The sequence below is a fragment of the Arachis ipaensis genome, chromosome B2 (assembly GCF_059453495.1).
Source record: "Arachis ipaensis isolate K30076 ecotype BB chromosome B2, ASM5945349v1, whole genome shotgun sequence".
Taxonomy (NCBI): Eukaryota; Viridiplantae; Streptophyta; class Magnoliopsida; order Fabales; family Fabaceae; genus Arachis; species Arachis ipaensis.
This window is the reverse complement of record NC_142437.1, coordinates 124894949-124963683: the sequence shown is the minus strand read 5'-3', so window position 1 is coordinate 124963683 and position 68735 is coordinate 124894949. Positions and strand designations below refer to the sequence as shown.

The 68735-nt window shown below is 31.1% G+C and overlaps 11 protein-coding genes and 1 non-coding gene across 24 annotated transcripts in view; 9 read left to right on the top strand and 3 right to left on the bottom strand.

Moving 5' to 3' along the window:
• LOC107628072 (5'-AMP-activated protein kinase-like protein) overlaps window positions 1-3486 on the top strand; it is a 4677-nt gene extending 1191 nt beyond the window's left edge. Inside the window, exons 4-13 of one of the 2 annotated variants that reach the window (XM_021116745.2) lie at window positions 22-735; window positions 922-1021; window positions 1124-1184; window positions 1276-1326; window positions 1482-1535; window positions 1983-2102; window positions 2377-2501; window positions 2740-2791; window positions 2923-3064; window positions 3161-3486. In XM_021116745.2, the coding sequence (XP_020972404.1) occupies window positions 22-735; window positions 922-1021; window positions 1124-1184; window positions 1276-1326; window positions 1482-1535; window positions 1983-2102; window positions 2377-2501; window positions 2740-2791; window positions 2923-3021 (1376 nt within the window). In that variant the 3' untranslated portion in view covers window positions 3022-3064; window positions 3161-3486. The remainder of the gene's footprint in view (window positions 1-21; window positions 736-921; window positions 1022-1123; window positions 1185-1275; window positions 1327-1481; window positions 1536-1982; window positions 2103-2376; window positions 2502-2739; window positions 2792-2922; window positions 3065-3160) is intronic. The other variant, XR_015905040.1, reaches the window with a different exon arrangement.
• A 244-nt stretch (window positions 3487-3730) lies between these two features.
• On the top strand, window positions 3731-5770 carry LOC107626469 (translation initiation factor). Its single transcript, XM_088504355.1, has 6 exons — window positions 3731-4240; window positions 4354-4451; window positions 4647-4718; window positions 4843-4967; window positions 5105-5177; window positions 5333-5770. Exons 1-6 carry the CDS (start codon window positions 3952-3954, stop codon window positions 5435-5437), a joined length of 762 nt encoding a protein of 253 aa, XP_088360481.1. The 5' UTR covers window positions 3731-3951; the 3' UTR covers window positions 5438-5770.
• A 121-nt stretch (window positions 5771-5891) lies between these two features.
• LOC107626467 (pentatricopeptide repeat-containing protein At2g22410, mitochondrial) lies at window positions 5892-10242 on the bottom strand. Of its 2 annotated transcripts, XM_016329355.3 has the most exons (6): window positions 10064-10242; window positions 9221-9360; window positions 8774-8861; window positions 8503-8569; window positions 8343-8403; window positions 5892-7934 (listed from the first exon to the last, which is right to left on the bottom strand). In XM_016329355.3, the coding sequence occupies exon 6, from the start codon at window positions 7893-7895 to the stop codon at window positions 5958-5960; it is 1938 nt and encodes a 645-aa protein (XP_016184841.1). In that variant the 5' UTR covers window positions 7896-7934; window positions 8343-8403; window positions 8503-8569; window positions 8774-8861; window positions 9221-9360; window positions 10064-10242; the 3' UTR covers window positions 5892-5957. The 2 variants fall into 2 exon arrangements, with proteins under 2 accessions (XP_016184841.1, XP_088360480.1); XM_088504354.1 differs by lacking the exons at window positions 8343-8403; window positions 8503-8569; window positions 8774-8861; window positions 9221-9360; window positions 10064-10242 and having other exon boundaries at window positions 5892-8036.
• A 584-nt stretch (window positions 10243-10826) lies between these two features.
• Window positions 10827-15932, bottom strand: LOC107626471 (uncharacterized). Of its 2 annotated transcripts, none has more exons than XM_021116749.2 (15): window positions 15802-15932; window positions 14999-15139; window positions 14552-14870; window positions 14328-14420; window positions 14141-14231; window positions 13928-13994; window positions 13724-13805; window positions 13390-13561; window positions 13196-13294; window positions 12874-12942; window positions 12408-12546; window positions 11861-12059; window positions 11604-11710; window positions 11481-11517; window positions 10827-11255 (listed from the first exon to the last, which is right to left on the bottom strand). In XM_021116749.2, the coding sequence occupies exons 2-15, from the start codon at window positions 15131-15133 to the stop codon at window positions 11098-11100; spliced, it is 1767 nt and encodes a 588-aa protein (XP_020972408.1). In that variant the 5' UTR covers window positions 15134-15139; window positions 15802-15932; the 3' UTR covers window positions 10827-11097. The 2 variants fall into 2 exon arrangements, with proteins under 2 accessions (XP_020972408.1, XP_088360479.1); XM_088504353.1 differs by having other exon boundaries at window positions 14552-14862; window positions 15802-15842.
• Window positions 15933-22571: 6639 nt separating this feature from the next.
• Window positions 22572-26497, top strand: XTH32 (xyloglucan endotransglucosylase/hydrolase 32). Its single transcript, XM_016329356.3, has 4 exons — window positions 22572-22928; window positions 23698-23798; window positions 23923-24140; window positions 26042-26497. The coding sequence occupies exons 1-4, from the start codon at window positions 22706-22708 to the stop codon at window positions 26406-26408; spliced, it is 909 nt and encodes a 302-aa protein (XP_016184842.2). The 5' UTR covers window positions 22572-22705; the 3' UTR covers window positions 26409-26497.
• A 2045-nt stretch (window positions 26498-28542) lies between these two features.
• Window positions 28543-28633, top strand: TRNAY-GUA (transfer RNA tyrosine (anticodon GUA)). The gene is given in 2 exon segments: window positions 28543-28579; window positions 28598-28633. It is a non-coding gene; the product is annotated as a tRNA-Tyr (tRNA).
• Window positions 28634-29438: 805 nt separating this feature from the next.
• Window positions 29439-31986, top strand: LOC107626466 (uncharacterized). Its single transcript, XM_016329354.3, has 4 exons — window positions 29439-29574; window positions 29709-29786; window positions 30213-30311; window positions 31686-31986. Exons 1-4 carry the CDS (start codon window positions 29572-29574, stop codon window positions 31755-31757), a joined length of 252 nt encoding a protein of 83 aa, XP_016184840.1. The 5' UTR covers window positions 29439-29571; the 3' UTR covers window positions 31758-31986.
• Window positions 31987-32484: 498 nt separating this feature from the next.
• On the top strand, window positions 32485-38524 carry LOC107626465 (uncharacterized). Of its 7 annotated transcripts, none has more exons than XR_015905045.1 (10): window positions 32485-32716; window positions 34058-34327; window positions 34413-34530; window positions 34636-34722; window positions 34920-34945; window positions 35106-35193; window positions 35302-35429; window positions 35621-35681; window positions 37012-37110; window positions 38485-38524. XR_015905045.1 is itself a non-coding variant. In XM_016329351.3 (8 exons), the coding sequence occupies exons 2-7, from the start codon at window positions 34139-34141 to the stop codon at window positions 35394-35396; spliced, it is 615 nt and encodes a 204-aa protein (XP_016184837.1). In that variant the 5' UTR covers window positions 32485-32716; window positions 34058-34138; the 3' UTR covers window positions 35397-35429; window positions 35621-35793. The 7 variants fall into 7 exon arrangements, 1 of the variants encoding a protein (XP_016184837.1); XR_015905041.1 differs by having other exon boundaries at window positions 34624-34722; XR_015905042.1 differs by lacking the exon at window positions 32485-32716 and adding an exon at window positions 33690-33827 and having other exon boundaries at window positions 34624-34722.
• Window positions 38525-39105: 581 nt separating this feature from the next.
• LOC107626463 (large ribosomal subunit protein uL30y) lies at window positions 39106-43526 on the top strand. 3 transcript variants are annotated; one of them, XM_016329348.2, is made up of 7 exons: window positions 39106-39445; window positions 41654-41832; window positions 41946-42043; window positions 42154-42211; window positions 42744-42823; window positions 42910-43012; window positions 43096-43526. In XM_016329348.2, exons 2-7 carry the CDS (start codon window positions 41656-41658, stop codon window positions 43309-43311), a joined length of 732 nt encoding a protein of 243 aa, XP_016184834.1. In that variant the 5' UTR covers window positions 39106-39445; window positions 41654-41655; the 3' UTR covers window positions 43312-43526. The 3 variants fall into 3 exon arrangements, with proteins under 3 accessions (XP_016184834.1, XP_016184833.1, XP_016184832.1); XM_016329347.3 differs by lacking the exon at window positions 39106-39445 and adding an exon at window positions 40287-40487; XM_016329346.2 differs by lacking the exon at window positions 39106-39445 and having other exon boundaries at window positions 41647-41832.
• A 7882-nt stretch (window positions 43527-51408) lies between these two features.
• On the top strand, window positions 51409-54157 carry LOC107626461 (ACT domain-containing protein ACR10). Of its 2 annotated transcripts, none has more exons than XM_016329344.2 (5): window positions 51409-51864; window positions 51975-52193; window positions 52665-52770; window positions 52855-53461; window positions 53686-54157. In XM_016329344.2, the coding sequence occupies exons 1-5, from the start codon at window positions 51711-51713 to the stop codon at window positions 53824-53826; spliced, it is 1227 nt and encodes a 408-aa protein (XP_016184830.1). In that variant the 5' UTR covers window positions 51409-51710; the 3' UTR covers window positions 53827-54157. The 2 variants fall into 2 exon arrangements, with proteins under 2 accessions (XP_016184830.1, XP_016184831.1); XM_016329345.3 differs by having other exon boundaries at window positions 51425-51864; window positions 51987-52193.
• A 573-nt stretch (window positions 54158-54730) lies between these two features.
• On the bottom strand, window positions 54731-60247 carry LOC107628071 (uncharacterized). Its single transcript, XM_088504357.1, has 13 exons — window positions 60188-60247; window positions 59356-59493; window positions 59186-59267; window positions 59008-59084; window positions 58337-58452; window positions 58124-58232; window positions 57301-57417; window positions 57114-57205; window positions 56932-56998; window positions 56738-56819; window positions 55682-55773; window positions 55393-55536; window positions 54731-54877 (listed from the first exon to the last, which is right to left on the bottom strand). The coding sequence occupies exons 1-13, from the start codon at window positions 60245-60247 to the stop codon at window positions 54731-54733; spliced, it is 1323 nt and encodes a 440-aa protein (XP_088360483.1).
• Window positions 60248-67680: 7433 nt separating this feature from the next.
• The window catches only part of LOC107626460 (protein NUCLEAR FUSION DEFECTIVE 4), a 4065-nt gene continuing 3010 nt past the window's right edge, over window positions 67681-68735 (top strand). The window contains exon 1 of the mRNA XM_088504351.1: window positions 67681-68146. Within this exon, the coding sequence (XP_088360477.1) occupies window positions 67774-68146 (373 nt within the window). The 5' untranslated portion in view covers window positions 67681-67773. The remainder of the gene's footprint in view (window positions 68147-68735) is intronic.

The following is a 68735-nucleotide window of genomic DNA, read 5'->3' as shown; positions in this document are numbered from 1 at the left end:
GATATATTTTACAATTTAAAGGTCAGAATGGGAATGTGGACAATTTGGTTGATGATGTAACGCCATCAACTGAAGTTTATTCCGGGAATAATTCTGGTAGTTTGGACATTGATTCGACTAAAAGTTTAGATGAATGTACTTCCACCCCTGTAGAATCCTCTGCAAATCCAATGATGGATAATGGCATTAGTGAGCTGACAGATCACATTGAAGTGGTCGACCCTGTAGAGGAGGGTTATTTCTACCACGCTGAAGTGGCTGTTTCAGATAATGATTTCAGTAGTTCAAGGGAAGGCCTTTCTGCTAACTTCAATAATCAAAGTTCCATCATGCCTCTAGAAATTTCTGGTGAACAACCATTTGGGTCAGAGTATTCTGAAAATTCGGAGAGTGAGCATAGTTTAGTGGGAAAAACAGTTGGAGACATAAACTTACCCTCCCCAGTTCTTTCCATGGAAAACCATTACAGTAGTTCATTTAATGATTCCGAGACTGTTGACACTGAAGAGTACACGTGTGAATTAGAAGCTTTAGATGACAGCAATAACAATACTGCTGAAGATGTTCCCTCATTCTTTGAAGTTTCTACTATGGAAAACCTATCTGTTGAGAACCAAGGTGATTCAGCTCATTCTTCTGGGAGCAGTTCCATAAATGTAGACTCTTTGGCCAACTTGTCTTTGGAGGAAAAGGCTGCAAATTTTATTCAGAATGGAGATTTAGATCCAGTTGAAGGTAATTCTAATATGTAGGTTATATCTTGGTCATCAGCGTTAGTTTATATTGGACCAATTAAGTTGAAGAATCATTTCTATCTTCAGTACAAATTTTATGAACAATATTCTTTTGTTGAATTTGGACAACATGTGAATCTTCTTGTTTGATTCTTATATCACATCTCTGCTGTTGATATGCCCCTAGGTATCCTTCCACCTGAAGACAATAATTCTATGGCACATAATGGGAGCTCATTGACATCCCAGCATGTTGTTCGATCTGGAACATCGAATCAGCTCTTTGGGTTAGTATATGGATGCTCATTGCCAACTAGGATTGTGGGAAGTTAACTGGCTTTTACATTTTATTTAAGCCCTTTTGTTCCCTTGCATGCAATTATACATAGGGATGAGCAGATGCAGCATGTGGATCTAACTACAAATTCTGATGAAGATTTGGATGCTGAGGTCTTTTTGCTCCTACAGTGTTTATGAATTCTTTATTGATTGCCAGCCTTTTGTAGTCTCACTTGTTTTCTTCCATATGTTTGCCACACAGGTTTCAAACGTGCCAAATCAAAGCGAGATAAACTATCTCAAGTTCATGCTGGTAGTAATTGTAAACTTGTTTTATAGTTTACATTTGTATATGTCTTGGGAGTTCTATCCCCCTCCCCCCCCCCCCCCCCCAAAAAAATATGCTTAAGAATAGTTGTAGCTATAACTTACCATGTTATTTTTTTCTTTTCGTTTTCTATTGCATAGTATCAGAAGGAGTTGGAGCTGTCTCGGCTGAAGGAACAGATCCAGAAGGAAAAGGTAGATGAGCTATTTCCGAGAACCATGCTAAAAGATATGTTTTTCTCTTTTAAGTTTGGATCAAGCTTGTTCTTTGGCTGGGCTTCTGTTACTATCACATTTGAAGTATTATTATTATTTTCTTCTAGTAAAAAAAAGTTGTTTCTTAATGGGTTTGAAATTAAGTTTACATCAGGCCAAGTTGTGTATCTCAAATCATACAACATTCTAGATTCTACTTGTTTTGTTGAAGTACTAACAAGATCTTAGCTTGCTAAGCAGCTGAACTATGTGTGGAACTTATTATCATATGGATGTAAAACAAATCATGTTTCCCAGATCTACTTTTTAAGTGGAAGGGAAATATTGATAATACAAGTGATTTCTAGATTTCTGCACCACTCTCTTCAATTTTTAGGAGTTACTGTATCCATTACTCACTCAGCAGCATGTTACTTTTGCTTTCAGCTTGCTTTGTCTGTCCTACAAACCAAGGCAGAGGCAGAAATTGACAAAGCCAGAAAAGTTATATCTGAAAAAGATGCAGAGTTACACGATGCTGAAGAAAGTCTTACGGGTCTCAAAGAGGTATTGCATCTGCACGGTTCATGATTTTTAATATACAAATATTTGGAGCATCTCGTCTCCTCTTGGTGTACTGTTTAGCTTGTACATGTTAACAGTGTTCACTATGAATAATATTAGAAAATTGGAGAGTATTAATTGGGAAATTATAAATTGTTCCCTAAACTCATGGTTGTAAACAAAGTCTTAAGGAGCACAACATAAGACCACTGGATCCCCGGTATTGGTGTAATTAAAATTTATGTACCTTTGGCACTGTTTTCCATTATATTTCCAGGTTCAGCTCGAGTTCTGTGGCGATGCTGAGGTTGTGGAGGTTGCCGGTAGCTTCAATGGTTGGCATCACCGAATCAAACTGGATCCTCACCCGTTGGCTAGTGCCGTAGACTATGGTGGATCAAGGTTCTAAAGATTTCAGTGATACAGATGTCTTGTGCTAATGCTCAGTTCTAAATTAGAATGTTCAACTAGTTACTATTAACCCCAATTACCGATTTATTTTCCATCATCCAATAATAATTTTCTTGTTGATTGCATAGTTTGTTGATTTGCATACCTTCATCCTATAACAATATATTATAACATCATTAAACTGTTTCTAAAATGTATTTATATGTGCTGCTCATTGTATAATATGCAGGAAAACACGTTTTTGGTCAACAACGCTGTGGCTTTATCCTGGCGTGTATGAGGTGAGTGCATCATCTACTAGTGTTTTGACATCTGTCTTTTTATTCACATCAGGGTTAGTTGCATTACTTCTAGTAGGAGCATTTCTTGATGGTACCATATTTATCGTTACATAACCTATTTTTTGTTGCAGATAAAATTTGTTGTTGATGGCCACTGGAGATTAGATCCTCAACGGGAGTCTGTATCAAGAGGTCACATATGCAACAACATTCTAAGAGTAGATAAATGAAGCATTTTAGCTGGTCACAAAAGCTACATGTATATACAAAAAGGTACGATCAAGACATGTATATACATGTCTGAACTTTAATACTGCAGTTGTTTCTGAAATTGGTAGTGCCCTAACACATTATAGTGGACTGTTGTAGGGTACATAAAATGAAGACACTCTTTGCTGTGAATTTCTGAACAATCACTGACAGCAATATGGACAAAAGGGGGACACAACTGACAAGCATGCGAATGAGCAGAGAATTTTGATCGTGTATCTTAATACATACTAGCTAAACGCAGTTTGTACATTCACTTTAGGTCTATTAGAAAGATTAAGACATCACATCATCGCGGACTATGCATGAATTTCTTAGGAACTAGGTTTAGTTTGGAAGAGTCTTGGCTCCAATTTTATGCGCCATCGTCATTGTATCAGACTATCAATCAATTAGAAGAAAATGTAGCTTCCTTTTCTTTTTAATCCTACTTTTCCTTCAGTTATGTTTTGTTTTTTTAAGTCTTTAAAACCACCCATGAAGACAGGTTAAAAAAGTTAATTTTGCCGAGCTCTGTAAATTTAACATATGATCTCTGTTCTTGATACCTGGACTTCGTTTCATACAAGAACGAATTTAGCTAAATAATTGCCATTCAAGTAACAGTATAAAACACTTCAATATTGGTATATTTTTCTGGCATCATTTATTTTGCTATAGAACCAAGGCTTGTTGATATGAAAGCCCAAAAGGAGGGGAGCGTGTTGAAACCACGTGGAAAGGTGTTGTTTACATAAAAAAGCGTGTCTCTTTTCACACCTTTCCACTCTTGTCTCTCTATCTATCTTTCCCCTTTGAGCTTTTCCAGTGTCACCAAATTCACTTAACAACAACGCACAGTACAAGAATCTCCTCCTTGTTCTGTTCTCATTCCTTTGTTTCTAGAAGACATGGCCATGGTTACTGCTTCTTCTATTGTTGGTCTCCGTCCTATGTTGATTTCACCTCCTTTATTCCACTATTCTCAACTACCACACCTTCACCTTCCAACTACTCATTCTTCTCACTTTTTTGCAACAAGACCTCTGCTTCGCCACCACAAGTGTTTTGTGACAAAAGACGACTTTTCCATAATCCATAATGGAGGAGAAGAAGAAGAATTGGAAGAGAAGAGTGAAACTATCTTACATTCCTTTTCTCCATTGCCACTACTGTTTGCAGCCGCTCTTCTACCCGGAGGTACTTACTTCAATCCCCTCTCATTCTTAATTCAAAATTGTCAACTTTTAATTTGGATATGGAAAAAGTTCAATTCTTTTTTATAAGTTTAAAAATTGTGTTAATGTTTATAGCTGGAGCTGTGAGTTCTACATTTGGGCCATTTGTTCAGCTTGTCAAATCATGGAACCTTCCAGATTGGCTTGTGCATTGGGGTCACCCTGGCAACATGGTACACTAACTTCCCCACTATATATATACACATTGTAAAATAAATCTTGTTATTATAAAATTTTGTTATGAATTAACATATCCACCATTTAATTTCAGGATACATTTGTTTGTCTCCTCTTATGTGTTTCTTGAAAAAAAAAGTTATCCAAACACACCATTTTTCAGTAGTTTTAACTATATTGGTTACTTGCAGGCAGTTGTGCTCTTTGCTATGGGTGGCTATGGTACCTATCTTGGTTTTCGCATTAAATATTCTGATGATGTGGTATGATGTTCTTCCAATTTTACAATTTTTCATTGGATATCACTATCTAAATTTCCATACTATTATGATGTATATGAACCACAATTAGCTTTGTATTTATAGTTTTTATGCTGAATGTTTTCAGGAAGAAAAGGCTAAGGCCAAGGACTTGCATCCAAAGCTTTTAGCTGGTATGTTTTTCTTCTTTGCTCTTGGTGCTACCGGGGGAGTAACATCTCTACTCACATCAGATAAACCCATTTTTGAGAGGTAGTCAACAACCATTATTGTATCTTAATCCTTAAGTTGAAGATTTCTGGTTAAATTCCATGTCTTTATGCATTTTTCATTTGGAAAAAACAACAATCTGATTTTGCACTTGTTAATGTTGTTACCTTTGTTTGCAGTCCTCATGCTGTTACAGGTGCTATAGGCCTTGCTTTGTTGACAGTACAAACCATATTGCCTTCACTCTTTGAGGTGATGCTTATTTCCTCTGAGCTTGAATTGTATTGATTTCCTCTTTTTTTTCCCCGATTTGCGTTGCTTTCCCATTTTTCATTGATATTAGAAACAACTTCCCTTGTTTTTACACTTTTCAGCACTTATACATTTAATTCACTGAGTAATTGCAGGGAAATCCTGGACTAAGGAATATTCATGGTATCTTGGGAAGTGGCATCATGACTCTTTTTCTTATTCATGCTGCCCTTGGACTTCAATTAGGCCTCAGTTATTGATTACAACTTCTTCCAACATGTATTGTTATTTTGAAGTTTTCCTTTTGGTGTACATTCTTTTTGTATTATTATTATTATTTTTTTTGGGGGGGGGGGGGGGGGGGGGATAAGGTTTTCTCAATTACAATTGAGAAGAATGACTATCAGGATTTTATGTGCTCTTCTATTATATGTTTGTGGAAAATAAAACGGCACACATATAACTTTTGCCCCTCATTACTTACTACAGGGGTGTTGTAATATCTGCACTATTTCTTCCAGGTTGTACTTGTTTCAAATGTTGAGCTCTTATTCAGTTATTAGAGAAAAAAGAAAAAGAAATTGAAAACCTTAGCAACTTTTGTTTATTGTTATAAATGATAGATTTAATGTGCAAATATTGACATTATTTCAATAGAAGTTGAAGCTATGTTAGTTTGCAGAATCTGATGACTGTTTCATGAAGCTCAACCAATAACTGAATTAACCTTTTCATATAATGTCAAAGAAGAGGGTAACAATCCATCTGTTCCTCAAAAAGTTAATCTATATCAAACACCATTTTTGATACATTTATGACCTGCCCAAAAGATTTTAGGCCCATGTTGATATCCCTAAGCATCAACTCGGTGGCTTTAGCTTCTGGATGAGACTTGTCACCTGCCACAAACTTGTGAAGACCTTCATTCATTTCTACATAGCTCCAGCCAGGTGGTTTCTTAATTCCAACTTCATCAATTTCTTTTCTCACAATTGCAGCTTCTTCATGCTGCGCTGTGTCGGCTAGCATGTTTGAGAGCATTACATAACGCGCGCCATGATCATGCTCCATCTTAAGAAGCTCTTGTGCTGCAATTTTTGCCAACTCCACATCTCCATGTAACTTGCAAGCACTTAAGAATGCTCTCCAAATCACAGCATTGGCCTTGAAAGGCATGTTCGAAATTAAACCATACGCTTCGTTCAAATGACCAGCTCTTCCAAGAAGATCAACCATACAGCCATAATGCTCCATTTGAGGATCGATACCATAAACACTCAGCATGGATTCAAAGAGGTTCAAGCCATCATCAACTAGACCATTATGGCCAAAAGCACACAAAAGTGCTACAAATGTGACCTCATCTGGTTTTAGTCCCAATAACTTCATTTCTTTGAACAAAGTTAAAGCATATTCACCATGGCCATGATGAGCAAGACCAGAGATAATGGAATTATAGAGCAAAGTAGTTTTCAAACTATCACTTGTTTTGTTGAATATATCGAATGCAGTGTCTATGCTTCCACACTTGGCATACATATCAACAACAGCAGCAATGAATCCCCCGTCTTGAGAATCGGGCCAATTCTTGGCAGCATAACGGCAGTGGATCCTTCTTCCCATGTCAAGTGCACCTAGTCGCGCACACGCAGAAAGAGCAGCAACGACAGCAACCACATCTGGTTTTAATCCCAAATCCTCCAACTGCACAAATAGATCCAATGCCTCTTGGAAATACCCAGCATTGGAGTAGCCATTGATCATTGCTGTCCAAGAAACCAAATCTCGATCATCCATTTGGTTGAACAATCTTCTAGCAACCTCAACCTCGCCACGGCGTGCATAGGCACTCACCACGGATGTCCAAGCCGCAACAACTCTATTACCGCTCCTCACCCCACTCTTCATAACTCTCTCAGCCATATCCAAGCACCCACATCTCGCATACATATCAACCAGTGCATTCATCACTACATCATTGGAACACATTTTCTTGCATGCCAAGCAATGCACCTGCTTCCCTATTTTGAAATCTTCCAACAAATTACAAACAGAAAGCAAAGCAACAATTGTGTACTCATCAACCTCAATTCCGAAAACCCCCATCTCCCTGAAAACCCGAAACACACATCCTGCGCGACCCGCCTGCACAAATCCACTCATCATAGTATTGTATGAAACAATATCTCTCACAGGACTTTCATCAAACACCCTGCACGCATAAGGGGTTTCTTGCAAAACACAATACATATGCAGCAAAGCATTCACAACAAAGATATCCGAAACACACCCATTTTTCATTACATGGCATTGAACCTGGAAACCAAGTTTGGGACTCAACAGATGCGCACACGACTTGATCACAAAAGGGTAAGTGAAACTATCAGGGGAAGCAGGAGCATTGAGCATTGACCTGTAGAAAGTGATGGTGTATTGTGGGGTGTGGCTATAAGAGTGAGCTTTGATCATAGCATTCCATAGAAAGGTGTCCGGGGTGGTAACTTGGGAGAAGACAAGGCGACAATGGTGCAACGAGCTCGGGGAGTTTAAGGAAGCAAAGAAAGAGATGAGTGATGTTTGGACAAGGATGTCGTGGTGGCAGCCATTGAGGATAACGTAGGCATGGATTTGGAGTCCTTGTTGCATGGTTTTGCATGATGATAACAAGGCTTTTATTTTGAGGGATTGGTTTGTTAATAGGTGCCTCTTCATGTTCATACAAATGCCTCTTCAATTCTTACCAGCATTCGCAAACATCTAACTCAACAATGAAAATATGAATATGTTAAAATATGAAGTTTACATAGGCCATTTTGTTTTTATGTTTATTTATTTGAGAGATTCATACGCAGAATTTGAATAAACAACTTATATCAAACAGCTACTGAACAAAAATGCCAGAATTTAACTCTTGGTTTCACATCCCATTAAAACATAGAGATTGGTCACTGAATATTAAGAAGAATCTGTTCTTGTTCAAAATTATGGTTAGGCAGATAAATGCTTAATAGCAACAACTAATCTAAATGAAGCCTGTCTGTGCTGCCAAGAGAATCAATCATGCTATGGTTTTGTCCATCAATCTGTAATGTGTTTCCCTCAGCTTCAATCTGCACAAACAAAACCGTGCGCAACATTCTTACTTGAAATTTACAATAAAATTACCTGTGATCTAATCATAGAGACCTCCATCGTGCCAAAAGTCCACAAGAAAATCCACCATATCCTGCATAAGTAGCATACCCCATTAATGATTAATCCATACGCTTCATATAACTTGTACCCATGTTTTGAAGAGTAAGGGAGAAGATCTGAAAGGACTTACAGCTAATGGAATTGGCAGTGGAAAAGCTTCTGTAGATAAAAGCATATCCTCATAACTAGTTGTCAAGCTGTAAAAAGAATTTCTCCATAACATTAGGGTAAGCATGTAAACAAAAATTGTAAAACCAATCTAATCTTATGAAACTACCTTTCTTCCCAAATAGAGAAGACTTCATATTTGATCTACTACTAGGAGGGCAAAAAAATATAAACTTAATTAAATAAGTTTTTTGGACATATCATAACTAATGCAACCGGAAGTATCGATATACCTCATAATTGAATCTTTCAGTGATCTCTGCAATTTTTTAGACTGATTACCAACCCATTCCTTCCTCATTTGATGCCAAGCTATCTCAGCTGCATGAAAACATAAATATACTTGAGGTAAACAATGATGGCATTTAATAGAGGACACTAAAATGAGTATCAAAATAGTTGTTAATTAGAGATCAATTATAAAAAATCCATTTTCTTACATATAATTTACTAACAAATATATATTTCTTAGTTTGCTGTTTTGAATCAAGGATACAGTTCTCAATATGACATTCAATATAAACTAAACTAACAAACATAAGGTAAAGAGGATATACATTAATCTCATACTCGAAACCTAAAACAAATAGGAAGATCTTGAATTAGGTTTCGAGTATGAGATTAAAACAAATAGGAAGATCTTGAATTAGAACCAGAATTGGAAGCAAGGACAAAAATACCATGGTTTACAAAAACATCTTTCTTCTCTTTGCTTGCATCAGCTGAACTGTTTTCAGTGTGATTCTGATGGGAATTTGAATTGCTACCATTGTTCTCCATCTTCTATGAAGCAGTCAACCATGCCTTTTAAGCCACTAATCTGCAGGCAAATGATAGATAGATATAAATAAAGCACTCATTGAGGCAGAAACCCTTCACCAACCACCAATGCTCAAAATTCAAGACAGCTTTGACTTTATGCAATAGAAAATGCAGGGCAATATGTAACTCAACATGCTTCTCACTCTATGCTTCAAGCTCCTTCGGTTACAATGCATCACACTCAAAATTTTCAGCTTCCCAGCTGAATTCACTTTTCTTTTTTGGATGAATTCTTAAATGAAATTGCACCAAACGCAATTAAATGCATTATAATCCTTATCCTAAACCAACTTGGGTTGGTCGGTGGTCAGCTCACTCGTCCGCTTAAATAAGTGTCGGGCTTCGAATCCCGCCTTATGCATGGTCAGCGACAGACTCTTAAATGGAACTCAGATCCACGACGGATTAGTCCTTAGCCTGCCACGCTGAGAGATACCATGGACAACCAACAAAAACAATCCTTATCCTCAAAATCAAATGGAGTTCCTAGTTCACAACTTCGCTAACACACTGAACAATAACGGAATAAACTAACTAACTAACTAACAACCAACTGAACAGTGAAGTGTGATATTTTTTAGTACAGTTAAGCTCCGAAAAAACGACGCCGTTTTGGTCAGAGAGTAAAACCTTAGTAGTGAAGAGAGCAAAACGAGACTGAAAAAGAAGAATAAAACGGAAACGAAAGGATCGAGAGAGACCTGTTGTTGGTGCAGAGAGCTGCATCTAAGAGGAACAAGACAGTGTTTGGAGTTATTATTATTCTTAGGGAAAAGGAAGGATCCTTCGGAAGATTCCAGAACTTGAGCGAAATATTAATAGGATAACAACATTAACGAACACTTGTTTCCACCACCTTCTCAAAAACTGTGACACCCTCAGCTTACAGCTACAATTTTGTTAGATTTAACTATTTTACAGTTACATATTTGAACTACTATGTTTATGAAAAAAATTAATTATTCTGATATGATAGTTTCATTCTTCTAGTAGATATTTTTTATTAACCTATTTTATAGTGTATCAAAAGACAAAAAAAACTATGTACCCAAAAATTTTAGAACACTGGAACTTATTTGACCATTTTATGGGTAAGTTTGGATGATTTTAGCTCTGCCAAATAATAGCAAACAAATATGTAAGATATGGGCCACTTGGTTACATGCAAACAAATTCTTCAACTACCAACTGACAATAACATCAATGAATGCAAACAAATCAATATGTAAAATGGGGACAAACGAAATGATGCATTAGATATATTTATTAGTATCAAGGCTTTGTTTTTGTCTGGATTATCACTGAAAACTACTCAACACCAAATTTTCTTGTTTATTTTGGAGCGAAAATTGGAATGAAAGCAAAAAAAAAAATTGAATAAAATAAATTTAATGTAATTTCAAATAATCCAAGCTAATGTCATTTCCTTTCATTTATCTCCATTCCATCACTTCTCATCAATAATAAATTCAAACATATTCAATCACTTTCCATCAAATCAAACATAACTACACTAGTTCATACAAATTTGTCATTGTTTTTCATATAAATCTAATTTAGTTTCTTTTATTCAACAATTTGAGGATAAATATTGACCTTAAATTGTAACTGAACAAACCTTGATGCTCCTTGAAACAGCAAAATTTTCAGCAACAAAGTTAACAATATAGATAAATCACAATCCAAAGAAAAGATCTAGCTAAGTGTGTATCTAACAAATATGAATTTTGAGCACTCATTCGTCGGAGTAATCGCCTTCACTGTCTTCCTCGTATATTTGATATTCATCATCAATATCATCTTCTTGCGCCCTGTTGTTATCAACCTCATTAAATGGAAAGCTACCGAAAAGATCCTGTAAATGAGTCCTTGAAATATTTTCCATGTTGAGATCTGAAGATTGTAAAGGAATTCAAAGACCCTCCAGATCTTTGAATGATACTGAAGAATAATCCCTATGTGGTTTTATCAGATTTTTGCACTATACTAAAGGAAAATATTATTTACAAGAGGCATTTTCTAGTCTAGAATAACATTTTCATGAAACTTGAAAGCAATAATAAGGATTCAATCCTTAAACTTAACAGTAAAATATAGTGTTCCAATAGAAAAGGATACAAGAATGAGGCGGCACAAGCATTTCACTATCTCCATCCTACACCAAATAAGAGAGGTAAATAAATATAGCATTGCAAATATAATCTTTCACGGCAGGGGAAAGAAAACAGAGACAAGAGTTACCATATCAAGTTCTTCATCAGCATCCAATTCCTCTTCGCTATTATTACCCCCAGCTGCCTCCTCTTCATCCTCTTCAACATTCTCAGGTTCATCATTTTCTTCCGTTTCTACATGATCCAGATTAAAAAGAAAATTAAGAATCGGTCAATTGAAAACATACTAAATTTGTTTTTCTGTATAGTGGCAATAATTTGTCAACTCCATTACTGTACTAAATCAATATCAGCAAAAAGAATAACGAAAAAGAGGTGAATAACCTAAATTAGCTTTGTGCGCTTCCTCTCCTTTTAGCTTCAAGGCATTCCTACTGCATTCCCTCTTCAATTTTTCAAACCTTAGAGTGGCAGCTCTGAGTAAATTCTCGGTGCCAGGCTTAGGGAATACTGGTAGGAACCGCACCGTAAGACGTTGTCTAATACAATTTAGCATGTGCTGTGACAACCACCCCGTTGCAAACTACAAAATACTAAGATGGTTAATGGAATATCTTTCAACAAATCTTCATGCATGGAAGATAAAATTAAGGTAATTTTGTATACTTGATTTGTGTGGCATAAATTACAGCAATTCAATATGCACAAAATTTCAGAATAGAAGAAAATTTTATGGAATAAAACAGCTACCTATTTGCTCATTCAAGCAAAGAGGAAGGAGGAAGAAAAAAAGGACAAAGTCCATATCATCCATAGTAAACATAGAACTCTACCTCATGCTAGGGGAATGAACACGCCAAGAGCAGAGTAGAGTACTTTGCTAACTAACATATATGAGTTGAGATATTCAATAAAGGTTCACAAAACTTACAGTGCATGATGCCTGTGATGGAGGCTTATTTATTTCTGATTGAATATAATCATCAGCAAGCTCGAATAACTGTAAAGATGTCTGCAGCTTGTAAGGGAATGCTCGAAAGGTGCATATATCTTCCCATCTAGGTTTTAGCCTAAATAAAACAAATGCCTTAAGAAATGAGAAAACAGCACAAAGAACAATATACTAATCATAAATAGTGACAACCACCAAAATCAAATATGTTATTATATTAAGGTACATGAAAAAATCCAGTTTTAGGATGCATATAAATTTAATTGAAATTGTAAAGAATTTTGTACGATATCTTCTTCATTCGTACCTGCATTCTGTTGCATATGTTTATCTACATTGTTATTTTCAGTTTCCTCGTTCACATTCATACACATGAATGGAGTGCTTCCAAGTTTCCATTAACAACGTTGCTTTGTAAAGCAAGAGATAAAATGAAGGAACATACCTATTGGCTGGTTGAGCAAGAAAGTGACTTCGTAATGGGATTGGAATTCGATATTCAATCCTTTGATAACTGCCGATTCAAAAACACAAACATAGTCAACAAAGATCAGATCATATATATATATACATAACAAAAACCTATGAGGACTAATTGACATGATGAAGATTTTGCATTCTCAAAACCCTGGAGAAAAGTATAAACTATTAATATTTATATAAAAAACAATCCCGTCCCAGATAAGATTCTAATGCTGAAAAGAACTCCTAAATAATAGCTACAGACAAATATACTAAGAAATTTACAAATAAGGAGAAAGTCATACATGCGAGAATCAGGATCTTTGCGTGGATCATATCCTTTCTTGATCCAGAACCTTAGAAATGGTCCATTGGAAAAGTAGTAGGAAATTCTAGACAAAAGCCTACAAGAACAGAGAATAAAAGGTTACTGCACAAGTATCTAGCATTTCAATTGCTGCAAATTAAAAAGCCAATGACTAGATTTTGGGCAAGTCACCTTCTAAGCATGCTATGTGTAAATCTTAAGCCAATATCAAGCAAGCGTTCACTAAGGGCATTTTTCGACCATATAGGCCGTTCATCAAACAATCTAGATACAGCCATTTGTGATTCCCGCTGATCCGAACCTTGTGGTACATATTCCTCCCAATTAACTATCTTAGGAATCTGTAAGCAAGCTAAGTAAAACCAGAAACACTAAAGTAAATTTTTATTGCAATATGTCTCTAGAATATTTTCTTGTTCTCTTGTTTATAAATCATTAAGAGTCAGAACTCAGAAGTATTAACAGTTTAACCAAAATTTCCTCCAAAACCAACAGAAAAGGATATCTTTAATGTCGAAATCAAGTGCAAGAACTTGCTCCATGTCCGTCTGCACACATGGCATTGAGTAACTTTTGCTGCTATGGATCTGTATTATCATGTAGCATTGTAGAAATACATATCAACAGTCGCTCTTATATTCTAGTATACCAAAAGGATTGAAATCTATGCCTAGATCCTTACTACAAAATCAACTCAGATTAAATTTACCTCAACGTGATTTGGCACAACTTCCTCTTGTCCTAGTTTTGAACTCAATATGGCAGGTGGTTTCAAGCTGAAAGCAAAATAGAGTTAAAGCAAAATGAAAATACTAGTCCAACTGTGCAAAGATAACTAGTGAATCATCAATGCTGATCCCTGAGTTTTTCATTCTCTTAGGCACAAGTTATGATTTAAAACTAGAATATCAGAGAAACTTACACTAGATCTTTTGGCATATCTTTTGGAGAAAAAAGAGGAGGAGCTATGATCATAACATCCTCATGATCCACATCCATGAGACCTCCCTTATCTATTATAGAATAGAGACACAAACCATTTGACATGGTAAAAGAGACATTTAAAAACATTAGGTTGAAGTGACAGAATATTAAAACTAGATATTCACCAAAAGCTGGCTCTTCTACTTCTGCCCAGTTTCTCTTTTTCCTCCTGGCAACATCCGCATGAACAGGAACTACATGTTGATAGTCTGCCATTCCTTCATAATTTTGAAATGCAACAATAGAAGCCAAGTAATTTGCTTCACAGGTTGTTTAAGGCTAATAAATCCACTAAGTTCTTGGCATGGAAAGTAAAACATCCAAACAAAAGCAACTATAAATTTCTAACCATTAAAACAATATGCTTTAGGAAAATGAGAAACAATATCAGCACAAAGATTGCCCTCTTCATTTGCAGATATACAGTCCTCAGCTTTATTATTGGTAGCCATTTGGTCGCTTTCTGGTTGGTTTTCTTGAATCCCATTTTCCGTTCTATATCTGGACATGCTGTTATCATCTTTGGCATCATGAGTATCATGTGGTTTTCTCTTAGATATTTTGAGAAGAAAATTGTTGGAGGGCTGAAGTTCCCCAAATGTAGGATGCGAATATGGGTCTTCAGGGCGAAAATGGAGCTCCAGTTTGTTTGATTCTGAACTGCGAGCCTAAAAAAATTCACTTCAGGCCATAACAGAAGTAAAAGTTCACATAAACCAAAACTCATTGACAAATTAGTCCTTTGAATACGAAGAGCAACATAATCGGCATGAACATAATGAACTTATCTTGGTACCTTAAGGATGCCTTGAATTCCACCAAGAGTATCTAAAGCTCGAGAAACTGATGATGGATAACCAGGATAGTGCACCAAAAATCCTCGAGTGTCGGGAAGAACCCCAGAGATTGTGCCATCCTTGATCACTCCCATTAACTTCTATACTCGTAGCATGAGAAATACACGAGCTATTAAGTTTCTAAATACATCTAATGCCTGATTTTTTATAACACTATTGTTGAACAATATCGCAAAGACGGTAACAACTAATAAGGCCAATGAACTATAGCTCAAGCGGAAAATTTACTACAATGACATGAAATAGATAGCTTCCAAAAACTAAGAAACTTGTATAACGAAATATTTCAAGATGAAAAATCAACAAAAATTCCAATCTCCAATTTTATTTATTTATTTTTCTTTTTATAAAAACCAGAAATCAGTGTATAATGGAACATTTTGCTCTTGACGATCCTATTCCTTAAACTTGCAATTATCCTACTTTCTTTGAATCCATTTGAAGGTAAAGTTGCAGCATTTAACATAAATAGAGAAAAAAATGTTGTACCTAATCATCTCATTCTAAAAGCAGGGGAAAATAAAAGGCATGTAATTCAACGGATTCAGCTCAGTTAGTTAGTTAGTTAGTTAGTTGCAGAGCATGGACTCCGTTATTAAGCAACAATACAGTACACACAACCGTATGGTGCATGATGCATATCTATCTGAAAGCTTTTCTATGAATACGTACATATGTATGTATGTATATACGTATGTAAGCGTATAAGAGAAAACAGAAGAAGCTAACAAGTTTGATGTACCTGTGAATTGGGGTTACGTTATGGTGGTGCACGGCGGAGCTGAGAGAGGTGGCGATGGAGGCTCGGGTGAATGGCGACTTTGTTGTGGTAGTGGCAATTATGGTAATTTGGATAAAGATTTTCAGTTATGGGCTGAAAGCCCAATTTTATTTGGCCCAATTTAATTGGGCCGTAGTTTAGTAAGCTAATACACACAAACTAAGGTTATAATATTATTAAATTATCATTTTATTAAACCAGCTCACTCGTCCGCTTATGCAAGTGTTGGGGATTCGAATCCCACCTTGTGCATGTAGCAATCGATTGGTCAGCGACAGACCCTTAAATAGAGCTCCGATCCGCGACGGATTAGATCTTGACCTTTCAGACTGGGGGATACCGTGGGCAACCAAAAAAAATTATCATTTTATTATGACAAAAAAATATCATCTTATATTGTATAACCTAATTTTTATTTTTATTATTATTATAGGATATATTTCTCAAGATAATATAAAATTTAATAGAATAAAAATTTATCACTAAAAAAATTATCTTTATTATAATAATATTATGTTTTAACAATGCTATAACTGATTTTTATTTTTTAAAAGTGTAAGGCTTATTAAATTTTAAAACTTTAATAATTGGTATAAAAAATGATAATATAACTAATAAAAAAATTGTTATGCATTTATAATTTGTGATATAAATATTTATATATATGTTATACATTAAAGTTAGAGTCCAAGTATATATGAAAAAAAAATGAAAATCATCATTATCAAATTTGTTGATGGATGATTGTAGTTTTGACTAAATTAGTTATTATTAGTTTACTATTAAATAAAACAAAAACGCACATGCTATAGATCAGAATCAAAATACTTTAAAGAAAAGTCACCAAAAAACAAAATATACTTGAAAGAAAATTATCAGTACACCAAACTGTTAAAAAGCAAATCATGAATGGTAGCTAGCTAGATATTGTTTTTGACACATTTTTTCTTTAAAATTAACTAAATAATCTCCTTACACTTTGCCATTTTTTAACAGACTAAAGACACATATCTACTCGAAAAATAAATCCCATATTCCTTGAAAAAGTTCATTAAATGTTGAATTCATTAATCTATGATACTTCCACTTTCTTGAAAATGATATTCGAGATAATCATTAATCACCCCACCACCATTGATAACAACATTGTTGATTTTAAGATTTTATCCAAAAATATAGAAAAAGGAAAAGTATAGGTAGACAATGAAAATACTAAACAATGTGAACAATTGATATATCAAATGTTCAATTTACTAGATGTGCAGATGGTTATCCTAATATTAAGATTTAGGTGGATAATTTGGAGTGTAGTGTATTTTTACTTTATTAGACTAATTTTAGAGTTTATTGTTCATATTATTCACAAAAATTATTGTCTACCTAGTAAAATCTGATAGAAAATTAATCCATAAAATTCTTTTTTACCCCAATACTAGAACCTCTTCGTCAAGGAAAAATTAAAAAAAAATTCCCTTTCACGGCAAGACTTAATTATTGCAACAAAGAAACGTGGAAATAGGAAATGCAGCATGATAATTAAGTTGTGAACATAATCTAAATTCTTAAAAAGTACCAAACTGTATGAGAATGAAGAAATAGAAACTATACATATATATTATTCATGTTATATAAACAATGAAGACTAAGATCAACCCAATGAAAATGAAAATTAGCTAAAATTTTTATTATATATTCACAAAATAAGTTGTGATTTTGAATTCTAAACTTTTTTTTTATAGGAAAAATATAGGTAGACAATAAAAATATTAAACAATATGAACAATGGATATATCGATTGTTCAATTCACTAGGTGCATGGATAGTTATTCTAATATTTAGATTTAGATGAATATTTTAGAGTATAGTGTGTTTTACTTAAATTGAGCCAATTTTAGATCCCGTTATTTATATTGTTCAAGAAAATCATTAGTTACCTAGTATAATTTTTTTTTAATTAGAAAGATGTCACACTATTCAACATTCTAAATCACAGACCCCATTTTTTTTAAAACCTTTTTTTTACTAAAAAAAATACAAGATTTAAAACACAACATGCATTATTATTGGATAGCAACAAATCTGGCATGCGCATGTATATATATGGTATAAAAAACTTTTATATATTTTATAAAATTTTATTTTAATGTATTATTAGCATAGATCATCACTTTTATACATACATTCAATTATGCATATTTTTTACATTAACCATATGAACAGTCATCTAAAAAAATAGATGTGATTGAGTACATATATTTAAAATTAAACTCTATTTTATATTTTTATAAACAAATTAAAATATATTATTTGTATCATTGTTATGTTCATATATTTCTATTAAAAATAATTAAAATGTAAAAAAACAAAATATTTATCTTCTATACTATATAAAAAAATAGACATAAAAAATTAATGTAACCATTATTTTTCTGCACAAGTTCTGAGACGCAACCAATTCAAAGGGACCTATATATGATGCAAAATCTTTGTGATTTGTCGGCTAAGGTAAGATGTCCCTACTTCCATTTCAATCAAGCTATCAACAACTCATTCTTCATTTTTTCTCACTCTCTTACATGAGTGTGTGACCGACAAAATAGTATGCATTATTTTCCTCCACTCGTGTGTATGTATGTGAATTTAGTTTACACACTTAAAAAAAAAGGGTCAACAAAAGAAGCTCTTGAAAGTCCCTGTTAATAACTACTATATAATCATATAGTTTTTCTCTCTTGTCACATTCAATGTTTTAATATTGCATAATTTGAGGTTGTGTTAGTACTTAGTAATATATATGTTGGTGACTATATGCTTGCTTTTTTGGGGGGTGTTATTATTTCTTTGAAAAATGTACGTGTAACGGTGCTTCTAAAAATATATATATATATATATATATATATATAAGCTTGCTAATATGGCTTCTTCTAGATCTATGTCTTTTGATTTCATGGTTTGTTGTTTGGGGAACCATGCCTTAAGTTCATGTACTTGTGGCATCTAAGACTTAAAATTAAAACCTCAATATTTATGTTAGATTTGTAGGACATTATTCGTCGGTGGTCCACAATCTCAACTTTCCAAGTAAAGTTGCAAGTTCTAATTAACCTTTCTATATGTATACAAAAAAATAATCTTTCACAAAATTAAACTTAGTTGGGTTGAGGTTATTATTAGTAGGGGTGCCAACGAAGCGGGTAGGGGCGAGTTTTTGCGCTACCGACCCCGCCCTATCTTACAATAATCCGCATAAAATCCACTCCGTTTCTACCCGCGGGTAGTAAATGGTTGAACCCTAACCCGTCTGCGCAGGTACCCGCCCCGCCCCTATAATTATTAAAATCTAATAAATAAAATAAAATTTCAAATTTTATATAACCATCATCAGATACATAACATAAATTAAAGTAAAATTTTAAATATGATACAATATTATTAATCATTTTACTAATTATTTTACATATATTACACATATTATAAATTAAAATTATATATTATACATATACCGAGGCGGGTAGTACATATAAACCTGACCCTGTCCCATCCCGCCCAAAAACTCGCCCCGCTAAAAACCCGTCCCAATGTGGGGTGAATAATTACCCGCCCCGAGCTGGTAGGGGCGGAATGGGTACCCGTGGGTTCGAGTGGTGTTGCCATCCATAATTATTAGATTTAAATACGATTTTGGTTCTTAGACTATAGATCGAAAATTTGTTTTGTCTCTAATTTTTTTTTTTGCATTACTGCATGATTTATGAGTTATTTTCTGTTATATGTGTTTCGAACAATAAATATAATTAATGATTGACAAGTGGATAAAGTATATTTTTTTATGTTTAATAATTATCTTCCTAATAAAGTATTGATTGCACTAATTTTATCTTAGATTTTTAATATTTTTATTGTCTATAAAATAATAAAAAAATTATTTTTTGATGAAAAATCAAGAGAGACATCTATTAAGCGAAAGACTCAAATTAAATCAAAACATGTTATCAAAATCCTAAAATTTAGATCTAAGTCATGATGATGCATATGGTAATAAGCCAAATCTATTAGAAGAAATAAACCATTTTGATTTGAAAAGATGTTTAACTTATTTTGACCGAACATTGTAACCATGTAATTAACTACATCCTAAGAGAGAGAACTTTAGCACTGGCATAGTACACTAAATATGATTATTGAACGGAAAAGTAAAGCTAAACCATTTTTAATTAGTTAATTTTAAATAATTGCAATTAATAATTAATAATTTTATATTTTTTAAAAATAAAATTTAAATAATTATTAATTAATTAATATAAAATACAATTAAAAAATATTTATTGATTTCCTGTTGATTAAATCTCTCTTGGTTATCTAAGGAGATTATTTTATTAAGAAAAATATAGGTAGACAATAAAAATATTAAATAATGTGAACAATGAATATATCGAATGTTCATTTTACTAAGTGTACGGATGATTATTCTAATATTAAAATTTAGATAAATAATTTAAAAATATAATATGTTTTAATTTAATTAGTAATTGTTCATGTTATTAAAAAAAGTTATTAATTACCTAGCATTACCCATTTTAATGTTTTATTATTAATAGAATAGCCGAAAGTAAGAGAAAATGGTATCGCATTAATAGTACAAGACCTATCAGTACTTATTATGTTACAAACTTTGTCTCCACACAATATCTGGAATTTTCCCTTTATATTGATGGAGTTATTTTTTTATTTTATTTTTATTTTTTATCAGAGTGAGAGATTAAAAATTTTGTGACAACAGAGCGTGATTCAAGAACCCTATTAAGATTATGAATCATGCATACAAGGATTTATTCAACGCGGCAATGGATCATAGGGGTAGACCCTCAAATAAAAAATTGGGACCATTATTGGTTTAAGTTCTTGGCCCACTTACTCCATTCATTCGGGATTTTCACATTACTTGAGATTTATGTGAAACTCACTAGTTACCACGAATAAATTTTCATAATATTTCCTCACATTTGCGTTTTTATTAATTTGGTGCTTCATATTTCAATTATACTATAAAGTTAAACTCTATCCATTATAATTAGGACTGACAATGGGTAGAGTAGGGTAGAATACTCTAATTCTATTTGTGGGTTAAAATTTTTATTAAAACTCTATTCTATTCTATTTACGGGTTGAGAATCTCTCAACTCTAATCCTACTCGCATCTTAAAATTTTAAATCCTATCCTATTTTATTCTACTCGCAGAAATATTAATTTTTTTCAAAGCAAATATAAAATTCAATCATTCCAAATTTTATACATATTAATAAAATAAAAAATAAAGAACTAATGTTCTAAATTACTAAATTAATTAACTAGTTTAGTGGTTGCTCACTTATAACAAGTTATTATATGAGGGAGGTTGTCGTTTCAACTCTTATCTCCTTCACTATATACTTAATTTAAAATATATGTTATATATAAGATGCAAATAGAGTAGGATAGGATACACTCTAAATCCGTATATGTTATATATGGGATGCGAATAGAGTATGGTATGATACACCCTAAATCTATATCCTACCCTACCTGTAAACATATCCGGATTGAATTTTACCCTACCCGAACAGATTAGACCGAGTTGATAACTTGATATCATGCACACCAAAACTAAAATAATATCATTTTAACCTTCATTGGATGTGAAAACGAAAACGTCATTATTTCACACTAATTAGTGTAGCAAAAATATAACTAAATCATTATTCTATTTACTAAGTTAGATCGAAAAGGGGTTAAAAAATGACTATAACATCCAAAATCCAATCTCGATTATCACTATAATATAATTAGAATCTAAAAAATAAAATTAGTAAAACGGTACCACTATGCAGAATTATTCCGTTACTACTTACTACAAAATCTGATCCCCACTTTTGTTTTCATAGTGACTAGTAAACAGACAAAATGAAGAGGTAGATAGATGATGGTGAAAAGACTTTTATATATTGTAAAAAAATGGGGGGTTATTCCAGCAACTATTTGCAAAGATCAGAGACAGACACAATTTTTTACTTTTTGGGGAGCATTTAAAGCACCCTCATCTACCTCCTTTCTGTGTGCCATCATCTTCTCCAAACTTTCAAACCAAGTTTAATAGTGGTGCATATTCAATAAACTTTATATTTTTTGTCACTATTAAATTTTAAATTATAAATCTTAAATTCTTAAAATAAAGTATTAATTTAAAATATTGATAAAAAATAGAGTGAATATTCCATCCACCTCCTGATAATTATCTCAAAAGGACGAGGTTCTTAAAAAAAAAAACATCCAATTTGATTTCTGATTTTTTTTTTGGACAGATTAGTCATGTGCAAAAAAAAAATAACATTGATTTTTTTTTTCATAGAGACCTCGTTGTCCTTTCGAGATAATTGTCGGGAATCAGGTTGAATTTTCTTTTTATCAAGGACCTCGTTGTCTTTTAAGACTGTTTTGGGTTTTTCTCTAAAAAATATTAATTTGTTAGTATCTATTTTTTTAATATTAATAAAACATTCTACAATATTTGGACTATGCACCATTCCTCAATTAATGATTAATATGATTAATTAGCTAGTATTTTAATCCCTCCTCAAATTCACCACAATTTTTTATCTCTTTAGAAGGGGGCCCATTAATTATTCTCATATTTATTTTATTATTATATAAAAATAATGTACTACTACCATACTCTGTTGTTCATGATCTTGATAAGTCTCTGTCTTTCTCTTTCACTCTCACACTCACACAAATCTGCATTTATAGACACTTACCAGAATCACCAGCATACATCATTCTTTTCTTTCTAAATACATCACTTCTACTTCATCAAATTCATTCATTCATATGATGAAGGCTCTACTATTATTTCTCTTTGCTATTTCTTCATCACTGTTTATGGAACCTTGTTATTCAAGCAGAGGATATTGGCCTCCTTCACCAGGATACTGGCCAAGTCACAAATTCAGGTCTATGAACTTTTACAAAGGATTTAGAAACCTTTGGGGTCCTCAACACCAAGCACTTGACAACAATAATGCATTAACAATTTGGCTTGATAGAACCTCAGGTTTGTTTAATTTTAATTTGCTAAATGCATTATCTATCTACTATATAGCATTATTCAACACATTATCACATACTTATTTAATTTTTCTTTTCAAAATGCCTATAAAATTATTTTTTATATATATTTATAAGAAATAATATACTTACATATTTTTTTTAACCACATTTAATGCATTGTTCATATATATATATATATATATATATATATATATATATATATATATATATAAGTTACAGAAAAAAAAAGAATAAATATAGATATTTTTTAAACAATATTAAATGTACTATTAAGATTTAGTTATTCTGTTAGTTCTTATAATTTTATCAAATTTTTAATTAAGTCTTTATATTTTTTTTTAATTGAGTCTCTACACTACTTTTAATTTTATAATTAAGTTTTTTTCGTATAAAAATATTAAAATTAATAAAATATTTCTCTAAAAAAATATGTGGTTTAAGATATAATTAGGTTTTTAACTGTAGATGCTTTAATTTGAGGATAAATATTTTGTTAATTATAATTTTTTTTTACACTAGCGAGGATCTAATTATAAAATTAAAAATAATGTACCCAATTAAAAAAAAGTATAAAGTTCTAAATTACAAATTTAGTGAAATGATAAAGACTAACAAAATAATTAAATCTACTATTTAAATTGTAAATACACAAGTATTCTCAACAAAGAAAATTATTTTCTTGGTTAATTAAATGTGTTAATAATCTATTTACTATGTATCATTGAAATGTATCCTTTTTTTATGGTTAACAGGGAGTGGATTCAAATCAGTTCGTCCATTTAGATCAGGTTACTTTGGTGCTTCAATTAAGCTCCACCCTGGCTACACTGCAGGAGTTATAACAGCTTTCTATGTATAATATTTTCATCATATGATCAAATTAATTAATTTGAGTTTCAAAATGAATAATTTGAATTAGCTTTGTACATTATTAATCATGTTTAGCTAGCTTAATTAATTAATTAATTATATTGCAGCTTTCTAACAATGAAGCACACCCTGGGTTCCATGATGAAGTGGACATAGAGTTTCTTGGGACCACATTTGGAAAACCTTATACTTTACAAACAAATGTTTACATAAGAGGAAGTGGGGATGGAACGATTATAGGAAGAGAGATGAAGTTCCATTTGTGGTTTGATCCTACCAAAGATTTTCATCACTATGCTATTCTTTGGTCTCCTAAAGAAATCATGTAAGTCACTGTTCCTCTTGTGACTCTTTTTTTTTTTAAATTATATAAAAACAATAGATTTTTCTAAGCAAAATTAAAGTTCTTTTGTTTTGTCCTACCCTTCAAATATTCCATACTAAAATATATTGCCTTTATTATTGTTGCTTAAATTATATTTTTAAGAATTTCGCTAATTTCATTTAATTTAAAATAGTAACTATATCTCTAGTATATTTGCTTCCCTTGTCATAGAGCTCAAAATCTAGACTACTAAAAATAAATAAATTTTAATTAATTTGGATTGGTCGAGTATCCAGCTCATTCGTCATTTTAAATAAGTATCGAATATTCGAATTCTGCTTTTTGCATGCAATAATCCATTAGTCAGCAGCAAACTTTTAAATAAAATTCAAATCCACAGTAAATTAATTCTTCTTCTGTTAAATTGAAAGATACCGAGACAACAAAAAAAAAATAATAAGAAAAATATAGTCACAATAATCTGTGAGATAGAAATAATAATGTATGTTATATTTCAACTCAATAATTGCAACTTATTATTTATTTAAGTTTGAATAAGAATGTCACATCATTTTCTCTGAATTAAAATGTATTTTAAAAACCATTGCTCATTAACCAAAAAATAATGCATTGTTAGTTAATAATAGAAACACAGTGGTAATGAGAGGTATAGCATTTCAATAAGTGTCAAAACAAGATTACTGTTTTGACTTTTGAGACCTATTTCAATAGAGAATATAGTAGAAACATGATAGCCACATTTCATTTTCTGCTGAAGGCTGAAGCATATTTAAGAGAAAGCATAGAAAGAATAAACCAATCAATAATATAGTGTATATATAATAATTAAGGTTGGATTCCACGTGGAATGGTTGTTCACAAATTTTTTTTTTTTTAATTTTTTATAAAGCGTAATTTTTATCATACATTTTTTAAATGAAATTTAAAAAAATATGTGAACAAATATTATATAATAAAAAAAGTATATTTTATAAAAAAAAATATATTTTCGGATCCTATATATATGTATGTGTCATTCACATCATTGGTCCTTATTAGCAACAATATTAAGCACCAGAGTGTAGGCACAATTTTAATGATATTTTAAAAGATGAAAGGGAAATAATTTCATTTGCTCTGAAATTTAGGGAAAAAAAGCTAAAGAGGCATTTGACATATTTAATCATGTTAAAACAATTTGATGAACTATCTTGGATTTAAATAAGTGTGATAAATTTAAATCTCATTTTGTATATGTAGTAATTCAATTTAAATCTCATTTTATATATGTAGTAATTCATCGGCTAAAACTGAAATAAATTTTGCTAATTGTATGCTGATTTTTTTCTCATTAATTTACTAATCTACTTGTTTATTTTAAAACCATTCATTAAAGTTATTATAAAATTAACTTTAGTAGCTAGCCATGTGCTACTAATTAATCCTTATTATAAGTAATTCCCATTTAACAAGTTTATATACATTATTTTGTAAGGTTTAATTACTCTGTTGATCTTTATAATTTTATTGAACTTTCAATTAGGATTCTATATTTTTTTTCGATTGAATTTTTATACTATATTAAATTTTGTAATTAAGTCTCTGCCGTGACAAAAACATTAGAATTAATGGAATATTTTGTTAAACAAAACAAATATGCCTAACACTTGACTAAATATTCTGTATAATTAAATATAATATTCTGTTAATTCTAACGTTTTTGTTACGGTAGAGATTTAGTTACAAAATCTGATATAGTATAGGAATTCAATAAAAAAAAAAGTATAAAAGCCTAATTGAAAATTCGATAAAACTATAAAGACTAATAGAGTAATTAAACATTTTTTTTAAACTAACATCATTATTATTATTATATTAATTAAACAATAATAATGTATCAGATTCCTAGTGGATGATGTGCCAATAAGAAGGTACCCTAGAAAGAGTGCTTACACATTTCCACTAAGACCAATGTGGGTTTATGGTTCAATATGGGATGCATCATCATGGGCAACTGAAGATGGCAAGTACAAAGCTGATTATAGGTACCAACCTTTTGTTGCAAGGTACACAAATTTCAAGGCTAGTGGTTGCTCAGCCTATGCATCACGGTGGTGCCACCCAGTCTCAGCCTCACCATATAGGTCCGGTGGCTTGACCAGGCAACAATATTGGACCATGAGGTGGGTCCAAAGACACCATATGGTTTATAACTATTGCCAAGACCCCAAAAGGGACCATAGATTAACACCTGAATGTTGGGGTTAAATTATAATTATATATAAACTTTATTATTATAAAGTGAATTATTTTATTAATAATTTAAGGCCCTAAGAAAACCGTTTTTGGGTGTAAAATGAGTGATTTATTATGATTTTAGTCCCTATAGAATTTTAATTTCTTTTTTTTTTTTAACAAAATAGCTCAACACAATAAAGTGGAGCAGCAAAGTCTTTAACAATAAAAAAAAAAAAAAACCAAAAATTAGCACCTACAAACCATCCCTTCTGTTATCTCCGACATTAATTTCTTTTAATGTCGTTTTGGTTCAAATATTTTTAAAAAATAAATGAAATTGGTCCCGCGGAGGGATTAAATTATAATTTTTAATTTTGTGAGGACTGAAATTTTAGTCAAAATTTTTCTTATATATTTTTAAGAAAGCTTTTTATATTTTGTGGTGATGACTTGAGTTGGGGTCCCCTAGCTTGAAAGCAACATTGATGAAAAGTGTGGACTTTTTTTTATTATTGTTTTTAGAAGGTAAAAAAAGAAGAAGAGGAAAATAATGAAAAGAGAATGAGAAGCAGAGGGTCAATAATTATTATGTCAGCTGAATGGTGGCACAGTTGAGTTATGAGTGCGAATATTATAAGCACAGTCCTCATTTTGTTATGTCATATTGTTACTTTAATTATGTAATGATATTTTTCCTTCTTTTATTTTATTTTACATGTTTTTTTTTAATTTAGGTATGTAATTGTGCATATATATGCATAGTTACTTCATTATATTATTGTTGACTGTGTAAGTTGAATGTGACCACTTTCTACTTTTTTTTTTTTTTTAACTATGGATGAGAGTTTGATTCACATGAATCTTGTATTCTTGTTCATCTTTCTTTTTTTTTTTTCTTGAAAATTAAATATTTTCCCTTTTCAGTTTTCAGTTTTCACCTTACTTTATTTTGGAATATATGAAACTAAATGCCATGGCAATAACTATAAGAGAATTTAAACATTGTCAGTAGTTCTGAAACTTTTCAATTGGTTTCTTTCATTTAATTTCATTTACTCCAAGGAACCTTCAAGTGCAAAATTAAATAGAACGTGTATCCAAGTGTAATACATGCAACCATTTTTATTGTTGGTTTATTTAAAATTTTAAATTAACATTTTGGTTCATAACAATTGTAATAAGTGTAACTCTTTAGTATAATAAGGGAAATTTTAGTTCTTTTTTCTTTGTGTTTATATTAGATATGAGAAAATGTTGTAGTGTAATGAATGTAAAGTTATTAGAGGAACGTGCTATGAAAGAGCTAAACTAGATAAATATATATTAGATAGTAATAACCGATTTGGGTTGATCTAATAATCAGTTAACTCGTCCGCTTAAGCAAGTGTCGAAGGTTTGAATTCCGTTTTGTGTATGCAACAATTCATTGGCCAGTGACACAACAATACTCTCTTGAAAAATAAGGTTTCAACTTTTGGTAAACCAAACTGATATAATATATATTATTCACATGGGTGATAATTAATAATAATGTACAAAGACAAAAAGAATATGTAACTAACAACACAATTATTAAAGTTGCATACTATAAATTGATGAAACGTGATGGTTCCTCCAATTTAACATATATGAACTTCTTGTTGAAGAAAAATAATTTAGGAAATAATGTAGAGGCCCCATAATGCATGAATGATGATATAAATAGGGTTGTTAGTGGGGAGCTTTTGATGAATTATTATCAATAAAGTGAAAATGATATATGGAATGTTCTCAAAAAACAAATAGATATGGTTAGCATTACAAATACAATAATCCTCCACTCTCTCCTACTTTCTTTTCATTAGGCTTCTCTACGATGTGGAAATGTTCTTACTTATGAGGTGTAAATTACATCATCATCTATCAAGTATGTGAAAAAAAAATTATAGTAAATGTTGAAATTTGAAGGAATATTTACTCAACAATTAGAGATTTAGAGATGATTACATTATTAAAAAAAGAAAAGAATAACCGACCCAAAATACTTTATCCATAAAATTCTAGTAAATGTTCTACGCACACATAAAATTTACTCTGCATATATAAGGCCATGAAAAGTAATGGTAAAAGAATATTGTTTGTTTCAGACTAATATAAGTTTATCAACAACTTGCCATCAACAAATCCGACCTTAGCTCAGTTGGTAGAGCGGAGGACTGTAGTGGGTAATCTGCCAGTTAATCCTTAGGTCGCTGGTTCGAATCCGGCAGGTCGGATATTTTATTTTAAATTCTATTAAAATAGTTACTTCTAAATATTTATTCAAATGCAAAAATTTAGATTCGATAAATAATTTATTAAATATGAAAGTTTTGTTGTTACTTAATAAAAAAAATTTATTCAAATATTATTGCAAAAATTTAGATTCCATAAGTCATTTATTAAATATAAAAATTTTATTGTTACTTACAAAAAAATATATTTATTGATTTTTTTTATCATATTTTTAAATTAGAATATTTTGTTGATAATATCTTTTAAAATTTTTCGGATATTTTATTTTAAATTTTATTAAAATATTTACTTCTAAATATTTATTGCAAAAATTTAGATTCCATAAATAATTTATTAAATATGAAAGTTTTGTGGTTACTTACAAAAAAAAAATATTTATTCAAATATTATTGCAAAAATTTAGATTCCATAAATCATTTATTAAATATAAAAATTTTATTGTTACTTACAAAAAAAATATATTTATTAATTTTTTTATCATATTTTTAAATTAGAATATTTTGTTGATAATATCTTTTAAAATTTTTTGGCTGGCAGCTGAATCTTTTGGCACCAAATTGGTAATTAATCTGTAATATTTTCCAGTCTATAATTTTTCTACCTTGTAACGATATATTTTTTTTGGTAAATGTAACGACATTTTTTTTATTCTGCAGAAAAAGTCTTGGTCAAGGTTTTCATTCTCTTCTTTTTTTGGTTGGTTTTGGACATATCCTTTTTTTTTTGTTTTTGGTATCACAACCTCTTCTCGTGCAGCTTATTTTTTTTGGGGCCAAGCTCAAAGGACAAAACGGCCCAAACTGAGATTCTGGAATTACCAAATTGCCACCTACCTTGTCCTTGTTGAATCTCTACGCTACTTGGTTTTCGGTTTTCTTTTGTCAGCTTTGAGCTCCCAAAACATTCATTCACCGCAAACATGGTAATTCTCCCCTCACTCAATCGCTCAATTCATGCTTCTGTTTACTTCAATTATGATTTTATTTATTTTTTGTTTTATTCTGAATTTAATAATTGAATTGAACGCTGAGTAATTCTCATAATATGTGTTTGTAGGTTTGCTTGGCTTGTTTGTTGCCCCTGTTCCTCGTTCCCATCGTCAACATCCTCCCTCTCCTCTTCGATTTTATCATGGTAAGTTCTTCTGTTTCGTAATGTATCCTACCGAATCGGATCAGAAATTCTGATTACTTTAGATTCTGTGAGCATAGCCAAAATAATTCAGATTTTCATTCTTATGGATTTATGGTTGGTTACTCTTCTGAACAAATTGAAATCCATGAATATTTGTTAGTTTGGAATTTCAACTAAAATGTAGCAACTATTATCTCAATTTCACCTTTATTTTAGTGATCTGAATTAACTCGTGGTAGTTATTTTACAATTTAGTAAGCAAAATTCTTTTCTATGCTGGTGAATTTTTTTTTTTGTTTAATTAATTAATGTGTACTAAAGCCTTAAAACATAGTAATTTTTAAGCTTCATATATTTGTGTTGTTTTTGTAATTGGTTCTAACATTGATGCTTATGGCTTTTTTTTTTTTTTTTTTTTTTCAAAAGGGGAAAATCTATAGGCTTTTTGGTTGGGAGTATAGGAAACCAGAGAGGGCTCCTGCAGCATGTCCATACAAGCCTGCAGCCAAGAGGGATACTGCTAAAGTAAGCGATGATGAATGAATTTTATGATTATTATTATTGCAACTGGTTTATGATATACTGCTATGCAATAGGATATTGTTTGAACTTTGAATTTGCCCTTGTTATTGTTTAACTTGAGGTGTGAACTTCAACTTATCTGTTGTTAACAACCATGGGGACTGGGGGGTTTGATTCCTTTTACAAAATTAAGAGTGAAGAAGCTATCTTTGTTTCCTTTTTCATTTTTCCTTTGGGTGTATAATTGGCAAATCATTAGTTAACCTTAATTGATCCTAGGACCTTTATCACCTAGGGTTACGGTGTAGTAGTAGAGGCACTCTACGGCAATGGGGAAAATCTAGGTTCTACTTGTGGAGAGAATGCTTAATTGTGCTCGAAAAGGATTAGTTCCAGGGGGAAATAAAACTAGGACCGATTGCAAACAAACGTGCTGCTTGAGCTCAACGAGGTAGTGGTTAGAAATAAAACCCAACGTGAGTTTGCTCATCTAGTTTACTTAATGCTCAAACTTCACTATGACTCGGGTTAGATTCCTTGATTATTTTATTAGCAACTCACTTGTAAATATTTTTTTTATGAACATCTAATGAGTTGTGGGGGCATTCCATGAAATTGAAGTGGCGCAAACTTTCTCCAAACCAAAATTTTAAGTGTATCATAATGAGAAATCCCATTTTAATTATAATGATAGAGAATTTGTGGTCATTTTTAAGGTAAATTCTTTGAATTTCTAGTAGCATAGTTGTCCATGATTTCATCCTGGTTGTAAGAGAGAATTAACACTTTGTTTACAGGAAATAGCCAATGGTGTATTGGATCATGAACCCCATTAATCTCCTCAGTGTCTCTTTAGTAACTTGGATACATAATGTTATGGAAAGCTGTTGAACAAAATGATATTTTGTATTCTACTTTCAAGCTTATCTCTTACAGCTTATAACAGGAGTTTAGAATTTAGATTTGGTATTGGTTCTGAATCTTGTTGCCTAGCATATGCATGGCACTATCTTTGATTTGTGATTTGTTCTGGAGCTGCCACCAACAATATGATATGCAATAAGGAAAAGTGGAAAACCTAATCCTTATGAATAAACAGGGTGATTGATGTGAAATTCCTGGAGTGATATCAAATTAAGTCAGAAGCAATCTGTATAAAGAGCATCCACACTCACTTATTCTTAAGTCTTAACGTTTTACATACTTATCAAACATTTTAAGAGAAAACGAGTGATTGTAAACGCTCATGGAAGATGGAACACACATCAGAGGTGTTGCATTATGCATGCGCTGTATTATATTTGTATTTTTGTATGAATGCTTCAACTTCATAAACTTTATGAATAATTTTTACTCTAAACCTTAATGTTATGGCAGGTTGAGGCAGATACTGAACCAGCTCAAGTAGAACCTATTAAACCTGCAAGTGTAGATGTCAAGCAGGATTAACGTCCATTGTTATCAGTATCAACAATATGTGGTTGCAATGCTCCCAACTTTTACCAACTAGGAAAAGATCAAAATGACATCAAATACAATGCTATCTGTATAATTTAAAATGATGCATGAGAACTGACTAGAAATGTTCAATATGTTATTCTGTAATTTACAGGCGAATATGCTTAAAGTTAGTCACCACGACTTCATTTCCTAAGGTTATTATGTTTTATAACGTAAATCATTTTGATCTACATTCTGTAAGTGAGAGATAAAAATAGAAAAATATAATGCTATATTATATAGATAATATCGTGCCTTGATCGATCATTTTAATAGAATGCATAAGGAAATCAGTTGTAGGCCTGGCAGCATGAAACCTATCCGCGGGTACCCAATCTGATCCGCTGCGAGTAGGGTTGGGCGCAGAGAGGGTTGGCCTGCGGAGCGGGTAGAGCACACCCTCCATAATATATGTTATACATATATGTTTAAAAATGATATATATAAGAGTTGAACCAAGGACCTTCATAATATATGTTTAAAAATGATATATATAGGAGTTGAACCAAAGACCTTAAGTATGTGCAAAAAATTCTTAGCCACTGAACCAAATTTATTAATTACTTAATTAGTAAGCTTTACTTATTAGTTTTATCAAATATTTACAAAAAACGAGAGATCAATTCAAAAGCAACCTTCAGTCAAATAAACGGCGTCGTTGTACGTTTAGGGTTCAAATAAAGAAAAAAGCAGCCTTCACTTCAGTCCTTCACTTTCTCTCTCTTCGAACCGTGGAAGCCTTTGCACACTAAGCCCTAGCCCCTTCGCCGAACAGCTTCATCTTCGTCTGACTCACCGTCGTCGTCTTCGTCTGCACTCTGGGTGTTCGTCGTCTTCGCCTGTCTTCTGCTCGCCGTCTTCCTCGTCTTCCCTCTGCTCGCGCCGTCGTCTTAGTCTGGTCACCGAAGGTCAGCACTGCCTGCTCACTGCTCTCTGTTCTTCATTTTTTTTTCACGCGCTCTGTTTCTAGCTTTCTGCTCACTGCTCTGTTCTCTCTTTTTTTAACTGCTCACTGCTCTGTTCTTCTTTTTGTTGTGTTTGTGATTTGTGTTTGTGCTACTTGTTATTGAACTGTGTTGTGATTTTGGGTTTGTGTTTGTGCTGATTCATCTGGTAATTCTGCTCGCCGCCTCAGATCGAAGGTCAGTGCTTGCTCACTTGATCTTCATTTTTTTAATTTTGTTAATGCTTTGTTTAGTATTCTGCTGTGTTGCTGTTTTGTGGGTGGGTTGTGATTATTTCGTCAATCTTCTTCCTTATTCTACACGGTTTAAAATAAAAGGAAATTATGTTAATTGAATATAATTGATACACTAAGAAACAACAAAGTTTCAAATTTCAACCTACTTTGAACCTTGATTAAAGTGGAAAAGAACAAAGCAAGAAGATATATATACGTAATGGCTTGAAGGAGCCTACTCTGTGAATATTTTAAAAGTAATGATTCAGTTGTGGTTGATCGCATTAATGAAATTTTTTTAAAGGGAATGAGAAAAATTAAGTGTTAGGCCTCCCATGTTTAAACCCCCTTTAAAGTTAAATCGATCTTTTCTTTTTCCCAACTATAATCCACGGCCATGGATTCCTTGCTCCCACATTTTTGTAGGTTTATCATTAACCATCATAAAAATAATTATAAAATGTACCCCATTTTTTTTTTTTGAAAAATTTATTAATTAAATTTTGACCCCTTAAATTATTGGTTTTTAACTTTGTCCCCTTTTTCTTTTATTTTCAAATTCAAAGGCATTTAGAGAAAAGAGGTCTGCTAGGGTTTTCCTCTCTTTATCAACTTCCGCTAGGATTTTCAATCCCCGTCTCTCTCTCCCTCTTCCCCTACTCCAAATCTCAATATCTTCCTCTTCCCCTCGCTGCCGCAACCTGCGCCCGCCGCCGCGCAATCTGCCGCCGCCGCGCAATCTGCCGCCGCCGCGCAAGTCGCTGCATCAACACTTGATAAAATCTTGGTGTTTTCCTGTCTATTTACTTTTGCAGCCTTCACCAATTAAATCTTGGTGGGTAAGTTGCTATTATCGTTGTGATTTTATTGTCGTTGTGATTTTATTGCTATGTTGAAAAGATTGTAACGTTTCAGAAGTCAGCTGGTTAGATTCTCTTGGATTCTCCCTCTCTTTATTTCTTTTACCTATTCGCTTTTCCATTCTTTTCTTTTGCCGTGGGCTTTAACTCGGTGGATGAGGGAATGGTACTTTGGAATAGATGAATACTTTGGTTGTTCTTTTTTGTAGGTCATTGGAAAATGATGGAAGATTGAGATCAAACAAGCGTTGCAGAGATCGGAGGCTGGAATTGTGAACTAACTAACTTTCATGGAGGAACGGCATCTCTTTCCCGAAAGTGGCGGCGATCAAGAACCGCCGCAGGAGGGGGTTGAAGTTGAGAATCGACGGGAAGTGCGACTCCAGCCTGGAGCTGAAGAGAAACTCGTGTTGCAATTCATGGACTCGCTTAATAGCTATCTTTCCCTCTCTCACTCTCTCTCTTCCACACTTGGACAAGTAGGTATTCATTCTTCTTCCTAATTCCCTAAAAAACTAAAATCTTCTCACAAATCTGCAATTCACTTGCCCTAATTTTGGACAGGCATGGATGGAATTAGCGAGTGCGAGGCATTCCATGGGAACTGCACGCCTTAATACTTCTCTTTTGGACCTCAAATTCCATCCAGCTTCTACAACGTTGAAGATTACCGAATATGATGGTAAAGTTTGTGTTTTTATAGGGGAACATGGTGGTAATTGTTCAATCCTTTTGCTGTGTACTTCTTGATTATTTATCTGTTTGAATATTGAAGTTGACTCGGTAGATGCAAAAGCATGGTTCGTGTTGCGTAAATGGGTATCCTCTGAAGAAGTTGAAGAAGATGAAGATAGTAATAGCACCAAATCTTCTGGTATGGCATTCTTACCTGAGTAACGAGGGTTGTGCTAATTTAACCATATTTTTAAATGAAACAACCAAACTTCTGCTTCATTTGTTATTTGATTCTGCTGCTGTGTACTTTTAAGTACTTCTGTTAGATGTTTCTAATTTTCTTATACATGGTGGTTGTACAAACTGCTGAGGTGACCATTGCAAAGAAATTTTCAGAACTCGCAGATGATGATGATGTAGTAGTAAGTATTCTACACTTTCTTCTTCTTGCACTGGATTGTTATTAATATCATTGCTACCATGATGGAATCATGGAGTGAACAAATTATAGACATTTCCCTTGTACAAGTTTCTAAGCTTTGAATTGAGTTATTGTATAAATGTTGTTGGTGATATTCACAGGTTCGAAGGGAGCGAGCGAAGTCATTGTCAGTCTTTGGAATTTTAATTCCGCCAAAGCTTCGAGCCGCCCAAATGTCATTTGAGAGAGGTAGACATATAAGAATTAAGAATTGATGATCTTAAATCTCCTTGCTTCCCTTGCAAATGTGCTGATAACCAGGATATAACACATTCTGTCGAATGAAATTCTTTGCAGCACTAGAGACACTAGTAGAAATGGCAAATATGCGATCGTCATTCCTATATTCGTTTCACCAACTTCATCAAGAGGTAGAAGATACTAAGGAATAGGCAGCATTGGGTGGCAAGCAGTATCATCAAAGGGTAACACGATTTTCCCTTTATAGAAACCATTATCCTTTCTTCCGCCTTTAGCTGGAAAGACAGAGACAGAATGAGGAAAGTAAAAGTAATTGGTTTGCAAGATAACTCAATGATTAGCGAGAAATTCGTAACCAAATAGAATTTTTTTCCCCCACTTATTACTGGCATGATTAATTTTTTTGCATGTACAGGATGCCGGAAATGTGTAGCATGTGGATTATCTGATTATAGTAATGGGGACCAGCATTCCAGGTTGCTGACGTTAAATTTATTGATTTGTCATAAGATAGTGAAATATATTCGCATCATGTTCATTTCGTTTTTGCATCCCGCGTATAAAATTAGCTTTCATCGGTTTATGGTATGTTAAAGATGAAGCAAAAGCAAGTTCCTTAAAATAGTTTTGCCGACACTAGCTTCATGTTTCTTGTGTTTGGCTTAATAACGCACTCTATTTTCTCATCAGGCTTACTTCTCACTTGGAAAATGGCGTGTAATTATGCTTGTTCTTTTTCTATAACATGGGAGGCTGAAAAATGAATAAATTACAATATAAAACGAGCAATTTTTCTATTGTTAGGATTACAGTAATATTTGAGATGATGTATATTTTAGAATTAATTTGAGGCTTTATCTAACTAAGCAGCCCGAGTGCCCGAAAAAGAAATAGAAAATGAGAAATGCTAAGAAACTATCAGAATTTATTGTTTTTGACCATTACTTAGTCATCAATTTAATTCTTTTAGTTTAGTGATATAACATACATCATTTTGTATTTTTAAACATTGATGACTAACTGATGGCTAAGAATAATAAATTCTAATAATTCTCTAACATTTTTTATAGAAAATAAAATAAAACAACTTAGAAAAACATTTTGCCACCACTCAAAATAGGGAGGGAAAATAAAATAAGTTCAACACAAAATATATTCAATCATGAATATAACTCTCACCCCAACTCTAATTCTTATTTTTTCATCCTTAGATATGGTTTTGACTATTAAGAACGAAGAATAAGAAGAAAGATACACATAACCAAATACATCAGAGGGAAGCTGCATAGCACTAATGCTTCTATGAACCTACGCAGAGTGAGCACTGCTCTCTAGTTTACAAGAAAAATAGATCTTATAAGTGGCAATGCTCCTAATAGAGATTGATTTGCGATTCAACTCAGTATAGTACATATCACATCAAATCATTTAATCTCACATCTCTCTCTCTCACTCACTCTCATTCTGATCCGATGAGTGCAGTATGGATTTATGGTTGGTTACTCTTCTGAACAAATTGAAATCCATGAATATTTGTTAGTTTGGAGTTTCAACTAAAATGTAGTAACTATTATCTCAATTTCACCTTTACTTTAGTGATCTGAATTAACTCATGGTAGTTATTTTACAATTTAGTAAGCAAAATTCTTTTCTATGCTGGTGAATATTTTTTTGTTTAATTAATTAATGTGTACTAAAGCCTTAAAACATAGTAATTTTTAAGCTTCATATATTTGTGTTGTTTTTGTAATTGGTTCTAACATTGATGCTTATGGCTTTTTTTTTTTTTTTTTTTTTTTTCAAAAGGGGAAAATCTATAGGCTTTTTGGTTGGGAGTATAGGAAACCAGAGAGGGCTCCTGCAGCATGTCCATACAAGCCTGCAGCCAAGAGGGATACTGCTAAAGTAAGCGATGATGAATGAATTTTATTATTATTATTATTGCAACTGGTTTATGATATACAGCTATGCAATAGGATATTGTTTGAACTTTGAATTTGCCCTTGTTATTGTTTAACTTGAGGTGTGAACTTCAACTTATCTGTTGTTAACAACCATGGGGACTGGGGGGTTTAATTCCTTTTTACAAAATTAAGAGTGAAGAAGCTATCTTTGTTTCCTTTTTCATTTTCCTTTGGGGTGTATAATTGGCAAATCATTAGTTAACCTTAATTGATCCTAGGACCTTTATCACCAAGGGTTACGGTGTAGTAGTAGAGGCACTCTACGGCAATGGGGAAAATCTAGGTTCTAGTTGTGGAGAGAATGCTTGATTGTGCTCGAAAAGGATTAGTTCCCTTCTTTCCCTTGGGGGAAAAAAACACCTTGGACTGATGGCTAACAATCTCTGCTGCTTGAGCTCAACGAGGTAGTGGTTAGAAATAGAACCCAACGTGAGTTCGCTCATCTAGTTTACTTAATGCTCAAACTTCACTATAACTCGGGTTAGATTCCTTGATTATTTTGTTAGCAACTCACTTGTAAATGTATTTTTTATGAGCATCTAATGAGTTGTGGGGGCATTCCATGAAATTGAAGTGGCGCAAACTTTCTCCAAACCAAAATTTTAAGTGCATCATAATGAGAAATCCCATTTTAATTATAATGATAGAGGATTTGTGCTCATTTTTAAGGTAAATTCTTTGAATTTCTAGTAGCGTAGTTGTCCATGATTTCATCCTGGTTGGTAAGAGAGAATTAACACTGTTTACAGGAAATAGCCAATGGTGTACTGGGTCATGAACCCCATTAATCTCCTCAGTGTCTCTTTAGTAACTTGAATACATAATGTTATGGAAAGCTGTTGAACAAAATGATATTTTGTATTCTACTTTCAAGCTTATCTCTTATAGCTTATAACTGGAGTTAGAATTTAGATCTGGTATTGGTTCTGAATCTTGTTGCCTAGCATATGCATGGCACTATCTTGATTTGTGATTTGTTCTGGAGCTGCCATCAACAATATGATATGCAATAAGGAAAAGTGGAAAACCTAATCCTTATAAATAAACAGGGTGATTGACGTGAAATTCCTGGAGTGATATCCAATTAAGTCAGAAGCAATCTGTATAAAGAGTATCCACACTCACTTATTCTTAATGTTTTACATACTTATCAAACATTTTAAAAGAAAACGAGTGATTGTAAACGCTCATGGAACACACATCAGAGGTGTTGCATCATGCGTGCGCTGTATTATGTTTGTATTTTTGTATGAATGCTTCAACTTCATAAACTTTATGAATATAATTTTAACTCCAAACCTTAATGTTATGGCAGGTTGAGGCCGATACTGAACCAGCTCAAGTAGAACCTATTAAACCTGCAAGTGTAGATGTCAAGCAGGATTAACGTCCATTGTTATCAGTATCAACAATATGTGGTTGCAATGCTCCCAACTTTCACCAACTAGGAAAAGATCAAAATGACATCAAATACAATGCTATCTGTATAATTTAAAATGATGCATGAGAACTGACTAGAAATGTTCAATATGTTATTCTGTAATTTACAGGAGAATATGCTTAAAGTTTGTCACCACGACTTCATTTCCCAAGGTTATTATGTTTCATAACGTAAATCATTTTGGTCTACATTCTGTAAGTGATAGATAAAAATAGAAAAAAGAATGCTATATTTTATATAGATAATAACGTGCCTTGATCGATCATTTTAATAGAATGTAGGGGTGGCAAAACGGGACGAACCCGCCGAGTCAAACCGCCGAAACCGCCAAAAAAGGCAGGTCGGAGCAAGGTTTTGAGCCCGCCAAAATTTAAAAAACCGTCTAAACCACACCGCCAAAACCACGGGTGAAGGTGGGGCGGGGTGGGGTGGGCTGCCATCTTATTTTTTAAGGGTATTTTTGTAAATTTACATATCATATAAATAAAAATATTTGACTTTTCCTTCCCACAACCACAAACAACAGCCGGCCCTAATTTCCCTTCCCTGACCTTGAGAGTTGAGAGTGAGAGACCCTGACCCTCGACTTCCTTCAGCCTTCAGGCAGCAGCTCATCGTCGTCGGTCTCCCAGTCGCCGGTCCCTGTCTCATCACGATTCTCGCCAGCCCTCACCGAATCGTACTCCCGGCGGCGCTGTTTGGTCTTGCCTCTACTCTATCCTCTGCTCATCTCTCCTCCTTTGCCTCTCGGGCCTCGACGGTTCTGTGTCCGGCGGATTCCCGGCGCGCTCCTCTCTCCTCCTCTGCTTCTTGGCGGCTGTGTTTCAGACTTTTTGTAAGTGAAGATTTTTATATTCTTTTGAAATTTTTTTGTGAATTTGTTTATGAAATTTGTTTTACTGGACAGCTTCTTTCATGCTTTTGTGGACAGCTTCTTTTTCCTATTTTTAAAATGCTAACTAACTTCTAATTTATGAATGAAGTCAAACATCGATACTAGTTTGGTGGCTTGGTAGCTTGATTGAATATGCTATTGACTGTTAATTCTTAACTTCTTATTTATGCTGATATGCATTCTTTGATATGCATTCTGTTTTGATTCGTCGCTTTAATTCTTTGATATGCATTCTATCATAAGGAAATCAGTTGTGGTTGATCGCATTAATGAAATTTTTTTAAAGGGAATGAGAAAAATTAAGTGTTAGGCCTCCCATGTTTAAACCCCTTTAAAGTTAAATCGATCTTCTTTTTTTTTCCCAACTACATTCCACAATCGAAAGTCGTTTTTGCCAGACCGAAAAAAAAAAAGAGTTTTTTGGAATTGAAAACAAACAATCTCTATTAAAAGTGTTTCAACATTACTAAGTCAAGCAAAGCTTAACACACTTCATAAACAAATATAATTTCTTTGTTTAATTCTCTAATCAGGCAACCCAATACAAAGATAAATTTTCATAGGCTGTGAAGAAACCCTCAACTTTTTTGAGGTCATTCTTTGTTATTTTTATCTCCGTTATAACAACTTTATTGAGAGACCGAACTAAAAATAGCATTAGCAAGTAGCAACACTCAGGATCTAACTTTCAAGCACTCAGAGAAAGTTTTTTTATTTTTTTGTTTTTAGTTATTATAAAATATCAAATTGGGCCACTGATTTAATATTTTCTCCTCAATAGTGGGCTTTATCCAAAACGCTAAAGCCCAAACAAATTAAAATAATGTTGGGACCCTGAATGGTAAATAAACGAAAGAGAAGGCTAAGCTGAAGTGAGCACTACAAAAACCCTAGCTCCTTCCGCACTTAGCCTCTGATCTCAGTCGCCGTACACAAAAACCCTAATCTCTCTCTGAGCGACTTCGCGTTCCACTTTCAGCAGGTTCGTCCCCTCTCAATTCCCTCCGTTAATGTCTATTCTCTTCACTCTTCGTGCTTCCTTCAATCTTCTGCGATTTCCAGATCTATTGTTTGTTGATTTTCATTCCTTGTTTGGGCTTCATTTCTTTTGTGTCGCTCTTTTAACAAAGAATCATATTGTTGATTTTTTGGAAATGTTATTGATTATTTGTTGAACCTATTTTATTTTGTTGTTCTGCTGCTTCTGTTAAACTTATATGATTCTTTGTTTCCAATTTTGATTTTTAATGCATATATCCTCGAACTCCAGCTCTATCTCCTGGTTTATCTGCAGCTCTGGCCGGCTCTCATGGTATCTCAGATAGTCATGAATGTCGCAACCGGCTGGATTTGTTTGAATTTCTGCTTCTGTTTGAATAATTTATGTTCTATGTTCAGTGTATTTTGAATTTGCTAATTGTTGTTGATTGTTGTATTTGTTTATGCAGTTTGTTGTATTTGGGGGTTTTAGCTTATGAATGTGTATTATTTTTAATTGTTAGGGTTCTAGGTTCTGATTGTTAAAGAAGGTGTGTTTTTTATTGTTAGGGTTCTAGGTTCTAATTGTTGTATTTTGGGGGTTTTAACTTATGAATGTGTATATTTATTTGATTAGGGAAATTGGTTGTGGTTCACTGTTCAATGTATTTGTTTAGGAAAATTGCTTCTGATTGTTCAATGTATTTGTTTAGGAAAATTCCTTTCTTATTGTTTAAATCTGCAGAAATTTACAGGATACGAAAACAAAAAATAGCATATAAATGGTCATGAAAGAGATTTTGTGTTATGATGATGGATTGGTGCTGCGCCAGTTCCTCTTCCAAATGAATCTACAAGCATCAGATCTCTGACTGCATTGCCTGCTGCGCCAGTCCTCATTGAAACACTGAAAATATATATTTATTTTATCTTATGTTGACTACTAAACTTTTAAACTTCTTTTATTATCGTATGTTAATTTCTTGTCGTTGAATTTCATTGGATTAAAACTTTGTTAGTTATTGTGTATTTGTGTTTGTTGATTTCAACGTGATGACTTTGTATGTTAATTATCGTATGTTTGAAATGTGGCAGTATAATAATTGAAACTAATGAATTCTTTGTTGGATGTTAATTATAACTGAGATTTTTATTTTGAATGAATGGCAGAGATGGGTGAGGAGGTGAAAGCAATTGTTCCTGAGTCTGTGCTTAAGAAGCAGAAGAGGGAGGAGGAATGGGCCTTGAAGAAAAAGGAGGAGCTTAATGCTGCAAAGAAGAAAAGAGCTGAGAGCCGCAAGCTCATTTACAGCAGGGCAAAGCAATATGCAAATGAATACCAGGAGCAGGTTGCATTTCACCTTAATCTATTTCCCTTTTTCTCTGTTTTAATGTTTGTTTCTGTTTCCTTTATTGCGCTTTGCATTTTTCTCCGCCACATTGACCCGCTTTTATATTACAGGAAAAGCAGCTGATCCAATTGAAGCGGGAAGCAAAGCTGAAAGGTGGATTCTATGTTGATCCAGAGGCTAAGCTCCTGTTTATCATCCGTATCCGTGGGTATGTGTTTGTTTCCTTTGTTACTCCATATTTATGCTATTAATACTATGTCCCAAGTTTTAATTGATTCTGTAATCTGGGTCTTACTTGTTCGAGTTGTGTTTTTTCAGTATCAATGCCATGGACCCCAAGTCAAGAAAGATCTTGCAGTTGTTGAGGTTGAGACAGGTACTGCTTATAATCATTGAATGTTGAGCTTTATTGTGTTATTTTCTTGTGTGGGCATTATTATGGTTTACTTGGTGTTAGTAGTACAGTTCATGACTGTTGTTTTATAACCATGTTTAATGTGATGATCATTGAGGTGCTTCAACTTGAATTCAAGTCCCTGTTTATTGGTTTGTTAAACACTATTCAATTTGTTAGAACAGGCAGATTTTTGTTTGTTGTTGAATCACAAAAAATGGGGAGTAAACACGTCTGCTCTCATATTCTCAAACCTCTCTCTGTCACTTGTTATGTTCCCCAAGGGAGTGTTGATGTTTTTGTTCTTTGGCTTTATGTGTGTTATCACTGCATTTGCCCAAAAGTCTTGAGGCTATATAGTGTCATGGAAGTTTGACATAGTCAATTAAGAAAATATGTAATGTTTTTGGTACTTGTTTGTAATACTACCTGTTTGAAATCTTGCCATTTACACCGTGTAAAGTACCCATACTAATGTTTTACTCCCTTGCCTCTGTTTTCTTTTTTGCAACAGATCTTCAATGGTGTCTTTCTGAAGGTGAACAAGGCCACAATGAACATGCTTCACAGGGTTGAACCATATGTGACCTATGGGTATGTAAACTTGCCGTCATGCCTTTTTGAATGTGATGAATCCCTTATTTTTTGGGCTAAGCGTAACAGTTCCTCTCCTTTTGTAGATACCCAAATCTGAAGAGTGTAAAAGAGCTTATTTACAAGAGGGGCTTTGGTAAGCTGAACAAGCAGAGAATTGCCCTAACCGACAATTCCATCATTGAGAAGGTCTGTAATATTATTTTTAGCATTAGAATATACAATTCAAATACATTCTATCTACTCACTGCTTTCCTTGGATGACGCTTCAGGCACTGGGCGAACATGGAATCATCTGCATCGAAGATCTTATCCATGAGATCATCACAGTTGGACCACATTTTAAGGAAGCAAACAACTTCCTTTGGCCATTTAAGCTCAAGGCTCCTTTGGGTGGCCTGAAGAAGAAGAGGAACCACTATGTTGAAGGAGGAGATGCCGGAAACAGGGAGAACTACATCAATGAGCTTATCAGGAGAATGAATTAGGATGTGGACTTCTGTTCCAAGCATAGTGGATTCAGTCTTTTATTGGCTTTGTTAGATCAAGGTTTATTGAAAGTTTGAAAGTAGTAGATTTCTGACACTGAAAAAATCTTTGTTCAAGGTTTATTTTGTTTTTCATTTTACAAAACAGAGTTTGTTGAGTTGTCCTTTAGACATTGAGTATTATCGGTTTATAATATGTTTTTTTTAATCCCTCATTTAGTATTACGAGAAATATGTGATTTTCATATTGCACTAGCTTTAATTAATTGTTTTCAAATAAGTGTTCTGGTAGTATTTAAGATATGTCGAAATGTTAGGGGTTAGGGGACAGATTGAATTCATTTTTGGTTTCAACTGAACTATAATTAAACCATTTATAAGTAGTAAATATTGAACAAGGTTCATGTGGTGAATAGCATAATCCAAGTCAGCAAACAGGTATAATCAAACTCAACAAATTCAACAGTTAAATATAGCACCGAAGCTGAATATAATTAAACTTGGTAAACATATATAATCAAATTCTAATTGTAAGCTGAATATAATTAAACTTGGTAAACATATATAATCAAATTCTAATTGTAATCAAAATAAGAAAATATTTATAATCAAATACATTGAACTTGAGCATAATTAAATCCAGCAAACCTGTATAATCAAACTCAGGAATTAAATATAGCACTTAACCTGAGTGTAATCAAACTTAATAAACATGTATAATCAAACTCAATAATCAAATATAGCATTAAACCTGAGTATAATCAAACTTTAAATTAAGTATAATCAAACTCAGAGTATAATCAAAGGAAGCAAGTAATTATTAATTTTTAACATCAAAACAAAGAATAGTGGAAATGCCAAACTAACTTACTTTTCATTGGAACTTGTGTTTGCTCCTCCTTCTTGGTTTTTAACATTTTATTTTGACTAATATCAATTTAAAAAATATTTAAATCCTTTTAGCAAAATACATGACAATTTATTTTACACGTAAATTTTTTTAGTGTCTAAAGTATTATTATTTTAGATACTAAAAAAATTTACATGTAAAATAAATTGTCGTGTATTTTGTTAAAAGGATTTAAATTTTTTTTAAAATGATACTAATAAAAAAAATTTAAAACTTACAAAAAAAGTGGTTACCCCGTTCGGTAACCTTATAATTTAATTTTTATTATTTAATTTATATTTATTGTAAATCTTTTAGCAAAATATTAAAATAAAAAAATTACAGAATAAATGAATGATTCTGAAATTTAATCTACATTTGTTTTTACTATATAAAACTTAATTCATATTTTCTTTTGAAAATTGTTAGAAGGTATTTGTTTTATTCATATTTTTATCCATTGCTCGTAAAATCAAATGTTCATAGAATGCCTTCAATTCATAATATATAACAAAGTTAGAAGCTAGCGATAGGAACTCCTTAATTACATATTTAAATCACTAATCAGAAGAAAGATATTAGAAGAGTTTTCTCTTTTTTTCTCCCATGTTATCTCTTAGTTTGACGGGACAAAGATTAATCTGTCATGGATCAAAGAGACTAATTTTGTGTTTTTATATTCTTTTTGGTGATAAATTAGAACAAATTATGAAAATTTAATTTATTCTTATCTTTTTTCATTCAAAAAATTTGATACGAAAAATATAATAATAAAAAATATAATTATAAAAAATTAACAAGAATAATGAAAGAAAAATGAAAAATAAGTTATGTCCATTGTTAGTGTCTCCGTGTCTTTGTTATGATAGATACAAAATACATTAATTCTGTGTCTCTAGACACATTGTCTCTGTCCATGTCTCCTCTATCAAATACGATTTTGTGTCTCTGAGTCCCTGTCTCAGTGTCCTGTCTCTGTATACAAACGCAACCTAAGAGTTTGTTGTTGGCCAATGAAGTGCTGCATGCATAAGGCGAGATTCCTTTGTTGCATTTTGCCAAATTTCGATCTAACATAACTTAGATTAAGAGTACAAGACCGTAACCATAAAACTAGTTGGAAAACTGACACAAATCAGGATTCAAACTCTCAATACTTGTTTAAGCGAACTAAGGAGCTAATTACTAGACCAATCCAAATTCACTAAGAGAGTTATCTGTTTTTTTTTTTTTTTTTTTTTTTGTATTAAAACGGGAGAGAGTTATCTCTTAATATTATCCTTTTTTTTTAATTGGGTCCTATACGTATGAGGATGTTGATTGTTTTTTTTTTTTTTTGTCAGAGATGTTGATTGTTAAGAAACAGAGTAGAAATATTTTTGAACATTTTCACTCTAAAAGGCTTCTATGTTGGATTTTGGACTCAAAATTTACACCCTCAAGGGACAAGAGTATCGAAGCCTAACAAGTTATCCCAACCCAAAAAAAGTGCCCATTTTCTGGCCAAAACCAATACCTATGCACTTCAGAGAATCCCGCCTTGTGCATGCAGCAATCTATTGGCCAGCGGCAAATCCTTAAATGGAGCTCAGTACCGCGACGGATTAGTCCTTGGCCTGCCGGATTGAGGGATACCGTGGAAAACTAAAAAAAAAAAAATTAAGTCTGTCCCAAAAAAACTCTGTCCAAAAAGTGCGCAAGAATTGTTAAAAAAAAAAGCATGTATAGGAACTCCCCACCCCAACAAATATCATGAGAATCTATGGAAGTGATTTCATGGGACCCTTCTTAACGTTACTTGAATTTAAGGTCATCATCATGACCACATCGTTTATAGAAAAATGAAAATCATCCCTCTCCTCCTTGTCCATCTGTAAAGATCAAAAGTAAAGCCAAGTTTCTGGAAAATGACTTCAATTCAAAGCATTTGTGGCTCCAACGCTCCCCTACTTGTGATTAATTAATTTAAAGTCATGACATCATTTCATGGTGTTTCTATAAGACTATGTAGAAGAATCACTTACACCCATTTAAATAACTATCCTATAATTAACTAATTTACAGAATATTCTAAAGTTCGTGTACATTTCATAACAAGTAGGTGTTTTCTTTTCATGGGGTGGAATATTCTAATGAATCCTTTGCAACCAATATACAATAATCAAATAAAGTTAATTTTTTTGGTCTTTGGATTTGGTTTGTTTACTTGGCTACCAAGGAATGAGATTATACAAAAATAATAAAATAAATGGCTGCTATATAATTTATTAGATAAGTTACAAAAATATATATTCAATAAGATTAATGGTATTGTGACAATTAAGTCCATATATTCATGTCTCTTAACCTACTTAGCGTTTGTTTTGAGGTACTGAGACAGAGATTGAGCGACGTGAGACTCAGTATCATGTTTGTTGGTTCAAAGATTGGTACTAAAATTTTTATCTCTGTCTCCAAAATTTCAGTATTTCAGTATTTCCAAAATGTAGGGACACAGGAGACTAAAATTTTTAGAGATTGAGACTGAAACTTTAATAACATTTTATACCTAAAATACCCTCATTTCAATTAATTAATTACAATTTTATCCTTTGTGCAAATTAAATTAGAGTTTCATTTTTGTTTCAATTTCTGTCTCCTATTTTACACCAAACAGAATATTAAGATTTATTTTAATCTCTGTCTCTTAGTCTCTGTCTCTCAGTCTTAGTCTTTCCATCTCTATCTCTCCACCAAACGCTACTCTAATAAAATGATAAATCTTGCTTCTGTGTATTTCAAAGTTAAATGCACTATTGACTTGAGGATTCATGTTGAGGTAGTTGGTGACAGAAGCAAAAAAAGGAGAAGTAGGAGTATTTGGATCAAACATACAAGTCACTAACCCACCAAGCCATGGTAGTGGAGTCTATATATGAAGAAGAAAATTGATGAAAGGCCTTTAATTTCAAAATTATTTGATGTTGGTCATACATAATTACATACCAAATTTTTTAGTAGTGCAGAGGTAAATAATTACGTATCTGTTTGGTTCACACTTTAGAAAGTGTAAAAGGCGTTTTCTTATGGAAACATAACCATTTTTTTTTTCTATAAAATATATTTTTTTTCCACAAGGATATATATAAAATTGTTTTTATTTTGAAATATCTTCAAAGCTTTGCTATCTATACGTCATTTTAAGATGTGTCATAAAATTATTTTTCTTACAAGCTTAAATTGATTGAAAAGAAATATATGAATTGTTGTATTTTTAATATATTTTTTATGCAAAACTTTATTTATAGGTATTTTTTTTAAAATTATCTTGTACTAAAGTTTTTTTTTTATTTTAAAATCAATATAAATTGAACTAAGCACTTTTGATCATAAAAATTTCGATATTATGTCATAAAATTATTCCTCTTGAAATTTAAAATAATACGAAAAGATACATAAATAATCATATTTTAAAAAAGTATAGTAATTAAATAATTAATTAAAGTATTCAGTACTGGCGCCGCCGGTTGCCAGTTTGGTCACGAGTAAATGAGCCATTGTCCACTTGTATTCTGTGGTTGTAAGTTACGACAAACCAAATCGGCCTAAGATCCTATTATTTCATTATTAAATTCACTTTAAATTCTACACCATATGTTACCTTCTATCAATATATATATTATTCTTACTATTGTTCTTATTATCATATGTAACAGCATCAATAGGAGGATATATAGATGCATGGAGTAAATATTGATTCGAACATTTCTATTATTTTTTTACAAACGTTTAGGTCAATTGAGTATTGATTAGTTAATAAGCTTTGAGATTAAAACTTGATAAGTATTATTTATAGAGGTATTTATAAATTATTGATAAAAAGAACACTTTTTAATTTAGATGTAGAAGAGGGAATGGTGTAGGATGTAGTTATGGAGTGTATAAGTATTCTACGTAAATGTGGTGTTAGGAGCAAAAATGGGACCGTTCGATTTTTTGGTACACAAATCGGACCCTTCGATTATGTACCCCAAATTTTTTTAATTTTTTAAACACAAATCGAAGGTCCGATTACCTTTTTCGCCAAAATTTAAAGGCTTAATTTTTTTTTACAAAAAAATCAGATAGTCAAATTTCTTCGTTCATTGTTTCAGAAAAGACTGTCTCACATCCATGTCTAGCACTCACATTTTCCATAACGTAAAATACACACATGCTTCTCATAAAAAAATGAAAAATTGTCATAAAAAAAAACCCTTAAACTTGCATTTTTATCATATGAAAATCTAAAGTTATGAGCATTTATCAACACTTATATTGATTCCATTGAAATTTCTTCTTAATTCTTAAGTGGGTGGGGAAGCAAGTGGAAGTATGAGTGTATTATCAACCATACAAAATGAATTTTGTGGTTCTAATTATATAATTTTAATTCTTCCCACGTGAAGAAGATGATAGCTCATACAAGAACCAGAGCTTTGGAGAGAAGTGACGCAAGCATAGTCTATTGGATGGCGTCATTTTCTAATTATTAGGTGTTTATATATTTTCTTAAAGATGCTGTTAAATTACTTATTAGTCGATATGTCCAAATTAAATTTTAAATATTAGATAATAAAGCAAATTAGAAGATTTAGAGATACACTCGTATATTTCCATTTTGCTTGTCTATCTAACTTTGTAGCAATTTTTCTCCCTTTTACGAGTGTATATTCACCTAAATTATTTTATTGGAAACAAACAAAAAAAGAAGTTAAAGGTTAGAAAGCATGTCGTCTTCGCACTTTAATAATTTGTCTATAAAATATTATTCACAACTAACAAAGTCAATCACTTTGGTTATAGTATATAAGAATACAAAAATATTATATGTAAACAAAAAATAAACTATTAAATCATCAGTCATTATTTGTCTATACATATATATAGTGTTTAACTTATTTTTAATATATATTTTATTTATATATTAACATATATTTTATATAAATGACTAATTTTTAGTATACACAAATCTTGATAATAATAATATTAATAATAATAATGCACAAAATAAAAGTAATCACATTTTTGTGTGTGCTAATGACTAAGAACTCTACATACATATCCTCTTAATTGACTCCAAGTCCTCATTTGATTCAAGATGAACATTTGATATAATATACTCTATTTGCATTAGTTAATTGTCTGATCTGAATTTATACTATCATATTATTTTACAGGGGTGAGTATAGATAGCGGGTATCTGATTATCTGTCTGAATTCGAACCGAACTAATTAAATTGGTTTTGGAATCAACAGGTAATCGAGTTCAACTCGAACCAAATCAATGGCCTTTGTTAGTGATTGGTTCGAGTATCAGTTTTGGGAGTGCGGAATTCGAATCAACCTGTGAATCCAATCATATATTAATTAAATAAAAAAATAAAAATATATATATGGTTTTTAGTGGTTTTTAGTGAGATTATTCACTATTAATATGTTTAGATTTTAATGAGTTTAGTTTTTAATGTATTTGGTGTTTAACATGTTTAGATTATTTATATTAATGTTATATGTTTATTGTACTTGTTGAATTTTTAAAATAAAAATTTGGTTTTTTTTATGGATTTCAAAGTTATCGGATACCTAATTATCCGAACCAAATCAATCCGTTCTTAATCGATTTGGTTTGGTTCAGATACATACACAAAAAAAATATAAATCCGAATCAAACAGAACCAATTACATTTTGATCAGTTCGATTCTAATTTCACCTTCAACGCGAACCAAACCGACCCGTCCTCACCCCTATTATTTCGTTACTTAAAGTATACTATTGATAATTCAAACTTCTAAAGCAACTATATATTTACATTATCTTTTATTAATTAAATTTAAATTTATCTATATCATCAAGTGATAATCTTACACACACTATATTATAATATCAGTAGGAAATCACAAGGTATTTTTTTTAATAGTAGTATGAATTACAAATAAAATTATATAGGCAATTATGCCAAATACAAAAAAAAAAGAAAGAAATTATATACATAATTTAGGTTCCTCGTTGGTATTATTAGCAACTTTGTTTTGGTTGTGTTCCCATGAGACAGAAGCAAGGCTTGTTTTGTTTTGTTGTGTGTTTTAAGTTCATTTTATTTTATTTTATTCCAAAGAAAAATATGCACATGCATGTGATGAAATTTAAAGGTAGTAGATAGACAGATTAATACGTGTCCATTATCATTATCAAGAAATGAATCATTATTAAATCTGCTTTTTTTCTTTTCCGGGTTTCAATAATGACACTGTTGCTTAAACGAATGAGATGTCTACACAATTTGAATTGTGTTAGCGTGCTTTCTTTTGGTTATATGTGATTGATTTTAAATTAACAAACATGAAAGATTTTTATTTCCGAAATTGGGTAACGATAGAGAGACAAAAAAAAAACAGGCAGAATTTACTTTATTTAACATTAATTAATTATCGTAATAATTAATGAATGCTAAATAAAGTAAGACTGTTTTTAGCTAATTTTCTTTGATTACTAAATATTTTTAAAATTAATAATATTTTAAGAGGTAATTTAAAACTATACTAGGATATTATGAAATCTATTGTTACCAACAAACACTTCAGAATTCTATTTTGTTAAACATTATTGTTAGAATCAGGATATATTAAACATTAATGAGGAAATCATTATCATTAATGAGGAAATTCATGCCATTTACTAGGGAGAGATAAATAATTCATATAAAAAATAAAAAATTTAACTTTATCTTTCTCATTTTTTAATTATTATTATTATTATTATTATTATTATTATTATTATTATTATTAAAGATTTCAGATGTTGTGACTTATGAGAGGGTAAGGGTATTATACACTTTGATGTAATTATTTTTTGCTATTACATAGAATACTTTTTTAAAGAAAAAAGTTTTAAGATTTTATTAATTATTTCTATATTATTAACATAAAAAACTTGAATATTTTCCACGTTATATATTCTAAACACATGTTATCACATGAGTAAAAATTATTTCTTTTTAAATGAATTATTACTTTGTTTATATAATATAATTAATATGATTAAACATCAGCATAAAATTTATTATAAATTAAATTAATCTCGTATTTAATTTCCATTTGTTTTTGAGATATATTGCTTGAAGCAACAAAATTCTTTTTATTAAAAAACACTACTATAAATAGTAATATATATATTACAATATAATAATATTTACAACCACATATATAGAAAGTCTACAACCTTAAAAACATTTGTCCCTCCCTCAGAAGCAGTTAAACTCTCTGCTTCTTCATTCTCCACATTACTCTCTCATATAATATTATTCATTATTAATTGTTGAATCTTATATAGAATTCAACAAGATACTACTACCAATAACAACCATTGAATAAGAAGCCATCATCATTATCACTTAAATAAACAGAAACTTCTCTTTTTCCTTCTCATATGCTTCAACAAGAAGAAGAAGAAGAAGAAGAGTGAATTATATATAATCCTAAGAAGAAGATTATGGGAATATTGCATGATGATGTAGTGATATTCAGGGAGGCAGAGAAAGAAGGAGATCCAACAGTGATAACAGTGAACTGTCCTGACAAAACTGGTCTTGGTTCTGATCTGTGTCGTATCATACTCTTCTTTGGTCTTAGCATTGTAAGAGGAGGTAATTTCAAAATCTAATCTTTCTCTGATTTCTTAGTCTTTTGTTTGGATTTGAGACATGGGTTTGTTTTGTTTTGCTTTAATGTTGACTCTTTTTGAATGAATTATTAGATGTGTCAACAGATGGGAAATGGTGTTACATAGTATTGTGGGTGGTTGGGAAAGAGAATACAAGATGGAGTTTGTTGAAGAAGAGGCTAATTGGGGCATGCCCTTCTTGTTCCTCAGCTTCTGGAATCTCTTATTACTCCTCTGATTTCCATCCACCTAACCCTCCTCATGTCTTTCTTCTCAAGTTTAGTTGCTATGATCGCAAAGGCCTTTTACATGGTAATTCTCCATAACTCTTCAATCACCATATTTACATGTCTTTTCAATATATTTTTGTTCAAAGTCAAGAATCAAGATTTTGAGGTTTCTGATATTCCTTTGGTTCCCTTGACAATTATCTCGAGAGGACAACGAGGTCCCAAAAAAAAAACATCTAATTCGACTCCTGATAATTTTTTTTTGGAATTGATTAGCCCTGTGCTAAAAAAAAACAAAGGAGCCTCGTTGTCCTTTCGAGATAACTGTCAGAGGTCGGATTGGGATTTTTTTTTTGTCAAAAGCCTTGTTGTCTTTTGAAGTAATTGTCAGGAGCTATTTTGGATTTTTCTCTTTGGTTTTAGATGTTACTCCCTTCACTAAATTACTTTATTCTCAATTGTTTAGGCTTTGGAGGACTAATATATGGAACAGATCATAGGGTTTGATAGAGAGAACTAACAAAGTAAATGATTTTTGTTTGAATGGTGACAGATGTTACAGAGGCTCTATGTGAACTAGAGCTTGTCATAAAGAAAGTGAAGGTATCTACTACACCTGATGGCAAAGTCATGGATCTCTTTTTCATCACAGATACAAGGTTTTTACATCTAAAAGAATGAATCTGATGATTAGGTACTGTCAGTGTATTAAAATTAAACTCAAACTTATTTTTATTTTGCAGAGAACTTATGCATACCGAAAAGAGAAAGGAAGATACCAAAGAATATTTAAGAGGGACATTGAAGGATGCCATCATTGATATAGACATTGAATTGGTAGGGCCGGCGGCGGATGTTTGCTCGCCGGCATCATCGTTTCTTCCGGCGGCAATCACCGATGAAGAAACGATTGGAAACAGAACACTAATACGGTCGGATGAAGTGACTATCACCATGGACAACACTCTTAGTCCTGCTCATACTCTTGTCCAAATCATGTGCCAAGATCACAAAGGTCTTATCTATGATATCATGAGAACTCTTAAGGACTACAACATTCAGATTTGTTATGGCAGATTCTATGTTAAAGAGAGAGGAAAATGTGACATTGATTTGTTCATCATCACAAAAGGAGATGGGAAGAAGATTGTAGATCCAAAGAAGCAGCATTCTTTGTCGTCCCGGCTTAGGACGGAGCTACTCCATCCAGTCAGAGTAGGCGTCCATAGCCGAGGACCCGACACGGAGCTTCTCGTTGCCAACCCTGTCGAGTTGTCCGGCAAGGGACGCCCCCTCGTCTTCTACGACGTTACTCTTGCTCTCAACATGCTTCAAACTTGCATTTTTTCGGTAACTATTCATATTCTGATTACTACTCACGTGAAGATGTCTTTAGAGTTTAGAGGAAGATAATAATTAAAAATCGTTAAATAATTTGACATGTTTTAAGTTTAGTCGCCAAAACATATTAATTTGAGTAGTCACCAAATTTAAAGGATGAATAATTTACTTTAGATATACGACAGACTTAAAAATCGTTAAATAATTTGATATGTTTTCTGTAATTGCGACAGGCTGAAATCGGAAGACATGTGATCGGAGACCGGGAATGGGAGGTATACAGAATCTTACTTGATGAAGGAGGAGAAGGGTTATCTCTTCCGAGGAACAAGATTGAAGAAGGAGTTTGGAAAATGCTGATGGGTTGGGAGTGATAGATCCATGTTTTTGTTCATAGTCTAGTGTACAATTGTACATATACATATAACATGCTCCTTAATTTTTATCATATCATATTTGTCAAGTTACACATTTGTAATTCTAACTTATATGTATATATAAGAAAAATGATAAGGCCATATATAGCAAGAAGATCAAATAAAGGAAAATGGAATGTAATATATTGTAAAGTAGTAGAATTATATAATTGAATTTATTTCTATTATAGTAGCCATAAGTCCATAACACAAATATCTTACCTTTACTTCCTTATAATAGTTCATGAGTTTGTCTTTAATATATGGACAATTGTTCTTAATCAATTAATTTCTTCTTAGATATTTTCTTAGGATACATTTTTCATGATTTTATTGCACAACGTTGTAGTCTTATACCCCACCAATCTTAATGCTATTGAAATAATTTGATGAATTGGACTCAAAACTTTAGTGATAGGGGCTCTTTCCATCCAAAAACATTTGCTTTAGTTTGTTCATTGATTTCTATGGATGATGTTATAATATTATTGTGGGGTTCCTTGAATTAGTATGATATTTCTCTTAATAGACATGTGCACTCTATTTAATTAAAATATTTGCTTAATTTTAGTTACACACATGTATTAAATAACTGATGAGAAATATCTTAACATCATTGATAAATTGAGCTAGCTATAATTCATAGGACAATTAGAAAAATATTACTATATATTAAGGTAAAATTTGCGTACAGTTATTTTTATATAAAGTTAACAGTTAAGAATTGTTAAATGATAATTTAGTCAAATCTGTCAAATTATTTAACGATTCTTAATTATAAATTTTATATGTAAAAATAATTACATGTGAGTTTTCACCATAAATTAATTAACATAATTAATTGATTTCTAAATAAATTAGCCTAGAGTTTCCAATATATTCCTAATTTGTGGAAGATACCAGCAACCATACCCCAGAAAGTGATTTCAGCAAAGATGACATATAATAGAGTACCCAATCTCTCTGAGTGCCAAACATTGTTAAACACATGCTCTTGGATCCAATTTACCTGGTTCATATCATCCCAAAAAAATTGTTATATATTATGCTTCTAGCTAATTGAGATCAAGATTAAAGTGAGACAAAGAATTATTATAGTTGGATAAAAATATGAAAATTAAAGCATATATTATATTTATATAGGTTTAATTATACTGTGAGTCTCTATAATTATTTTTTAATCGAAATAATTTTTTCAATTAGGTTTTTATATTTTGAAAATTTGTATTATTAGATCCTCATATTGAATTGAATTTTGTAATCAAATCCTTGGAATAACCAAAATATTACAAAATAAATAAAAAGAAAAAGTAATAATGCTAAACTGTGTTTAAGGGCTTTATTATTATGCAAAAGTTTATTCAAATATGCCAAGACTAGATTAATTTTTTTAATTAAAAATTAAGTGAAATTATATGGATTTAGTTATTTACACATAACCAACACTAATATATAATCTATGTGATATAATTGAAAGACTGAAAAAATTAAATAAATAATAAAAAGGGTGAGGTAGATTGTTACTAGTGTGTTATCTTGATCCTTATAATACCATCCATTAACAAAGCCTGGGAAGATGCTCTGAGCAGCCATAACAAACACAAGCATTGCATTCATTCCTATCCATTCCAAGAACAAGAATGGCTTTCTAAATCCCCAAACATCAATCTGATTTTTCCATTAACAATATAATATTATTGTTAGAGATGAAAGATAATAATTAATTAGGTAGTTGTTGAAATATTGTATTCTTCTAGCTACTTAATAAATAAATAAATAATATTCTTATGTTATTGTTGACTTAATTACTTACCAGTATGTAGAGTGCAGAGAATACAATTCCTGCTGCCCCAGCTGTGAAACAAACATAGCTGAAGCTGTATAGTTGCTTGTTCATTGGGATAGCTGCATTTCAATTTTGAATTTTCCATGCAGATTAATTTTTCATACAGATAATGGAGTTTAATTTAAGTTTAGTTATTCTGTTAGTTTCTATAATTTTATTAAATTTATAATTAGATTTTTATATTTTTTTAGGATAAAATATACTTTTTGTCCTTAAAGTTTGATAAAAGTTTTAAAAATATCTTTAAGTTTTATTTTGTTTCAATTTTGTCCCAAAAGTTTTCAATTTGCATCAAATATACCTCTAACGGCTAATTTTTCAAAAAAATTAAGACCAATTCAACAACAATTTTATAAGAACAACCATCAACACAAGCAAATCAATTATAATTTTTATGCATTATTGTTAGATTAGTCTTAAATTTTTTGAAAATTTAGCCGTCAATGGTATATTTGATGCAAATCGAAAACTTTTGGGACAAAATTAAAACAAAATAAAACTTACGGATAATTTTAAAACTTTTACCAAACTTTAAGGACAAAAAATATATTTTACCATTTTTTTTATTAGGTTTTTACACTACTTTTAATTTTGTAATTAAGTCTTTTTCATGTCAAAAGTATTAAATTAACAGAATATTTTTTTTAAAAAAAATGTGGTCTAAGATTTAATTAGATTTTTAATTATGAATGCTTTTAATTTACGAAAATATATTCAGTTAACTGTAATATTTTTTCCATTTAAAAAGGTTTAATTACAAAATTAAAAACAATATAAAAACTCAATTATTAAAAAAATATATAAATATTTAATTATAAATTTGGTGAAATTATAAGAACCAAAAGAATAATTAAACTTTTAATTTATTCCTTGTTTTACAATTTATAGTTAATGTCTCAATGAAGCTAATTGCAGATCAACTACTTATTAGCATAGAAGAAAGCAAATCTGTTTTAGGCATGTAACCGAATTAACTGAATTACCAGAATCAGTTAATGGCAGTTACTTCTATCAGTAGCTTACCATGTGTTAAATGAAGGATGATGCCAAGGATTAGTAACACAAACCCCACTGAGACCCATTGCTTTAACCTCTCTGAATGCCTCTGATGATAAAATAATAATGTTTTATAAATTAATTACAACAATTTAGTCTTTCTATATAATATAATATAATATAATATTATAGGGATAAAGTAGTAAATTAAAGTAGTTAACCTTGAAGTGAATCAATACATGACCATAGTGGATGCCAATGGTGCCAGACAGGATAGCTGATATGGAACTAATTAAAATGAACAAAAAAAAAAGTAAAATATAAAATAGTTAATTTCTTCTAATAAATCTTTCTATTTATTTTACATTTCCCAAAAAAAAGGGGAAAAAAAAAAAAGACAAACCTCAACAGGCCCTCAGGTTCAAAGGGAGCACGACACCAAGTTGGAGCATCTTTACGAAGATGCCCCTGACTTGGAGAACTTAATGTGCATGCCTGTAAATTATTAAAATGAAGAAATAATTATAATTAATGAAAAGCATAAAAATAGGTAGTTTAAAGTTATTAATTAATGAAATGACATAAGATGCCTTCAAGCGTGACGAAACAGGGTGAGAGTAAAGATGGTTAATCCCCCAAACTTGTCTATCCACATAGCCAACTGCATTACATGCTGCTCCTAAGTCTCCTCTCATGCCACATATTACCTTGTAGTAATAATTACAACAATTTAATTAATGATTAGTCACCAATAGATTAAAAATTTATTCATTCTAAATTTAATCTTCATTTAAAGGTTTTTATGTTAATTATCATTAATTAATGAATAGGAGTCGCTAAGATAAAAACGTCTAAAACGTCTTTTTTAAAAAATATTTTTTAGTAATTAAAATTGAATAAATGTAACTGATTAAATTGTATTATTTTTGTCAAAATTAGATCAAACAAAATTGATTTGGTAAAAAAATCGGTGAAACAAATCTTAAACCAATCTAAATTAATATTTTTTTAATAAAAAATGACTACAATATCCTTATTATAGAAAATGACTAAATACTCCTATTATATATATATAATAGGAGTATTTAGTCATAGATAGACCGATTTAAAATTTGATTTATCAATTTTTCAGTTAAATTGGTTTATCTAATTTAATTATGACAAAAACAATACTATTTAATCAATTACATATATTATATTTTAATTATTAAAAAATATTTTAAAAAATATATATTTTAAGTATTTTTATTTAAGTGGTTTTTTTTAATAAATTGCTGTATACATAGACATGCATAATTTGAACTCTTAATATTTGTTTAAACAGATAAGTAAACTAACTTGTGGATCAACTTATAGCTAAATTAACAATTTATTTGACAACATTTCAAATAATCAAGAGGTGCATAAACTTACTGTATATCTCTTTGGCTTTTCCTCATTATAGTCCACAAAACTCCAATTTGGAACATAGAGGCTGAATGTTGTGACCATGTAAATCACAAATGCAACAAATCCTCCAAACCTATGCAACATGTAGTGTTAATTAATAATTAATCAAAGAATTTTTACAATCACATCACAATCTCAACCATTTAATTTCAGTAGAATTGGATTTGCCCCTCTCACCATTGCCATCTATAGGCAGTAAAAATGGATAGATGTCCAGGATTTAGGGTGGTTGGTCTAATCTTGGAGGTAAATGTCTCTATTAGAGCAACAACACAGTATACAAGACCTATTCTCTGCATGCACACACACAATATATAATATACAAATTAAATTTCTCATAATTGTTATTCAAGAATATAAATATAAATTAACGATTTTATCATGAGTTCAATTTCGACGTAAAACTCTTTTGCATTAACATCTGACAATCAGACAATATAATTTAAATAAAAATTAGGATAAAATATATTTTTTATCCCTAGCATTTGTAATTTTCTTTAAAAATACTCCTAACATTTAGTTCTATTTAATTTTGTTCCTAACGTTTTTTATTTGTGTCAAAATTACTCATAGATGTCAATTCCATATAAAATATTGAGGACAAAATTGAGAACTTTTAGGGATAGTTTTGACAAAAATAAAAAATATTCGAGATAAAATTGAATGAATCGAAAATGTTAGGAACAAAATTAAAAAAGAAAAATATATTTTATCCTAAAAATTAAGTGAGATTAATTTGCGTAAAAATTAATTGGTATTAGATGTTAGTTTAAAGGAGAATTTAATATTGATATTTAGAAATTAAATTTATATTATAATAATTTAATTAGTTTGAGGATGACTCGGACCTGAAGAATGCCACACCATCTAATAAATTTCATGTCAACCCCATATGAAAGGTCATCAGGGGCATGAGAGTATCCACCTGAGGTTAAAACTTTATTAGTGTTCTAATCATAACATATTAATGTGTATATGCATCTGATGAGACAAAGTTAAGAAGAAAATTATTATGGTTAATTATACCTTGCAAAAGTATACCCCAGAAGAGAAGTTTCAATGTTCTAATGAATATCTTCTTCACAGCATATTTAACCTTAGGGACTCTCTGCATTATTATTGAATCAACACTAATTATAACATAATATAATTTTGACTAGTATAATATATGATAGCTGATGTAACATTTTAGTTACCTTGAATGCAAGAGCTATGGCAACTCCAACAATGAAAAGAAAGAAAGGCATAACAAAATCAGCCAATGTGCATCCATTCCAAGGAGAGTGATCAATTTCTGGATAAGCCCCACCAGCATCATCAACCAATATCATCACCTTTACATTCAATTATACACATAATATAAGCTCATAATACAAATTAAATAAATGTTTAATTATTCTGTCGGTCCCTATAATTTTACTAAATTTTTAATTAGATTTTTATATTTTTTTTCATTGAGTTCTATACTATATTAGATTTTGTAACGGTTCCGCTACGTTACTAACAGCATATCTGCCAACTTCTGCCAACTCTTATTTATAATTGTGTTTCATGGAAGTGTGTTCGTGGATGTGTCTAATAAAAATGTCTTTTTTATAGCTATGTTTAATAGAAGTGTCTTTATAGATATATTTTCTGAATGTGTCTCTTTATATATGTATTTAAAATATATTAATTATTAGACACATCCACGAACACACTTCCATAAAACACAATTATAAATAAGAGTTGGCTGGCAGATAATATGTTGGTACCCTATACTTTTCCATTTTGTAATTACTAATTAAGTCTTTATCGTGATGAAAACGTTGAATTAACAGAATATTCCATTAATAAACAAAATAAATATACTTAACACTTGACTGAATATTCTGTATAATTTAACAGAATATTCTATTAATTTCAACATTTTTATTACAGCAAAAATTTAATTATAAAATCTAATATGATATAAGAACTTAACTAAAAATTCGATAAAAATATAAAAACTAACATAATAATTAAACTTTATCAATAATTAAGACTGACCACGATAGTGAAACCTCTAAATGCATCAAGTGTTGCGATTCTCTTTGTTTTCTGTTTCATTGTTCCTTGATCTTTCTCATGAGAAATGACCGTTTTGTCCTTTTCATCATGATCAATAACAATAGAGCCATTCAAACCTTCTTCCATTCTCTTTGCTTCTCCATTATTATCATCCATGGTAGCTATTAATCAAAAGTAGTAGTGGAAAACTCAATTAAGACATGCAAGAGTTATAGAGTAATTGCATCCAATTTAAGACATGAAAAAGGTCACTGTGGTGAGAAAGACACCAAAAGGGTCCACTATTGTGAGAATACATTATACAGTTTAATCCTCTTTTATGTCTTTAAGCTTTGACTAAAATTTTGTACTAATCACTAATCAGAATCCTCACCGCGGATACCATTATGGGCCTGAATTGGGCCTTAATTATATAAAAGCCCAATTAATTCATATTGAAAGGTCAAAAGTTTTATAGAATTGTGGTGATAATGACCAAAACAAGAGGGAAGAGTGAAAGATGGAGTGGGCTTTGGCCCATCAAGCTTGTAACTATGCTGAAAAAAAGTATGAACATGCCGAAGAGCCTTAGCTCAAGTGCCATTTCACCCTCTCCCCACCACTAAAGTCTAGAGTTCAAACTCTAGAGGTTGCATTTGAGAGAAAAATATGATAAATGTGTGAGGAGTGTGTGGGTGTGTTGTGTACCTAGAATTGGGGGTTGTCCAATCCACTGACAAAAAAAAAAAAGTATAAACATGAATTTAAATTAAAAAAAGTGATATGAATTTTTTTATATTAATATTAATTAATTATCCTAATATAAGTAAGGTAAACGAAATTAAATTCTAATGTTGACGAGATATTTATGTGAACTACTTTGGGGTAAAAGAATGAAAATTCTTTCAAGTGATAAGAGGATTGAATGAAGTTGCTTTGTCCTTTTGAATTTGACACTAAGTTCCATTTCATAGTCACAACTCATAATTAGGGTTGTACGCATAATTAAGGTTAATCAAAAAATTAAATCTATTTTTGGTTAATTAACTAAATTAGTTTTATATGATAAAATTGATTATTAAATAATAAAAAATTTAAAAATTGATTTTTAACCGATTAAAAAATAATTAATTTAAAAAAATCAATTTTCATAGAAAAACTAGTTTTTGCACAGAGAAATTGAATTTTTTTTTTACAGAAAAATCGATTTTTGCATATAAAATTTTTATTTTTGAAAAAAAATCAGTTTAAGAGATGATCTAAAACTCATAATAATAATAATAATAATAATAATAATAATAATAATAATAATAATAATAATAATAGAAAGATAAGTTGGACAAAATAATATTTTAAGTAAAACTTTTTCGGTAATTATATATTTAAAAGTAATTTTGCTTACTACTGTCCAAACATTATCACTTTTGTCAAAATTAATTTACAAATAAGTACCAAACATATATTTGGAAAATATGCGTAATCCATTGTGGTTAAAAGAATTATTAGCATAATGACTTCAGCGGATAAAATTTCAAATCGGATTTAGACAAAGATTCTATGAAGGAGCAAGATATTTAGTATAAACCAATCCCACACTTGAAACAATGTTCACTTTTCATCATTGCTTCAAAGCCTCTTTTATCCTTATATATATAGCCACCCACTCTAACATTTAAAGTAGGTTTATTATTAATTAGTTCAAGTCTATAAAATTATGATTAATATCTGCACGATTTAGCTGATCAACCAGATAGAATAACATACTCTGATCTATACACAATCATCACAATATTATAATAAGCTAAAATATCATACTTATTATTTATATTTAAAAAAAACTTTATCTATTATCATCACATGTGTGTGTGTGTATTTATATATATTCAATAATAATAATGTATGTTACTATCTTGTGTATAATAGTTATTTATCTTCTTTATCAATTATTCAAATAAGGCAAATTGGAACTTTATCTTATTCTCTCTCTTCTTTTGATTAATTCCATATTAAAGTTGATTAATTAGTGGAAAGGCATCTAATTAGGCTATTATATATAGTAGTGTAATCGTTCAATTTGAATCCTTCTTTGCATACAGCAATTATTACATCCTTAATTAATGGTCCTATGTCTCCAAGTGCGAATATTCTATAGGCCATGTTTGAGAAGCTACTGTGGAAAATTTGTTCCAATGGGTTACTTTAATTTGAATAGGATCTTTGGATATGTTGCCCACATAAGTGATAAGAACGGATCAATGATCTTATGGCAATAAGATATGATGTAATCATGACAAATAATCTTCAATATTTCTGTCATATAATAAAATGAGTGCTATACATCGCTTAATTTGTTTTGCAACTACTTATTATAATTTTTTTTTAAATACTATTATGTATATTATTAAAAAACTAATTATCATATATTTGTATATAACTATATTATTTATTTAATTTATTTTTAGTATATATTTTATATAAATAAATAATTTAATGGCTGATTTTTATTATATATGAAGTATATATGATTTTTTTTTTGGTATTAAGTTACTTGACTTTTTATATGATTCAACTAGGGGTGGCAAACGGATCTAAACATGCCGGGCCGGTTCACGTAACCTGCCAAAAAAAGGTGAATTGTGTTGAAAAATTGGGACCGCCAAATAGTAAAAGCCCGCCTAACCCGCACCGCTTAAACCGCAGGTTTTGGTGGGACGGGACGGGCTTCCCCGCCGAGCTTAGTATTTTTTTTTGTAAGGGGTATTGTTACAATTTTTTTTGCCAAAACTCAACTTCTCCCAACCCAACTTACAAGAGAATGAAGATGAAAATTGAGTGTTTTGGATTATGTTTATTTTGTTTTAGAGACAATATTTATAATTATGTTTTGGATTATGTCTATTTTGCTTTGTGAACAATATTTATAATTACAAAGACTTTAATGTTTATGAATATAAAAATTATAATTTGTTTATACTTTTAGAAATTATAATAGTTAAAAATAAAAAACAGAAGATATTTTTTTATACCGTTAGGTGGGGCGGACTGAAATTATGAAACTGCCTCACTAGGCGGTGCGGGACGGACTTCTAGCGAGGCGGACTTCCCCGCTTGCCACCCCTAGATTCAACTTATCTCTAAATTAATTAGCTTAAATACTTAATAATTGGTTATTTAAATAATAACTCTTTCATCACTTTCGGAAACAAAATATTGAAAGGATACTCACTTTTATTGGTTATCACCATGCAAAGTCCATGCCCTATGCTAAAATTGTGGCTATTATAACATTATTCTACTAATTTGGTAGCTGCCCTTTTCACTTTCTCTAGAAAGCACCAAAGCATCCCTTTCTATTACCACATTGCCAAATTGCTTAGCTTCTGCAGAAAATCATTAAGGATTTCTATTCTAACATATAAGCGTCAATGAAATTTCATTTGCTAATAATAATTCTTTCATTCAACATTATATTTTTGAGAAAATTATCAGTGGATATGAAAATTGAAATTTATAATCTTGTGCAAAACTTCCCAACACATGTCAATACTTCATGATAATATATAGTACCTTATGGTAGCGTTTGGTGGAGAGACAGAGACAGAAAGACTGAAACTGAGAGACAGAGACTAAGAAACAGAGATTGAAATAAATCTTAATATTCTGTTTGGTACAAAGTGAGAGACATAAATTGAAACAAGAATGAAACTCTAATTTAATTTGTACAAATAGTAAAATTGGAATTAATTAATTGAAATGAGGATATTTTAGGTATAAAATATTATTAAAGTTTCAGTTTCCATCTCTAAAAATTTTAGTCCCATGTGTCCTTATTTTTTGCAAATACTGAAATACTAAAATTTTAGGAACAGAGATAAAAATTTTAGTACCAGTCTCTGAACCAATAAACATGATACTGAGTCTCAGTCTCTCAGTCTCTGTCTCAATACCTCAAAACAGTTGCAGTATTTCTCAATCTGACCGTCTAAAAATTAATCTATCATAAATTTAAATTTCATTTATATTTAAATAGAGTAGTAAACTAATCATTAAACCAATTCAAATTGATTCGTATTATCGCTTACATTTCATAATTTAATAATCACTTTTTATATACTATACAATATGCCTTCTTTTCTCTTTCTCTCTCTCATTTATGTGATTTTAACTTAATAACTAACTAACTGAAATTATAGCATGCATGAATAAAATTTTGTGCTCATACTTACCCTATCCACAATTTATACTAGTCAGAATTGAGTTAACAAGTACCTTTAGAACATTATTTATTAAAACATATATTAAATGGAAAAAAATTAAAAGATTAAAATTTTTAGTTGGGTATTTAATGATTGTATGAAGAATATATTGAAAACATTAAAAATTTTTAATACAAGTAACCTTAATACTTTTTATGATTAACAGCAGCATAACCTTTAAACTAATAAACTACTTTAATTTCTTGTATATAGTTATCATTATCCATTTTAATGTTGTAGATAGTAATAACATCAATAAAACAAACCCACTTAGTTAATGGTAGCTTTAGTATACTAGTATCTTCCATAATTACCAATGAATGTGGGTAATCCAAGCACCATTATTGTTGGCTGTGAAAAGCCATGATGAGATGTTAGTGAACCATTAATTTATGTTGTACATTGATTAATTGAGTTTATCCCAAAGTGATGATGCTTTTGTCTCGTGAATTGAAGTATGACACTTTGTTCTAATTTGAAATTTTTTTTATCAAATTGCCAATACAAAACCAGTCAAAGATTTATATTTTATATATTGTGTAGGAAAAATTTTAAGTGTACTAAAAATATTGGTGTTTCAGTTATTTTAACCGTTAATTTTAATTAATATATATTATATATATTTTTTATAATTCAGATCAACAGTTAAAATAACTAGAACACTAATATTTTCGGTACACTTGAAACTCCCTTATTATATATACTTAAACAAACTAACTTGGGTTGGTCGAGTGGTCAGCTCACTCGTCCGCTTAAGCAAGTGTCGGGGATTCGAATCCCGCCTTATGCATGCAGCAACTCATTGGTCAACGACAAACCCTTAAATAGAACTCAGATCTGCGACGGATTAGTTCTTGACCTGTCGGGTTGGGGGATACCGTGAAAAATAAAAAAAAAAAATTTATATACTTAAACACACCTAGTTACAAGTTACAACCAATGCAATCACATGGCTGGTCACATGTTTTGTCTCATTTGATTAACACATCATTTGGCATATATATAATTATTGAAAATAAAGAAGTGTAGTTAGTGATTAAATATCTTCAATTTGGCTCAATCTTATTAATTATGAGGATTTTGCTAAGTAGATGATTTGCTAAAGAAATTAAAACAAAACAAAACAAAAAGAAAGAAGAAAAGTAAAACATTTTTGCTTTGTTTTTCCATTTAATTTGAAGAACTCTTCTGATCATCATGAAGATATATAGCTGTTATTTTATGAGGAAAAGAATATATATATCTTCAGTTATATGCTTACTTTTGCTTTAATTTGTAGAATGATTTTTTATTTTAAAATAAGTGGACATTAAAATTAGTTATTAATATAAAATATATATTAAAAATAAATTAAATTGGATGAATTTTGCTTACTCTTTAAATTATATTATCTAAATATAAAGTGTTGGAAATAATGGTGTTGAATCTTTTATTTGATTATTTCTTCCATACAACAAATAAAAGTGATTTTATCCAAAAAGTAAAATTATTATTCTTCAAAAAGTTGATATATATTCTTTAGCATGTGACCCTTTCCACCTTTCAAACAGATTCTTCCCAAGTGTGTGACCATTTCAATCAAGATTCATTGATGCTTAAGTGTTATTAAGCAATCATTTCTAACTGTATATGCGATTAATGAATTATATTATTTGTGCTATTTTTATTTTATATATTAATTTAATACCTACTTTTTATTATTAGAATAATAATAAATAACTTTATACTTCATCATCTAACAACTAAAAAAAAATAGAACCAATTACATAGAAAAAAAAATAAACATTCTAAAAAAAACTAAAAAGTAAATCAATCAAATAGAAATTAGTTAGCAAATTATTATTGTTGCTTTAATTTATATCCCTTGAAGTTAGAAAACAAATTCTTTTTGCATGATCAAACTAGATAGAAAGTTCAAAACAATTTTTTTTTTTCTCCTTAAAGAAAGAAAAATCTTAAATACCTTATCTCCCTTTTTTGAGAGAAGAGTATATATACAATTACAAAAGGACAATGCATATATCTTTTGATTTCCTTTAATTTATTCCCAAGTTTCCCACTGAATCCAAGTTCTTCCCTTGATGTTTGGTTAAGGAGCATTGTCTAGTGCTTATCAATTGGTGGAGAATAAAGTTCCCACATGAAACCTACTTTAATTTCTTTTCCAAAACCTTATAATATGGCATCCTATAGTGTATATTTTTCTTATCTAGTAGCCATTTATTTTGTCAATCATATCAAGATATGTATAGCATTCAAAGTTTAATTTTACTAGAATCTAAAAAGAAAAATGGTTGAGTACACTTAAAAAAAAATTAATCCAAGTAATTAATTAATTAATTTGTCTTAGTAAGATAAAACTTTATAGAGTAAAGTATCGTTTTTGTCCCTAGCGTTTGGGGTAAGTCCTATTTGTGTCCCTAACGTTTAAATCGTCCTATTTGTATCCTTAATGTTTATAAAAGTGATTCAATGTTATCCTACTATCAATTATAATAACAAATCAGATTATATTTTTCAATTATTCTTACTTGGATGTATTCATTTTCAATTAGGTCTCACTTGGATGTGTTCGATTTTAATATTATACCCACTATTTGTGTTTAGATTCAATTATATCCCTAGAAAAGTGAATTATGTAATTGTTGTAGGAATTAGTTTCAACATTTGATGAGCTATTTTTCGGAGTAAATCATCGATTCTATCCTATACATTTGTATTCTAACTTCAAGAAGAGATTTTTAAAACTCAAACTAAAGCGCTCATGATGTATAATTAACGGCAGGATAACATTGAATCACTTTTACAAATGTTAGGGATACAAATAGGACGATTTAAATATTAGGGATATAAATAGGATTTACCCCAAACGTTGAGGACAAAAACAACTTTACTCAACTTTATAATTGTTATATTAAAAAAAATTAGGTGGATTTGATATTTGTTAGTCCATTATTAATATTAAGAAATAATACCCACCATCACATTCTTATAGAATTTGAAACCTTAGTTAAATCAATGTTATGTTGACACATACACAACTTGCAACACTAATACCTTAAATAAAAGACTATTAGATATGCATAATAGGGAGACAATGATAGGTTTAAAAATTAAAGAATAATTAAGATGTCATTGTATGTGAATAGTAATAATACATAAAACAATAATGTTCTTTTTTTTCTTTTAAATATATGTCTGGCCATAAAGACAAATAATACAGCATATAGTTGTGTGTAGAAATAATATATATTAGCCAATAGCCAACCCATGTGTACATATATTATATGCATGGTTCCAAAATAGCCTAAGTTTCCTAAGAAGCAAAAAATGGTAGAAGAAGAGATTAGAAAAATGAAGAAGTTGAGCTACCAAATTGTAACTGGGAGGTGGTTCATGATCTTTGCCTCATGCTTAATCATGTCAGTTTCAGGAGCAACATACATGTTTGGTTTATACTCCAATGAAGTCAAATCCTCATTGGGATATGACCAATCTACCCTCAACTTGATTAGCTTCTTCAAGGACCTTGGTGCAAATCTTGGCATATTCTCAGGGCTTATCAATGAACTCACACCTCCATGGGTCATTCTCTCCATTGGTGCAGCCATGAACTTCTTTGGTTACTTCATGGTTTGGCTCTCTGTCACTGGCCACGTTGCAATTCCCCACGTTTGGCAAATGTGCCTATACTTCTACATTGGTGCACAAATCCTTCCATTCTATACTTTCCTATTTATGTTCCATTTGCATCAATTTATTCTCCAAAAAAAATCAAACGTTTTAAATTTATCTTTGAAAGATACAGTTGTGAATCAAATTAATCATTTCATGAGTTAGATTATAAAACATAGCATAATCATTTTGCCACATATTATCATCTGTAATTCATTTTACGTCACGTGAGATAAGTTTGAACCTTTGAGAATCAAATTGATAAATACGTAGAGCGTTTGTTTAAGAGATGAGACTTAATATTGTATTTGTTAATTAGAAATTAAAATTAAAAATTTTGTCTCAAAATTTAAAATTTTAGTCTCAAAATTTAAAATTTTAGTATCTTTAAAAGGTAAGGATATAGAGAACTTAAATTTTTGGAGATGAGACTGGAATTTTGATAACATTTTGTCTTAAAAATATCCTTATTTAATTTTTTAAATTTTAAATTTGTCCATTAATCTCTATATTTATCTTAATTTAAACATAATATTGAGATATAACGTAGTATAGTATATTTTATACCAGACATAATACAAAAACTTAATTTAGTTTCTGTCTCCTTTTTCAAACGC

Bases quoted from the DNA above. Each gene is read 5' to 3' on its own strand.
- LOC107626466 (XM_016329354.3), top strand. The intron at 29,787-30,212 runs GTAAGTTCTTCT...TTTTTTCAAAAG, and splicing joins TCCTCTTCGATTTTATCATG to GGGAAAATCTATAGGCTTTT. The intron at 30,312-31,685 runs GTAAGCGATGAT...ATGTTATGGCAG, and splicing joins CCAAGAGGGATACTGCTAAA to GTTGAGGCAGATACTGAACC.
- LOC107626461 (XM_016329344.2), top strand. From the start codon at position 51,711: ATGGGAATATTGCATGATGATGTAGTGATATTCAGGGAGGCAGAGAAA. The intron at 52,771-52,854 runs GTTTTTACATCT...TTTATTTTGCAG, and splicing joins TTTTTCATCACAGATACAAG to AGAACTTATGCATACCGAAA. The intron at 53,462-53,685 runs GTAACTATTCAT...TAATTGCGACAG, and splicing joins TTCAAACTTGCATTTTTTCG to GCTGAAATCGGAAGACATGT.
- XTH32 (XM_016329356.3), top strand. From the start codon at position 22,706: ATGATGAAGGCTCTACTATTATTTCTCTTTGCTATTTCTTCATCACTG. The intron at 22,929-23,697 runs GTTTGTTTAATT...TATGGTTAACAG, and splicing joins TTGGCTTGATAGAACCTCAG to GGAGTGGATTCAAATCAGTT. The intron at 24,141-26,041 runs GTAAGTCACTGT...ATAATGTATCAG, and splicing joins TGGTCTCCTAAAGAAATCAT to ATTCCTAGTGGATGATGTGC.
- LOC107626463 (XM_016329346.2), top strand. From the start codon at position 41,647: ATGGCAGAGATGGGTGAGGAGGTGAAAGCAATTGTTCCTGAGTCTGTG. The intron at 42,824-42,909 runs GTATGTAAACTT...CTCCTTTTGTAG, and splicing joins GAACCATATGTGACCTATGG to ATACCCAAATCTGAAGAGTG. The intron at 43,013-43,095 runs GTCTGTAATATT...ATGACGCTTCAG, and splicing joins ACAATTCCATCATTGAGAAG to GCACTGGGCGAACATGGAAT.
- LOC107628071 (XM_088504357.1), bottom strand. From the start codon at position 60,247: ATGAAACAGAAAACAAAGAGAATCGCAACACTTGATGCATTTAGAGGT. The intron at 58,233-58,336 runs GTGAGAGGGGCA...CATGTTGCATAG, and splicing joins ACTGCCTATAGATGGCAATG to GTTTGGAGGATTTGTTGCAT. The intron at 55,537-55,681 runs GTAAGTAATTAA...TGGAAAAATCAG, and splicing joins TCTCTGCACTCTACATACTG to ATTGATGTTTGGGGATTTAG.
- LOC107626471 (XM_021116749.2), bottom strand. From the start codon at position 15,133: ATGGGAGTGATCAAGGATGGCACAATCTCTGGGGTTCTTCCCGACACT. The intron at 12,547-12,873 runs GTATGTTCCTTC...TGTTTTATTTAG, and splicing joins CTTGCTCAACCAGCCAATAG to GCTAAAACCTAGATGGGAAG. The intron at 11,256-11,480 runs GTATCCTTTTCT...TACAATCTTCAG, and splicing joins GCTTGTGCCGCCTCATTCTT to ATCTCAACATGGAAAATATT.
- LOC107626465 (XM_016329351.3), top strand. From the start codon at position 34,139: ATGGAGGAACGGCATCTCTTTCCCGAAAGTGGCGGCGATCAAGAACCG. The intron at 34,531-34,623 runs GTAAAGTTTGTG...TGAATATTGAAG, and splicing joins GAAGATTACCGAATATGATG to TTGACTCGGTAGATGCAAAA. The intron at 35,194-35,301 runs GTAGACATATAA...AATTCTTTGCAG, and splicing joins CCAAATGTCATTTGAGAGAG to CACTAGAGACACTAGTAGAA.
- LOC107626469 (XM_088504355.1), top strand. From the start codon at position 3,952: ATGGCCATGGTTACTGCTTCTTCTATTGTTGGTCTCCGTCCTATGTTG. The intron at 4,241-4,353 runs GTACTTACTTCA...TAATGTTTATAG, and splicing joins AGCCGCTCTTCTACCCGGAG to CTGGAGCTGTGAGTTCTACA. The intron at 4,719-4,842 runs GTATGATGTTCT...GAATGTTTTCAG, and splicing joins TTAAATATTCTGATGATGTG to GAAGAAAAGGCTAAGGCCAA.
- LOC107626467 (XM_016329355.3), bottom strand. From the start codon at position 7,895: ATGAACATGAAGAGGCACCTATTAACAAACCAATCCCTCAAAATAAAA.